Genomic DNA, 53,227 nt, shown 5'->3' with positions numbered 1-53,227 from the left:
AGATTTCTGAGCTTTTATATCTTGTCAAGAGGTGGAAGTAAAGCAAAGAAGGGAGTCAGGGTGTAAACGTACAATGGAGCTTGATTAGAGCAGAAACTAGCATCTTTAGTGAGAAAGCAGTATGGCAAACTGGATTGGGACATCAGTTTTGCTTTTAATCTTAAAAAACATGCTTCTAGCAGATCCTCTGCATAGGAGGTCTAACAGCTATCTTTCCCATGGTGGCCCTTGTCTGTAGGTGCTTTGCCTCCCTTTCCTTTCTCCTCCAGCAGCTAGCTGTTGGTTTCTTGCCTTTGCTCATGACACTACTTAAAGATACAGGAGCCCTGTGGTTTTTATCAGTTTTTGTTGATGCAAACTGGGGAGAAGGAATGTTACTGTATCCTGAATCCTCTGAAGCTGATATCAGACTGATACCCACAGGAAATAGGAGCCATGTGGTGCTTTCTCTCTAACTCTAACAGTTTCAGCAGATCCATTTTCCACCACTGCTTCTGTCCCACTCAGACACCCTTTATCTCATTCCCCAACAACCGGCTTCTTGTGTTGAGGCAAGTTACTTTATTGGAATCACTGGTACTTTCAGCACTTCGTTAAACAACACCTGGACACACAACACACTAGAAACACACTAACACACACACACACACAGAGATATGTAACTCCACAAGATAACAGACATGGTGTGGGTGCAGGAAGGACTTGGCTTGCGCACTTGTCTATGCTCAGTGTAGAAGGATTTCCCAAAGACAGCAACATCCCTCCCTCGCCAACCCCCACAATGGTAGGGGGCTGGTCCTTGTTCTGCTAGGATGGCAGGGCTGTTTGGAGGGGCAGGGGGGGGCTATCCTATCTGTAAGCCCATGTCTCCTGAAAGTGCCCAAGCATTGGGTAGAATTCCTATTCAAAGTGGGAGGGGGCAAGGTCCTGGGATGTTCAACACCACCTCTAGTTAAGTGAGCTCCCCTGGTTCTGTTGACTTTCCAGCACAGATTAGCTTTGGAGTGGAAGGGCTGGAGACAGCAGCAACTCCGTCCTGGGATTGGCCATTAACTGCCTATTCTGGCTAAATCGAGGCTCCAGCACAGATGCTTTGGGGCCGATTGACCAACTCCCAAGAAGCAGATGCAGTTGGACCAGATACTGAGCTTGGCCTCCCATGGCTAATGGTGAGAGCGTGCTGGGAAAGTCCTGTATCACTCTCTGTAGTGACCAAAGTGGAAGGATGTGGGAATCCTTATGCATAGCCCCTCCCAACTTTACCTGTGCCATGCAGGGTTGCTGTAGCCTCTTGTTTCTGCTGGGTTCCTCCTCTCTGAGTGTTCACATCAACCTACAGGAATATCTTGCCCATCAGGTGCCTCAGTTCCTTATTCAACAGCCTGAATAAAGACTTGAGGTTTGCCCATCTGTACCATTCAAAATGAGCCTTGCTCCATATCTTCCCCACTCCCCATCAGCAGGAGCCAGTCCTCTTTCACCATACCACGTGTGGGAGGAGGCAAGTGTCCTGACTCTCTGCTAACTGGTGGGCAGTAGTTGTCTGTGGGTGAGCTGTAGGTGGCCCAGATTTTCCCCGCAGTACCTTGTTTATCTGCTTGGAGATGGAGGGAACAGAGACCCAGGAGCCACCTCTTGGGCATCCTGTATCTGGCTCTTGGTCACTGTGGAGGAGGCTGATTTCCCCACCACCACCAAAACGCCAAGGGGAGGAATGTTTGCTTGCCAGTATGACATGTAGCCCCAGCCAAAGGCCTGGCTCAGCCCCAGAGGCAGCTTCTTGGCCTTCCTCCAGTGGCCCCAGCACCTGCAGGCTTTTGCACATCAAAGACACTTAGGCTGATGAACGTGGGAAGCAGGCATGGCCCCCACAGGAGGGCAGTCCCTCCAGCCTGGAATGTGACACGAAGATGCGGAAGGGGAGAAAGGCCAGAGCCTGGGGCTCAAAGACACAACTGGTCCCTGGCTCTGGAGAAGAAGGGGAGAGTCCCCTGCTTCAGGCACCTCCTCGGCTTGGCAGTGGGGGAGTGAGGGAGCTGGTGCCTGGCAGCACTGGCCTCAGTCCCGTGGGTCCTGGCACTGGCGGCAGATGGCCATGTCGTCCAGGTAGCGTTCCACCTGAATGGTGCAGGAGACGAAGCCAAACTTGCTCTGCAGGAGGGCTGTGGCGTCCTGCAGCACTGCCTCCGCATCAGCACTGGGTTCTGGAAGCAAAGGCCAAAGTGGGGTCAGGCAGGGTGCTGGGGAGGGTTACCTAACTAGCCTCCCTCTCCCTGCTGCCCACCCTCCCCAGGGTGGAGGAAGGACAAGGTGCAGTGACCACACTCACCTACAGCCACATGCACAGCTACAACATGATGGCTGAGTGTCAGCGCCCAAAGATGCAGATTATGGGCACCCTTCACCCCCTTGACAGAGAGAAGCAGCTCTTTCACTGCCTGGAACTCTACACCGCGTGGTGCCCCTGGAAGATAGGAGGAAGAAGCAACAGCTGAACTGCTTGTACACCTTTGATAAGAGTACCCTTCATAAGGAAGCCTACCTTTCTTGGAGCATTTAACCAAAAAATGTCTAGGGTGTCTTGTTTGGGTGGGCCAAGTGGAGGAAGTTGTTTTTATACTGAATCATGCCATTGGTCCATCTAGTTCAGTGTTCTGTAACTGGCAGCAACTGTCCTTAGAGGCCTGGTTTTAAAACTCAGGCTAATGAGACACAAGGGGGTATGACTTTGCTGAGGGTCTTGTTTAAACTACTGCAACCCATGTAAAGCACCTACACGTGCTTAGTTTGCATGTTGGTACAATATCCACAAAGGGCTAGTGATCTCTGGCATGCAAACTTAGCCATGTGCAGCTGCTCTGCCAGGGTTGTGCCATGGTGTAAATTATCCTTGAAACGACGCAAAGATGCGTGGGGAGTTCTTTGCCTCAGCAGCATCACACACAAATCAGGACAGGAAGACAAGAGCTTTCCCCTCCAACATGTACCGTCTGAAATATTTTCCATGAACCTCCGCCAAGCATATCTTGTGTCTCACCATTGAGCTGTGGCCCTTCCCTAATGGTCAAAAAAACAGTGACCCAGTTGGGCCCTGGAGCAGTAATACCTTTGCTGCTTCGGGCAGGATTCTTTTCACATATAGTTAATTTTATATAGTCGAGCTGCAATCGAAAGAGGAAAGATGGGAGTGGTGGAGCAGGAGGTGCTTCCCCCTGCACTCCTAATTGTCTACTGGAAATTAGTACCACCAAGTTGTGTCCACCCCATTTACTGGAAAACAGACAGATTAATAAATAGTAGGCTCTTGGGCTGCGTCTATACCACAGAATGAGAATGCGTTGTACAGGTTAACAGTTTTTTTTGGGGGGGGGGGGTCTTCTTGCAAGTAGAACAGGCTGAATTAGGACCGCTGCCCTGCTCTGCTAGTATTTTGTTTACAAGGAGTCTGATGCAGTGGAATATTTGGAATTGGCATGCCTTGTCTGCAGTCAGAAGCAGGCCTTTCTAGCACCTTTCTGCTGCAGGTGTAGCAGAAGTACGGGCTTGTACGGTGCCATCCCTTCAGAGGGTTCATTGGCTGTCAACTTGCTGATGAGGGCGGGTGTCCTGTTGACCTGAAGTATGTTTCAATAGATTTTATTGGGTTTCAGTAGTTCAGCATAAGAACCTATACATAGATTAAAGATGGGGGGGGGGGGATATACTCTTAAATAAGTGATCTTGGGCTGGTTCCGAAATTTAAGATTGCTGCGTTTGGTCCCTGGGTGGTTTACTCTGTACGTTAACATCGCCATATTCTGGGCATGAAAAATTCCTCCCAAGCCCTAGAAAGGCCTGTTGTCTCCTAAGGAGCTCCTGGAGGGCTCACCTGTTCTGGGGCTGAAGCTTGCTTTTTGTTACGGTCTTGCCTAGGGATTGAAAAGAGTCTAGATGTATTCTTGGAGGATAGGTCCGTTGAGGGCTACTCGCCAAAGGGAACCTCTGTGTTCAGAGGCAGCGAACCTCCGAATGCCAGTGCTGGGAGGCAGCATCAGGGAAAACCTTGGCCTCGCTATGCCTCGTTTGCTGGCCCTCCAGGGCAACTGGCTGGCTGCTGTGTGCAATAGGGCTGGACTAGATGGACCGTGAGTATGTTTCACTGTGGCTTTTCTTAATGTTCTGCTCATGTGAGCCTGACTTAGGTAGAGCTGCTGGTTTTTACAAATGGGGGTGGGGTCTCCTGTCTGACGGCAAGCTTCTTGGGGCAGGGTCCTTGAACTTACTTTGCTTTATGCACCTTCGCAAAATATCGTGTATTGGTGGTACCAACTAAGTGGTGCTAAGTAAGTATAGCAGTTGTGATGGTGGGTAGAGAGACCTGAATTCAAATCCTACTCTATGATGCCTACTGGGTGACCTTGGATGAGTCAATCTAACCTACCTCACAGGGCGGTTGTGAAGATGAAATGGAGGTGAGGAGAATCACGTGCACTGCCCTGAGGCAGGGATGCTAGCAGCTGCAGCCTTCTATTGCTGCAGCTTTCTGGTGGGAAAAGACGTCCCTGGGAGAATTGTCATTTCTGAGTTATTTAAGGTTGGAAATAGATGAGGCCCAACTGGGGCTCAGGTGGCCCCATGTACAGGGGCTGTTAAATTGATAGGGGAAGGAGTTTTAATTCTCTTGCACCATTTTCCTAGTGCAAACCACACCCATACATCCCAAAGAGTACATAGGAAAAGATCTCTCACCTTCCATCAGCACCCGGAAGACGTCACGCAGGATGGTCAGGGTGGAACCCAGAACAAAGACCGAGAAAAGGAATGTGCTGATTGGATCAGCTATCTTACACTGGGGCTGCAAAGAGGAGGAGAGGCAATAACAGCAGGAGTAAGGGACAGAGGCTATAGGAGTTTGTTTCTGTGAGTGGATGAAACTTTGGAATGGAGACCATGTCTGTGTGCCTCGGAACCCAGACCTCTGACTTGGAGTTTGGCAGGAGGGCAGTTTCTTCTTCACCAAGCTGGATGTTCAGGGAAAACAAAAGTACTTTCCAGCTTCCATGCTGCTGGCCACTGATCTGGAACCCCCATGCTGATGTAGTTCTACCTTTAGGAGAACAGTTCATATGGGTGCACTCACAGATGCTGAGAAAGCACCATCTGCCTCTTGTGAACAATGCTGGAGGTACATTTTGGAAGAAGAGTATTACCAGCTGCTTCCTCAAGCTGCCCTTGGTATTGCAGTCCTGCTACATATTTTCCAGGCCCAACAATTTAGGGAGTGGGGCTACTCAGGGTGGAAAGCCCCTCACGCTAAGATGGGAGTGAAGGAATAAAGTTGTCTTTCCCCATACCTTGAAGTAGATGACCGTGGCAGCTATGAAGACCCCAATGCTTTGGAGCAGGTCCCCCACCACGTGCACAAAGGCAGCTCGGACACTGGTGTTGCTGTGGGTCGGTAGGGTGGTGCCACAGGGGCTGTCGCCAATCCGCTCATAGCCCCCTGTGCTTGGGCCGTGGCTGTGTGGGGAGCCCGACTGGTGCAGAAGGTAGGCCATGCTGTGGAGAGAGAGACAAGCACCGTGACCAAGACACTTGAAAGCAGAAACGACTTTACGAAAAGGGCTTAGACCCAGGCAGTCCAATGGCCTGTTTAGCCCAGAATCATATCTTCTGCCTGGCAAGGGCTCTCAGACAAGAGAATTTTCCCAGCACTATTGACTGGGATTCTTTTAGGTGGAGAAGTCTGTTGTGGAAGTGGACACTTCCTGTCTGAAAGGAAAACGTGAGCTTCAGCCTTCTTGTTTGCTGAAGGAAGGCAAACATAACTAGCCTGATCAAGACTGAAACTTCTAGCACCCATGGCTCAGTTTCCCCCCGGCCGCCTGTACAGGAGAAAGAGAGCTCCTCTTGTTCCCTCCTTTGTCAGCTGTTGTCCCACTAGGTTCAGTGTGACCACAGATCCCAACTTCACACACTGCGCCTTTTCCCCTGGATAGCCAAGCAGAGGGGCAGGATTCTTGCATAGCTGGAAGAGCAGAGATACCTCTTGGGACGGAGGTAATAATTCCCTGTATTGTCGAAGGCTTTCACGGCCGGAGAATGATGGTTGTTGTGGGTTTTCCGGGCTGTATTGCCAAGACCACGGCAATACAGCCCAGAAAACCCACAACAACCGTAGTAATTCCCGTTGTTGAATTGATAGGCAGGTGACGGAAGTCCAGCATCATGGGAGGGCTGGCCCATGAAAAAATGAAACTCAAGTTGCAGCTGAAGCGGCCTGATTTTACATTTTTGCAGAATGTGTCAGTGCCTAATTCTGGCCATTGAGAAGGAAAGTGTTCTCATGAACCAGATTAACAGCGCAATCCTAAGAAGAGTTACTCCAGTTTTTAAACTCATTGGTTTCAAGGCCCTTAACATTACCTTCCATTCCAAAGCACCAGCCCTGCATTTGCAGTGCAATCCTAAACACAGTTACTCTAGTCTAAACCTATTGATTTCAATGGGTCTAGACTGGAATAATTCCCCTTAGGATTGCACTGTAAATGCAAGGCCAGTACTTAGGAGAGGAAAGTAGTGTTAAGGGCCTTGAAGGGTTCCCAAGTCACAGAGCTCAAGAGCACCACTGTTGGAAGAAAACCAAAATGGGCACTGTTTGACATGCTGGTCCTAAGAGAGGCTCAACATTTCACCCAACTGGTAATTTTTACCAGATTAATCAGAAGAAGATGGATGCATCTCCAAGTACAATAAAGCACAGGGTATGTCTGTCAAAAATTAGCAGTTAACAGTTTTGCCCTTGTGTATAGCTGCTGCCTTGCTCTACTCCAAACCCTTTATTCCATCCAAGAAAGTTACTTTGAAGATGACTGCACTGTCAGAATGATCCAGTCTAGGACTGTATGTGAACAGGAGCCTTTTCTCTGCTGAGACTCCATCTAGTCCAGCAACAGGAAGCCAGATCTTTCAGGGACTGGCATCTGCTATTCAGAGGTCTAATGCCTTTGGACATGGAGAGTGGTTGCACTAATGGGTGCTCTTTGTCTTTACCCTCTGAAGAAATATAGTTGCATGTTTTCATTACATTTTTAAGATCTGTTTCTGAGCTCTGTCGCCTTGCTCTGATATTGTGAATGGAGCAGTTGCCAGAAGAAAGTTTTACGCATGCACTAGATGGAAGCTCAAGAGGGTCCAGGCTCGCAACCTATAGTGCCTGGCTGGCCGTTGTGCCATAAAAATCTACCCCTCTACCCTCCCCTCCCAAATACATTTTGTTTGCAATATCCAACTGGCTTCTTACATGATGTTCACTCCTACAGCGCAGGCTGATGTGCCCAACATGGCAGATGCTTCGATCTCGTAATCGTTGCTGATGATGCGGGCAGAAGCCAGGTAGACAAGTACACCCGTGACGATCCAGATGGACAGGACAGAGGCCAGTGCACCTAGGGTCTCTGGGGGTGAAAAAGAAAGCTGCTTGTCAGAGGACCTGCCCTGACAAACCAACATCTTTGCACTCTTGATACTGCAGAGCTTCCCCCTGCAAAACACACCCAGTCCTTTAGACAAGAGCCTGCTTCCTTCTCTCTTATTTAGGAAAATGACTTGGATCTTTCACCCCCTGCCTGCCTAACAAATTTAAATCAAAGAAGCATAGTTGCTAACTTCTCAATCATTTTTTATTCCGTGGTTAAAGAACAGTACCTTGTATGCATGTGAGCATTTTAAAGCATGGTCTCATTTTACAATGGGGGAGCACTAAGGTTTAAAGATAATAATAACAACAACAACAGTGTGCTTATATATTGGCCTTCTGGGCAGATTAATGTAACACTCATGAACAACATCCGTGTTGTTGTTATCCCCACAATACAGCTGGGGCTAAAGAGTGGCTTGTGCAAGGCCACCTACAGAGTTTGTGGCAGTAGTGGGAGTCAAACCAGAAAAGTGCTGATTTGCAGCCCAACTACTTAACCACTATACTATAGCAAGATACTTGCCTGACATGGAGAAATTATGTAAGTGTGCAAGAGACTACAGCCCATCTATGAGCACAGTTCTAGCCCTGGCATTTCAGTAAAAAAGCCTGACTATTTACCAAGACGTGAGTCTTACTGACATCTTGGTCATCGCTGTTTTACTCTGGCTAGCAGCAACTCTCCTAGGTCTCAGTTTGAGGTCTTTCACAGAAACTACTACCTGATCTTGGAAGCTAAAGCCTGCAGAAGAGCAAGATCTGGGTCCAATAACACCTTAAAGACCAACTAGATGTCCAAAGTATGAGTTTTCAAGAGTCGAAGCTCCTTTGGTCAGATATGAAGAGTGGGAAAAGAAAAGGGAGTCATCCAGGCAGAAGGTGGGAGGCGTATTATAAATTAGAATGTCAGAAAGCTAGCCATAATATATGTTGTAATTAGCTTGATAAAGCAAGGGAGGCGAAGTGCGTGAAATTATCATCTGTAATGTAAGAAAAATCCTGTGCCCTGATTCAGCTCTCGGGGTTCTATTCCAAATTTGCAAATCAGTTTTCGCTATCTCACATTATAATTTGCCTTTGAAGTTTCTCTGCTTGAAAATGGCTACTTTTAAGTCAGTGATGAAATGTCCTGGGAGATTAAAATGTTCTCCCACTGGTTTTGGAATGTTGTGATTTATTATATTAGATATCTATACATTCATTCTTTTGTGAAGGAACTGACCCATTTGTTAAATATAGAGAGTTGATAAGCATTGCTGACACTTGATGGCATATACAACATTGGAAGAGGGAAAAGTGAATGAGCCGGAGATTGTATAGCTGGTGTTGTTAGGTCCAATGTTTGTGTTGTTGGAGAGAGTATGGGGACAGCTAGCAGAGTTACAGTCACTATCAAGGTCTAAATGTTGCTTCTACCATCACACATCACAATCTTATTTATAATGTTCTTGACACTGTATGGAAATGCCTGCCCTTGTCCTTGCTACTGATTGTACTAATCTCATGCTATGTAATCTGCCTTGAGTCTCAGTGAGAAAGGCAGAATATATATGACACATACATACATACATACATACATACATACATACATACATACATACATACATACATGGGTTTGGTTTTTTCCCAGCTAAAGCAGAGTGAGGCCAAACCTTTAATTTGTCTATCTTGGGCTAACAATAAAGATAGAGTTGACTGGCCAAGTACAAGGGAATGAAAAATAAAACACACACACTCTTTTAAAAAACTGCTGTAAAGGAGGGAGATAGGTGAGCCATGGCAGGAAAACAACAGTGAAATGAAAAAGCAAATTAGAGGTTTGGAAGCACATGACCGATACTGAGGAAAAGGGAAGGTACAGATGAGGGAGGAAAGGGCTGCCTTTCCTTCGCCTTATTACTGGGACTACACACCCTCACCTCTCCCCAACCTGCCCAGAGAAGAGCCTTGACTTTTGATGCCTGATAGCCAAGGAAAAATTATTAAGGGTCAATGAAGGAAGGGGGAGAGAAGGGGTAAAAAGTAGGCAAGGCACATGGAGCACCTACATTATATGTTGACAGGAAGGATTTTGCCAGTGGAGAATTTTAAGGTCCTTCCCCTTAGGTGGAAAAGGGTCCCTAATTGTATATCAATACAAAGAAACCTTCCAGCATTTAATCCACAGCTTAGATTCTTTTGTCCTTGTATGCATGTTCCCTTTCATCCTTACTAATAACACTCCCTGTCTTAGTAATCAGGAAGCATCACTGAAGGCTAGGCTTGAAAGGCCGAGCTCTTTCAATCACCACTCAAGAGGAAAGCCTCTGCCGTCTTTGAACTCCAATATGAGAGAATTGCTTGAATTCATCTCTCGCAAATGTTTGCAAGGCCTTTGCACTAATGTATTTAGACTTCTCTTGAAAATCATGCCGAAGATACCTGCTTTGAAGATCTCTACAGGGAAACGCACACACCTTTAGACAGTTCTGCAAAAATGAATAGTTTCCTCCAGAGAGATCTCGGAAGCTTTCCAATGCCCTTGTCTGTTTGGGGTGCTTTGCTACAATTTAAATATTTTGGCAAAGATTGCAGCAATAAAGGCTGAGGGAAAAAACTGGAAATGAGCTAAGGGAGCTGGAAGATAGCAATGTCCCCCCTTTTTATTTATTAAAACATTTATATTTATAACCCATCTTTCCCCTTCAAAACTGAGGCCCTGAGGTAGCTCACAAAGACATCCTTCAAAGGATACCAGGAAAGAGCCACCTGCCTTTGCTTGGACTCTAGCCACTGCACAGATCAGAGGAGGTGTCTTCTTCTTCAACAATAAGATGTACTTCTCTGTATTTTCTCCTCACTGTGCCACCAGAAAGCTTTTTCAGAGATTTTTTAAAAGTTAGTAATTGCTACTTCACCACAGTGTAATAATGTTGTTATGATCTATTGCCATGATCTACCCAGTCCTGTGAATTCCTAGTTGTATTGTTTAAAAAATACATCTTTAACCTTTTTTGTTGTAGAGATATAAGGGCAAAGACTGTGGCTTTGGCCAATTATAAATTCACAGAGCATGCAGAGGGGAGTGGATTGAGCAAATGTACCTGAACGGTGCCAGCCAAAGGTCATTGTCTTGGTGGCTGGACGTGTGGATACCCAGAGGGAGAAGAGGCTGACACCCATGCTGCCCATGTCTGTCAACAGGTGAGCTGCATCCGTCATGATAGCCAGGCTATGTGCCAGGTACCCACCTGCAAAACAAAAAAAATAGTGCCTTAGAGACCCTCTAGGCAGAGACTGTGACACTTGTGGAAACTTGGGGTGTTGAGTGCAGAGCTACAAAGAGGGCCTGTTCATTTGCGGGCGGGGGGTTGGGTTTCAGCTCATTCTTGCAATGACTTCCTGTTTTCACAGCAAGGACAGGGTTGGTGTCTTTTAACAACTGGAAGAAATGACCTTGTTATAACCTCGTGTCATTCTCTGCCAGTATTTCTAGGTCATAGGTAGAGACGTCAGGAAGGGAAAACCCAGAAGTCTTCCCAAGAACTAGCATGATAGAGTGATGAACTTGGGCAGGGGACCCCCCTGGGTTAAAATTCCTTGTTAGGCCATGAACCTCATGGGAAGATTTTGGCCCAGTTACTCCCTCTCGCTCTTTCTCAGCCTAACGTATCTGCAAGAACAAAATAGGATAACCCCATGTACATTACCTTGACCTCTTCTGAGAAAGTGTAGGATACAAATGTAATCCATGAGAAATAAATCAGGGGCCAAAGACATTCCTGGGAGTTTAGAACGGTGATGCTCTTCTGCAAATGATACCTACTTGATCTGGAAGGCCTAAACTTTCCTCTCCATGCTCACAAGGGCTGCCTGGCAGGTCCTCTGAGCTTCTGCCTCTTCCCCTCCTCCCTCCACTCAGTGACTTTCTCTGATGTCACATTTGCCATGGCTGCTTGCCTCCCTCTCACCAGGCTCTGTTGATATGTGAATGTGTAATTGAGAAGACCTCCTAATTCCTTTCCACAGCACCAACCTATGACCTCGCCGATCATGAAGAGGAAGCAGACCACACATGCGATGCTGAGTTTCCGCTGAGCCTGGAACTTCAGCTGGCTCTGGCTGGGGGAGCAAGGCCCAAGGTGACAGTGCGGGGCCAGGCGCCGCTCCATCTCCAGGTCCGCACCCACGCCTGCATGGCCATTCTCCGGGGGTAGTCCAGGGAAGGCATCCTGGGGGTCTGCAAACAGACTGAGAGATCATAACATCAGGAGAGTCCTGCAGGATCAAACCAAACTGGATCTAGCAAGATGGTAGTATCCTGTTTCCAACAGTGGCCAGCTGGCCAAATGATTCCAGGAAGACCATAAGTGGAGTATGAAGGGCAATATTCATTTGGTCAGCAGGTCCTGAGCGCACACAAAGAATCTCTCCTAGTAGAGTGAGGGTGCACTCAGGTGGGGAGAAGCCAGGGAAGGTCCTGTCCATGAGCTCAAAGTTTGGTGTAGTGGGAGCCAGTTTGGTGTAGTGGTTAAGAGCGGCAGGACTCTAACCTGGAGAGCGGGCTTTGATTCCTCACGCCTCCACTTGAAGCCCTCTGGGTAACCTTGCGTCAGTCACAGTTCTCTTAGAGCTCTCTCAGCCCAACCTACCTCACAGGGTGATTGTTGTAAGAAGAATAATAAACCACTCTAGGCATTAAATTGTTCTGAAGGGCGGTATATAAATCAAATGTTATTTTATAGGAAGCATACATGTCAAAAAGTGCTAGGCAGGTTCTTCCCTCCTAGCTGAGGTTTCCTTGCTTAAACTGGGTAACCTCTGAGCTGGTGGTCCACAGAGCTCAACTTGGGAATCTTTCACCAACACAGAAGCCCTGAAATCTACTTTACAGAGGGCTGGAAATTGCTCCCACTGGGATCCCTCTCCCATTGAATGCTGAGCATGTGAGTGGTCCACACCTGCACAAGCAAAGGAGGTGCTTTTCAGTGAATGCACGTTACTTGGGGCTTAACCACTTGGTTTGCAAATATTCTGTTGAGGAGTCATTGACACCCATGCTTTGCAGGTGGGGAACTAAGGCCTAGTGTGACTGGGAGACTTGCTACCCAGCATGTTTATAACCAAGTTAGGATATTCAATTGGGTGATCTGGAACAAGCTGAGGTTTCAAATCACTTGATTGTAATGGTCGTGGGTTGCTTGGGGCCAGAAGTCTCTCTTGAGTAGTTTGACTGGTGTCCACGTTTTGGGCCAGACATTTAGAATCATAGGGTTGGAAGGTACCTCCAGGGTCATCTAGTCCAACCCCCTGCACAATGCAGGAAATTCACAACTACCTCCCATACCCCCCCCAGTGACCCCCCTGCTCCATGCCCAGAAGATGGCATAACGTCATCAGGGTCCCTAGCCATCTGGCCTGGGGAAAATTGCTTCCTGACCCTGAAGTGGCTATCGGCATTACCCAGGGTGTGTAAGAAGGGACCACAAAAACTAAGCACTGATGGAACCCTTCCTGGCCTCCCTTTCATGATCTGTCCAGGTTCACAGAATAAGCATTGCTGTCAGGTGACCATCTAGCCTTTTCTTTAAAACCTCCAAAGGAGAGCCCACCACCTCCCGAGGAAGCCTGTTCCACTGAGGGACCGCTCTGTCAGAAAGTTCTTCCTAATGTTTAGCAGAAAATTCTTTTGATTTAATTTCAGCCCATTGGTTCTGGTCTGACCTTCTGAGGCAGCAGAAAACAACTCTGTGCCATCCTCTATATGACAGCCTTTCAAGTACTTGAAGATGGTTATCATATCACCTCTCAGTCATCTCCTCTCCAGGCTAAACATATGTGCCATTCACCAGCTGAGTGTTGAGCACCTGTCAGTTGCAAAACAGGCTCAGGACACAAGCCCGACCACCTCAGGGCCTTGAGATGGGCACAAGATGTGGAATCAGGGCAGAGAGGTACAGGGGCAGAGCTGGGCCTGCATCCAAAGCATCCATAGTGCTAAGATACAAAGCAGAGCAGGGGCTAAAGCTCAGTTCCTGACCCTCATAATGTTTGAAATGGTGTAGCGATTAATGTCGGATTAGGATCTATGAGACCCAAGTTCAAATCCCTAATCTGTCACAAATATTCATTCTGTGACTTTGGTCCAGTCACTAATTCTCAACCTAGCCTACCTCACAGGGTTGTTGTGAAAATAAAATTGAGGTGGTGAAATGCTGTACGCCATTTTGGGTCCCCGCTGGGGAGGAAAGCAGGAAATAAATCTCTAAATAAATAAAAATAGAATTGCAGCAGGAAGGGCATGCAATTCCCATGCGATATCAGTTCCATGCAGTGCCCCCAAGCCTTGGACAGCTCACATGCCTAGCCTAGAATACTTACTACAGCTCAATTGATAGGTAATGATGATAATTTTTTGTCATTTTTCTAACTGAGGTCTAAATATGATTTATCAATTTCTGCGGAACGACATTATTTACAATTGCAACTTTTGCTGGTGTCCAAATATGATCCAGCAGCTTTGAGTGTTTCAGAATCTCCCCCACTTTTGGAGATTCTTATTGAGTCAATACAGAAAGCAAAATCTGCAATATTTGTATATAAATATGAGAGATCAGTTAATAAATGTGATACACAAAGCCTTAGAGATGAATCGAATAACGATCTGGAATGTCCACTTTCGCTAAAGCAATGGGTCAAAGCCTTAAGCCATATACCTGTTGCTATTGTGTGTCTTAAGTTGCTGCTTATTCAGCAAAAAATTATGTTTAGGGTATATTGGACACCACGGCATCTTTTAACTACAGATTTAAGCACAGTGTCTAACTGTTGGCGGTGTAATTCACAAAATGCATCTCATAAGCATATGTTTTGGTCATGTTTAGTCATTCAACCCTTTGGGGAGGAAGTTATTAGTCATATTAATTTTGTGTTAGAAAACTAATTTATTTTTGAAGATACTAATGCACTGTTAAGTTACTTGCCTGTCTCTTGGAATCTAACTGATGGTCAACAGAAATGGACCCTCTGTGCCCTGACAGTTATTAAAAGACTTATACTTCAACATTGGAAAGACAAAAGCCCACCACTTGTAACTTATTGGATTGAAGACCTTATAAACTTATCAACATTTGAATATATTGCACATAGAAGAGAACTGTGCATGGACATATATTTAGATATTTGGAAATCTATGTATAGATTTGCCAGTAATGTTTTAATAACAACAACAACAACATTTGATTTGTATAGCGCCCTTCAGGATGACTTAACACCCACTCGGAGCGGTTTACAAAGTATGTTACTATTATCCCCACAACAAAACACCCTGTGAGGAGGGTGGGGCTGAGAGAGCCCCAGAGAACTGTGACTAGCCCAAGGTCACCCAGCTGGCTTCAAGTGGAGGAGTGGGGAATCAAACCCGGATTAGAGATTAGAGTCCAGATTAGAGTCCTGCGCTCATAACCACTACACCAAACTGGCTCTGCAAACTGGCTTTTGTAGCCAGCACTGTTTTTTTTCTTTTCTCTCTTGTTTGATTTTTTAAAATGTGTTTGCACTAATAAATACAAAAGATTTTGGGATGTAGGGCACATTTACAAAGAAACCACAAAATTCCAGGGTATTGATACTAGAATATATGAAGAACTGTAAAAGTTAGCTCCAAGTCCTACATTTGGCATTTTCTGGCTACAGAGTCTGAACCTTCTCACACATTGTACGTGCAGCTCCACCTCAGTGCACTGCACATATCATGCGCTATTGCCCACCTCCCCCATTACTTCTGACAGTGGCTGTGCTATTTGTCAATTGCTGGGCTGACAGGGAAGATACTAGTGAAGCAATTCAGATAAAGTGGGGGTGGGTGGGGAATAATTAATAGCAAGGGATGGCTTTGGTAAATGCCAAGCATCTCTATGCAAACTCAGCCATCCCCTGCTCCAGCGAAAGCTGCAAACCCACAATGCACCTCTCAGGGTTTTGCCACGGTGTCTGAACATTGGGCGGGAATGCCCTGCTGCCAGAGGGGCTAATCAAAAGAGACAGCTGGGCACAGGAACTGAGCCAAGGCTGTGATGGAGGTTCGACTCTCAAAAGCTTATACCCTGGAAATCTTTTAAATCTTTAATGTGCTTCTGGACTCGAATCTTGCTCTTCTACTGCAGACTAGTATGATTACCCACCACTGTGGAAGAAGAATAGGCATTGGGACCATGCTGCTGTGGAAGTAAGGGAGGTGAAAATAGGTCCTTCGTACACGGTAGGTCATGGGAAGAAAAAAGACAGACAAAATGTGGGTGTGGTCTTTTTCCCTCCTAGGGCTCCAAGCAAGGGAAACAGCATGGAGTTAGCCTCCCCTTCCCCAGCCCTGATACTATCACCACACCAACATTTTTTTTTTGCTGTTCTGTTACCTACCTGGGGCTACTGAACTTGAATCTTGCTCGTCCATAGCTCAGTTACACATCCTCAGATCTGAACCCATATCTCTAGAATCACCTGTGATATGAACTTGAGAAGCCACATCCAGTGGGCAACCAAGTGCTGAAAAAAAATCTGGATTGGAGCCAACTTGCCTAGTCACATAGATCAGAAATTTGCCAGCATTTCCTATGGTGGCACTCAAATGAAACGTGGAATGCAAAACCGGGTCTGGAATTCTACCCTCAAAATATGAAGCGGTGCCTTAAAACTCTTCTGGCAGTAAATCAGCGGTACTGGAAGATGTTGTTCCCACCAAATCCCAGCCTTGAAACCTCACCAGGGTGATCTTTCTCGGTCCTGTCACTTCCTCTGCCATTGGCTCAGCAGAAGCCAAACCATCTAGATCATTATTTCATAGAAGAGAAATAGATTGCCCTGCTGTTTTTTCGTGTGAGTGGTGCAGGTAGAAGGCAGAAGCACTCAAACGTGAGAGGACTGGTTGATCAGTAAGGACAGAGCCTTTTCTCTGACCATCTAGGCTTGATGATTTCTCTATAGGTGAATGGAGCCATGCTGCCAGCACCCTACAGCACCCAGATTCCCCGGGGTGTGTGTGTGTGTGTGGGAATCACAGCTTTATCACAGTTTCTCCTACCACAGGCAAGACTGCAGAGTCTCAGCAGAGCTGGTGATATCCTGGGATGAGATATTGGGGCCCTGCCTCCATCCCAGCTCTTCTTCTCTCTCCTCGTTGAGGGCTCAGTTATTTCACGCCTCAGCGCATCCCAAATGGCTTCATTTATTACACAGACTGCAGAGCCGTGTGTCACACACACCCCTCTTCCACCCCCACTCCCGGCTGCTCCCTCTGTCACTTGTGCCAGCAAAAGCCACCCCTGCTTTTGCACAGCCTTCCTAACCCAACATCCACACCCCCCACTGTCTGACAGCAGAGAAGACCCATGTATTCAAATGACTGCTGCCAACTTGTGCTAGAATCGAACACCTCTAAAGGCACAGATATGCACCAATCTTGGGTATGCAAATACATCACTCAGAAGACACCTGCAAAGCAGCTCCAGTGGGACAGATCCAGCTCAGCCTTTTTTAGTAGTTCAGAGAAGGGACGGATCCCTTCCCTGATGGAGGCAAATAAGCTGAGCACATACAAGATCTTTGGCTGAAAGGCAGAGCATGCTTCACATGCAGAAGGTGTTGGGTTCAAAGTAGACCTTTCTTTACCTGAGAACCTGGAGGAGACATCACTTGAACTAGATGGGCTAAATCAACTATCAGGCTTGTTACAAGACAGCGTCCTAGGTTCACACCTAAAGAAGCCATGCAGAGAAGGTAAAAATCTTCTCTGCGTTTGAGAACAGCATCCGCAATTGTTTGTGCATGTGTGTGAGGCTAAGAAACCTCAGTGAATGAAAACAACAACAACAGAACATCAAGGAAGGCGTATTGGTCTTCATTTATGCAGCAGACACTCTTGCCTTCCCGAGGTGAGACTGAGCCAGGAGCACTAGAGCTTGCTCAGGAGGACCCAGCTATATGACTTGTTGGTTACGGCCTTTCTTGGGTTCACCATCACAGCAGCCAACCTGGTAGCCAGGAGGTCTCTCTGCTTCTGGTTTTCCAGGCAGGGACTGAGACAGGGGAAAGTGATCTGCCCAGGGCTGCCTAAAACGGCAATGGCAGAAGGAGGTCTTCAAGTAGGCTGTAGTGGGGAGAGGCAAAGGGGGGGGGGTTGAAAGGAGGCAGGGAAGAAGTGTGTGAAATTATGGATGGGATAGAGAACGGGTGAAGAAAGAACACTATTTTTCATTCTCGTCACCCTGGGAAAAAGATGGAAATATTCCCCAAGGGAGGTGCAGGGATGCAGTGTTAAACCGTCTGCTTGGTAGGCAGAAGATCCCAGGTTCAGTCTCCAGGTAGCAGGTGACCTGAAAGGCCTCAACCCTGGAGAGCCAGTGCCAGTCTGAATAGGCAATACTGACCTTGATAGACTCATAGCCTGACCCAGGGCTTTTTTTCTGGGAAAAGAGGTGGTGGAACTCAGAACCAAGCTACAAGTGGTGCCTTACACAGGTTGGACACTTGTCAGCTTCCCTCAAGTTTTGTTGGGAAATGTAGGCATCCTGGTTTTACAGCTTGGCTCTCCATTACAGCTGCAAGACCAGGATGCCTATATTTCCCATCAAAACTTGAGGGAAGCGGACAAGTGTCCAACCTGTATAAGGCGTCACTTGTAGCTTGGCTCTCAGTTGTGGAACTCAAGACCGCACAATGATGTCACTTGGGTCAGCTGGAACAAGGGGGGAGTTTTTTAAAGTTTAAATTGCCCTTGGTGAAAACGGTGACATGCCTGGTGCCCCTGCCTCCTGATCTCCAGACAGAGGGGAGTTTAGAGGGCAATCTAAACTCCCCTCTGTCTGGAGATTAGGGGGTGGGGGGCACCAGCCATGTCACCATTTTTAAGTGGTGCTGGAACTTTGTTCCACCACGTTCCCGCTGATAAAAAGCCCTGGTCTGACCCACTGTAAGGCAGCTTCATATATTCAGCATGCTCAGGACCTCACCCCACCCCCGCGCAGCATGCCTTCATTGAAAGCATAATTAATTTAAAACACTCACTGCCACAAGATGGGATGATGGTCAGCAGTTTAGATGGCTTGAAAAAGAGATTGGACAAACCCCTTGTCTTTCAGTGAATATTAGCCATGGCAAGTGGAACCTCCATGTACAGAAGCAGTCTCCCTCAGAATACTTGCTGCCTGGAATAACTGGGTTGCTTTCATGCCCTACTTGTGAGTGCCCGGAGGCCCTGAGGTGACTGCTGGTGAAGGCAGAATGCAGGACTAGGTGGATTTTTGTGGGACCCAGCAAAGCAGCTCTTATGCTCCCGTTCAGCCCCAAGTGTCCTGGAGGACGTTCTGCTTATCAAGCTAGCTCTCAGAGCACCAGACAGAGAACTCCTTTTCCTTGGGACAGGGCTGCAGTCTGCTGGGCAACCCTAACATCCAAGGAAAATGCTGAGGAGAAATACTTCCAGCAGCCTCAGTTCGGTGGGAATGGAACACCGTATGCCAAGATCTCATTCTTTCATGGGCCTCACTGCTGAGGCATGGACTCCTATGCTAGGTAGTGAATAGAGATGCATCTGGCTGTACCAAGGTAGCAAAGGCCTTGGCTTCTCCTTCCCTCACTGGGCATAGCAAACATAGGAAGTTGCTTCCAATGGAGCCAGGCATTTGGTGCTCAGTATTGGCTCCTCTGAGTGGCAACAGCATTCTGTGTTTCATGCAGAAAAAAGCATTTCTCAGCACCTGAGTTCTTGTAATTGGAGCTCCTAAGGACTGAAACTGGGACCTTTTGCATGCCCAGTAGATGTTCTCTCCTTTAAGTAGATATTATGATTACATCTATAGCATCCAATACACCTTCCAAACTAGGCAGAGGATGTTGCACACATAACACCCTCCCCTCCCTCCCCACACACACTTTTATGTCTGCCCAGGTCTCTCTGTACCTTAGTTTCTCAATCAGTAGGACTTTTGGCAACTGGATGGCCTACCTCACCAGACCGATGTGAGAACTAATCAAATCGCTAAATTGCACTGACTGTGGAAACTTTAAAATTGCTGTCAGATTATTAATAACAAATATCACCATGACACATGCCAGCTTTACAAGCTGCTCTGGCAAGTTCCATGTGCAGGAGACTTTGTGGAGTATTTCAAGATGTACATTTTCAAGGCTACAGATTCCAGGGGGAGGGAAAGAACAAGAGCCTGGTGGCGCCTTAATTACTTCGGGAGGGGTATGCTTTTGTGGACTAGACCCCACTGCCTCAGATGCATATAGTAGCTCCACAGCTGGCAAACCTCCCCCCTCCCCCCTCTCATTTTTACCCCATCCTCTCTCTAAGGAACCCAAGGCAACAGACATACTTACGCTAGTCCAGCTATGTACCCACCACATTGCACTGTCTGCCAAATATTTGAGATGGGGACTGAGAGAGAATGCTTTGCCTACGGCCAGAGGAGAGCTGCCTACCTTACGGAGTACAGCTCTTGCTCTTAACCACTGTGCTACATCACGTATGGCAAGCAGCAGGGTTGAAAGGCTGTGAGGTGCAAGAAGAGCCCTTGACATTTTCATTTAGAACTCAAATATATTCAGGACAAGCAGGGTCACCAGTTGCAACAGCAACTCATTCGGGACTGACGACATTTGAGTTTTATATAACAACGCCACAGCCTGTACATCTTGCATTTTATGGTCTTTTAACCCCACTGTTTGCATTTTTTCTGTACAATTGTGTGCATGCGTTCATATTGACCAAATGAGGATTCACTGATCTATTTCATGCATTGGATGAAGTGAACCCACATCTGAAGCTGCCTTATACTGAATCAGACCCTCGATCCATCCTGGTCAGTATTGTCCGTTCACCTGGAAGCACTGGGGGCTGAACCCAGGACCTTCTGTATGCAAAGCAGAGGCTCTTCCTCTGAGCCACAGCCACTCCCCAAAGTGAACTCTAGCTTGCCAAAGCATAAGAAGTCTGTAGGAAACACCTAAGGCTGGCCATGTAGAATGGGGGGGGGGGAATCTCACCCTCTCTTCCTGCCTGCCTCTCTTCACTCTCAAATCTGTGTCATACCTTTTTATTAGGACCAGGAGAGCAAGTGTGGTGTAGCGGTTACAGTGTCAGACTAGGCTGTGGGACAGCCAGGTTCAAACCCAAGCGCTGTCATGGAAGCTCGCTGGGTGACCTTAGGCCAGTCACACACTCTTAGCCTAACCTACTTCGTAAAGCAGTCGTGGGGATAAAATGAAGTGAACTGTGTAAGCCACCTTGGGTACCCACTGGGGAGAAAGGTGGGGTATAACTAAATAACTGGGCATGTATTTCCCTAAGGAAGAACAAGGTCGGTGTAATACCTTTCTCATTGGACCAACCAAATTGACCCAAAACATGACAGGAGCTTTCCAGCTCCCCCAGAACTCTTCACCAGGCTGCAGGTTACCGAATTTAATGATAGAAAGGCAGGAAAGCAGGGTGTTTTTTTTTCCAGGCCCAGATTTCCCCGCTGCTGCAATTGACCCCAGTGACCTTCCGGGCTTATCTCCTCTGCCAGTTCTTTGGTGAATAGAAGGACTGATGGGGCTGGGCTGGGCTGGAAGGGGGGCCCGTGCTTCCGCACCCGTTCCCAGGCAGGCGACTGCAAGAGGCAGAAGGGAAGTGGTGGCGACACTCCCCCAGCGCAGACTGTGCCAGCCCACACCCCAGCTGTCCTTGGCACCCCGCAGAGCTCTCGGAGCAGATGGGTGCAAACGAACCACCTCCTGGCGAGGGGGGCGGGCGGCAGCAGGAGCCACGGGAGAGAGCCGGCCCAGCGGGCTGGAAGCGGGCCAGGCCCACTCCCACCTCCCCGCCCACGGGCGCACCTTTCCCCACGTCCGGCCCCTGGGTCAGCCCCCCGGAGCTTCCTGGCTGCCCCCAGCGCTTCCAGGTTTCCCGGCGGGATCGGCCTGCTGGCATTCTCCCGGTCTGAGTGGGTGGGCTCGCCCCGTGCGCCTTTCATGGAGCTTCGGGCACGGGGCTGGGCGAAGCCGGATGCATCCTGCCTCCGCGGCGTCTCGGACTGAAGGAACTCGGGTGCGTTGCACACAAGCGCGCCGCGACACGCGCTCCCACGTGCGGGGGGGGGGACCCTCGCCCTCCTCCGCAGGCGCCTTTGGTGCAGCGGCCACGGAGCGGGGGGCGCCCGCCCACGTCACTGCAGCAGCCGCAAGGGAAGGCCCGTGGGGTCCCCCAAGGCACGCCAGCCCGGTGATCCCCGCCAAAGGAAAAGGCCCACAAGTGGTCTTACAGGAAGGAGGCCAAATGCTTGGCGCCCGGGTCAGCGGGGAACGTCTGAAGCAGGATAGTTGTGGCTGCAATCCTAAAAACGCTTTTCTCTGTATCAGCCCCATTGACTACAATGGGATTTACTTCCGAGTAGACTTATTTGGGTTCGCTTCCTTTGATTTCGGACTCTCCTTTTTTTACCCAGGGGCAGTCTTAAGAGCAGAGACAAATGGGGGAAGCGCGTGTGTTAGGCAGCCCCCACCGGGAAGAAGGAATGGCCCCAGCCATGTCCCCGTCTCCCCCCCCCCCCACACACACACTTTACGCTCCTTCCCCTCCCACAGCTCAGAACCAACGCCGGCAATTTCCTGCCAGCCGTCGGGCTTCATGTGAAAACACTGTCCGGAGCGGCGCGACGTGCGCCCCCCCCCCCCCCATCCCCAGAAAGCATCCGAGACCAGGGGAGAGCTGGCTGGCGGGCAATGGACGGGACCTCTCGGGCTGCTAGTAGGAGCGGAAGCAGAGAGCTCAGGCAGGAGAGAAGCGAAGGGCTGTGCGTAGCCGTCGAGCAGGAGCGGGGCTCCAAGGAGGCTCGGCGAGAGTGCGGAGGGAAGAGCGTGAAGGGGGGCTGTCGGAGGAGGCGAGCGGCGGGACTGCGGTCTTAAGGCGGAAGGGCTCTCCAGAGGCGCCTGGGCAGGTGGATCGGCCGAAGCTTCAGCCTCCTGACGGCGCATGAAGGGGGGAGGTAGTGTCAGTGGCCCCGGGGAGAGGACCAGCCAGGCCGGAGGGGTCACCGGTTACCTCTTGAGCCGAAGGCTGCCGGCGCTGCCCAGATCGCGGCTCCCCACCAGACGGGCCGTCTCCTTGCTAGCCGCGGAGGGGGGCTCCATGGCGCGCTGGAGGACAGGCTGGCCGCAGGGTTGAAAGCTGACCCGGCGAGGCCAGGCGAGCGCTCCGGGGCCCTCAGTAGCAGGAGCTCGCCGGGTTCTCCATGGGGCCGGCGGCGGGTCCCTGGCGCTGTTGCTGCAGCCGCCGCTGCCGTCGAGAGGGTCCCGGCAGAGGCAGGCACAGGTGGGCGCGCTGGAGGGAACGGGCAGGCCCCGCCCCTGCCGTCAGGCTCCACCCCCTGCAGGCAACCCGGGGAGCCCCGCCCTCGCTGATCTGCACCACTCGGTGCCATCGATGCCAGCCCCTTGGACAACCCGCGACCCCAAGAGGGGAGCCCAGGTCCAGCCCCGGAGGAGAACCGAGGGGGCTCTCCGCTCCCGATCCACCGCAAGGACTGCGCTCCAATAGAAGCAACCGGGACCAGATTCCGTCCCCTCTGGCAGCGTGTAACAGAGAAACTAATGAAGGAGAGCAAGGCTGGGGAGGGGGCGGGGGGCGGGAGGCGGCGGCGGCGGTTCTGCTTCAGCCTGGAGGATGGAAGGAACCCCGGAAGGCGGCCGGGAGCAGCCCGGGCGAATTGCCGGCTGCGGGGCCACCGCAGCAACACAGTCCGGGCGGCTGTGGTCTGCGTTGCATGCCACAGACGACAAAGGTAACAATCGATGCTGGTTCTTTCTTGAGGTGGGGGCTGGGGGGGGGGGGACGCATCCTGCGCCAGTGGCCAAGGGAGACGCAAATCGCAGCGGGCCAGAGCGAGCTGTGTGGCGCCGGAAAACAGGGCGGGGGGCAATCTCAGATCACCAGAATGAGGCTGGAAATGCAATCGAGCAAAAAAAGACCCCCTTCGGATTCGTAGGGTGGGCTGTCCTCGTATTAGGAAAAAACCCTAACACGAACGGGCGTGCCCGGCTTCCCGTCCAGTGGGCCCCCTGCCCCGCCAGTGTCTAGAAATGGTCTTTGCAACTTGGTACGGCGGGTGGATAACTCCTCCACCCGCCCCCTTGGTTGGAAGGAGATTCGGACGGGGGGAGCACAAATATGGCTCGACTCGCCGACCTCGCATAGAAGAACTGCACGTTTTTGTTTTCGTTTAATGTACAGTGGAAGGACGATGGACCCGCAGAGCGCCCTCCCTGCTCTCCTGTAACCATTAAGAAAACGACTTTTAAATCTCCGATTTATTTCTTGGTGGTTTCTCATATTTTTATTCCGGTTCCTTAACGACCAAAGCGCCCGGGACCTTTGTTCCCCCCGTGCTGTTTGTGTCATTGCGGGAAAATGTGTTGTGTATTGCGGGGGAGGGGGGGGAATGAAGCAGAAAGGAGGCGAAGATGTTTGCCTTGACTCCCGAGCTGCACGTTGATTAATTAGCAAACGCGCAAGATTGTAAGTCCCGCTTTCCTAGACATGCACTGACGGTTAACTAAAAGCAGGAAGGAACGCCTGATCGCAGAAGGGAAACCAGGATGGGCGGGAGGCGGCTGTGCGAGAAATGGGAGGGGGCGCATCTCTCTGTCCTTCCCCTTCCAAGGGATTTCCTGCCCATTAAACGCCCCAAATAATTTCCGAAGGATGGAGAAAATCTCAAAGGGACTGCGGAAAGCTGGGGAAAGATCTCTCCAACCTGGGCAGCAAAATAGCATATGAGGGTCAAAGTGAGTAGAGGCAAAGTGATGCATTTTGGAGCAAAATATACTGATTTTCCACATATATATGGAAAATCATACACACCCAAAGATCTTGGGGTTGTAGTGGACAGAATGATGGTGTGCGGCAGCGGTGGAAAAAAGCAAGTTCTGTGCAAAGGAAAGGGGCTGAAAGCAAAACCGCCGCGATCAGAATGCTCTGGTATAAATCGACAACGCGGCTGTTTTTGGTGTACTCGGTTCACTTCTGGTCGCCTCCTTTCAAGGAAAATAAAAAGCTGGAATAAAGTTTGTTAGTCTTTTAGGTGCTCCTGGACTCTTGGTTAATTTTACTTCCAAAAAGGATGTAAGGGGGCGGGCGGGATGTAGAAAAGGGCAAGCCAAATGAGCGAGGGGATGCGAAGTCTCCCGACTGGTTTGAGGAATTTTAGTTTGAAGGTTATAGAACTGCATGGCACGAAGATAGGAACCCCCCCCCCCCAACTACTACGACTCAGGGGCATCCAATGAAATATGCAGGAGGGGCAAAAACTAGAATTTCTTCATGCGATGTATAAACCAAATTAAAGGATTGATTGACACGAAATGTGTCTACTACTAGTGAGTGTGAGTGCCTTCAGAGAAGGATTAGACAAATTCCTGGAGCTGATGGCTAATACGTTTATGGCACCGTTTATTATATGCACTACCTTGTTCTGACTGCATTCTGTAATCCAGGTTTTGCCTTGCTTATGACGTGCCATGACGTGCGATTTTCATTGCATTGTTTTCTAACTTGTAATACCATCGTGTTGTATTATTTATTGTATAGCCTACACTGTTTCTGTTGCATTATTCTTAAATTTTGCCACCTTCCTTGACTCTCAGATAGAAAGGCGAACAACAAATAAATAAAAATTAAATGGAACTTCCATAGCCAGAGGCAGCATGTTGTTGAATATCAGTTGCTGAGGAGCAAACAGAAGGAGAGGGCTGTTCAGCAGAGCTTTCTTTAGAGTCGTAGGAGGGAAAGACTGGCCCAAACCGACAAGGCTGCTTCTTGGAACAGATTCCCTATGCAGTGGAAGAGTGCAAAGAACGACCAAAGGATAACATTGAGCGCCAAAATGCCCCATTACCAAGGGCAAGGAGAAGGAAGTCTCACAAACGTTGAGTGAGTGAGTGCGTGAGTGCGTGAGTGAGTGCGTGAGTGAGTGCGTGAATGAGTGAATGATGGCCTTATCAGTCTTCCTCGCAGGGCGGCCAAACTTCCAGCTGGGGCTCCTCCTAAACCAGTGATAACCCACCCCCACAATCCTCTTGCCCTCCTCTCTACATATTTAAGCGTGGAAGGGGCAATCACTGGACGTAAGCGCCACTGAACATACCGGGGCTTACCTCTGAGTAAACATGCCTCGGATTGTGCTCCATGACTTGTTAGGATGTGGGAAATGTTCGAGTGGATTGAGAACGGTTTTTTACAGCTCAGAAGCTTTTGCCTGTTTAATACGTTCCTTTAATAATAAACGATATCGTGCAGAAACAAGGGAGACAGTGAACTGTATGTAGGCTGTATCAGGTCAGGAGGAACAGAACATTAATGAGGAACCCATTGAATTAAATTGCTCCATTGAATTAAATTTTTGATGCTCCATAAGAATCCAGGATATTAACAGTACACAATCACTAGCTATTGAGTGAGGGGTGAAAGCCGCTGCTTACTCGGTTTGGCAGGGAGCTCCAAAGGGAGGGGCTTCTTAAAACGTAGCCACCTCATTCACTTTTCCCGGCGCGGCTTTCTACACTTTCCCTTCCAGCATTTTTTCCCTCCAAACAACAACTTTGTGAGATAGGCTGGGCTGAGTGAGAATGACTGAGCCAAGGTCGCCGCATGAGCTTCCCTGGCAGAATGGCGACTCCAGCCTGGATTCCTAGATCATAGACCAGCACTCCGACTCCTGTGCCACGCTGGTGCTCCCACACTCGACCTCAGTGTCTGGGCAATCGGAGGCCGAGATCAGGTCTCCTTTGCTTTCTGTGACCCCCACCCCAGCTGGGGGGAGGTGCTGAGGGCAGCTTTTGCCAGGCCAGTTTATCTTGGGCTCTCCCCCCGCCCCACCATCGCAGCTCTACCGCCACTACTTCTTTCCCCCCAAGATCTGAAGGAGTGTGGAACGAAGTTCGAGAGGCCCCCGAGCTCTCGCCAGTGGGCTTTCAAGCATTTTGCGCTGGGCGCCTTCGGGAGAGAAGCAGCGAGCGCCTCCGGCAAACGGCCTGCCGGGAGGTTGGCAGCGGCATCTTTCTCGGCACCGAACGAGAAGATGCCCCGCATTAGGAAGCCCCGGGAGGGGGAACAGGACCATCGTTGGGCAATGGGCAGGCGGGGAGGCGGAGGGGAGCCATATCCTACACTGCTCTTTCATAAGTGATCACCATTTCGGCCCAATAGTCCCTCCCCGACTGGCGCTTCTGGTGAACAGCGGCCAGCGCAAGTATCCACCCTCCAGTCCATCCAGGGAGCCCCAGCCACGCCCGGCCGCCGAGCCGCCTGGTTCAGTCCTACAAGCGGATGGGCAAACCCAGCCCCTTCGATTCTGCCACCAAGGCCGAACTGGGAAATCTTCCTCTCAAGAGCCGCGCTGGGCTTCTTTAAAGAAGCCAGTGACCGCCAGCCTGGGGCCTCTGCCTCGGACAAAGCGACCTTTCTGGGAAAGCCCCTCTCCAGGCTTCCCTGACCAGCGGGGTAAGGTTTCTCTACTTCCTCAGCATCCAGAGTTGCCCGTCCCAGTTCAGCCCCACACCAAAAAGTCGAGTCATTCAGCAACCCCCCCCCCGCCCTCCCCACGCCGCTCATCCCCAGTCTCAACGGTAGGTCCCAAAGGCAGGTGGAAGCTGTCTTGGGTTTTTCGACCGCCAAGCCAGACAGCGGAACGGAGCGCAAGAAGGCAGAACCCAAGAGGTTCAGGACCTTGGACAGCTCTCGGCCGAAAAGCCCCTTGACACAAGCCCACGTCTAATGCAATCGGAAGTATGGCCCATTGACTTCAACCGAGCTTCTTCGACAGCCGGCTCAGTCAGGACAGGTCCGGGGACTTGCTTGGCTTCAGCAGGCTATGGCGGAAGGCTTTCGAAATGGTGGGCCGAGGGAGAGGGGAAGTAGGTCTAGGAAGCAGGATGAAACCCGGAGATGGGCTGGGGGGGGGGGGCGGGAGGCAGAGAGCATTTGTCATTCTGCGGTGGGGAGAGATGAAAGGTGCAATGCGGGATCTCCCCTTTAAGCAATGCAGGGCTTAAAGAAAGGGCAAGAAATCCAGAGGGGTCTCCCTGCTGCCCGCCCCCTCCCAATTTTCCTCTCTAGTCATTGCCCTAGTCGCTGGGCAGGCTGCCCGCTGGATCTATCGAGGACACTTTCCGGCCGACAAGGCACATCCGCCATCGCCTTTAGCTGCCCCAGCAACAGGTGAAATCAGATGACCATTGCGTGCCCGCCGAGCCTGTTTCCTACTCTGCTGTTTCTCGGCGTCCGCCGCGGAAATGAGGGGAGATTCTCATTAACCCTCGACTATTCCGCCACTTCCCCCTCCCTTCTGTGCCTGAGGTCAGGGGAAACCTAAGACCAGCCACTCCTCCTCTTTGGCGACCCACGTTGCTTAGGCGCCGTCCAGACGTCTGCACTGAGGACAAAAGCAGCGAGAGGACCAAGGCTAGGCTGGTCTAGGAGTGGCACTGCTGGGGCCGCGGGGCGGCTTTCCCGGCGTCAAAGCCGGGCGGAACTCGAACCCCTGAACAGTGAAGAGGGAAGGTAGGAGAGGGGGCACTCAAAAAAGAACAGTCAGGGGAGAACTGGAGGCTCCGAGAGATCGATTATGGGCCCCAGTCCCCGTGAAGTTGCTGGAGGGGTTGAAGACTCGAGGCTGGCTGCGGCTGAGACGATTCCTGCCTCCTGCAGCGGGAAGGGATTCCCAGCCCAAGTCAGCGAGTGAAAGACTTGGCGAGGCTTGCCCGAGAAAGCCTCGCTCGGCTCCCAGGCAGCGGGACTGGCGGTCTCCTCCTCGGCGGGAGGGGGTCTGCCTCTTTTGCTGGGTCAAGTCTCCATCCAAGCAGAGAGAGGTGCCCTGAGCAGGAAGGTAAATGAGCTCGAACCCAAGAAAACGCACGGTGGAATATGTTTTGCTGGTCTTTACTGTGCACTGAACTCCTGTTTTTGTGAACTGAGGAGGCGACTCCTCCTGGCCTGCAGAGATGTTTTTATTGCATATTGAAGCACTCTGCGGCTTCAAATCCCATTTCTACCATGAGCTCGGTAAGCCACTCTTCTCAGCCCCAGTTCCCCGGCTATATCGTGGGCACAACAATAACGCTGACTTTGTTCACCGCTTTGAGTGGGGCACTAATCTGTCTAGAAGAGCGGTATACAACCGCAATTGTTGTTATTGCAACCCCTCAAATTGGGAATGCGGTGTGGGAATAAGATGCCGGAGACATCAGTCGCCAAAGCGCAATTCGAGCGAGCGAGAGCAGGGCAGTCCGATTGCCGCAATGCCAGCCGGGAGCTGTAGTTTCTCCTTTGAATCGTGGAGGCCTGTCCGAGTACTCTGATTGCGTGCGCATCTCCTCTTTCCCGGCAGGCCGTGCGGTTGCAGGTGGAGGAGTGGCGGGAGTGCGGCCATGATGGCGGCTCCAGGCGGTGCTGCTGAGGAGGCGCGGCGTGGCAGGTCAGGTCCGGGGAGGGGGCGGTTGGGCGAGGAGGGCGCGGTACTTTCGTAGGGGGCACAATTCCCTGAAGGCGCCGGGGCTCGAGTCCCTCCGGGTTGTTTGTGTATAGTTTGCTGCATCCCTGACCTGGGTGGCGGTGAGGAAAAATCACTCTGCTTATGGCCAGAAGCACCTCGGACTTGGTTGCCTCATTACACAGGCGCGAGTTCCACAGCCTCTGCGAAGGGAGGAGGGAGCCGAGCCGACTCCTGTGTAAAGAGGAGAACTAGAGGGGTGGGGATGCCGGCTCCAGATTGAGAAATTCCTGGATATTTGGGGGGGGGGTAGAGCCTGGAGAGGGCGAGGTTTGGGGAGAGGAATGACCTCAGCGGGGTATAATGTCATAAGAGTCCACCTTCCAAGGCAGCCGTTTTCTCCAGGAGATCTGATATATGTTACCTGGAGATCAGGTGTATTTCTGGGAAATCTCCAGCTAGCACCTGCAAGTTGGAATCCCTAGCTGGACTATGTTATCTCTAATGTGTTTTCTCCCTCTCTTTCATGTACACAGTGGGATGAGGGAGGACTCGCTGGATACTCTCCTCTCCCGCTTGCCTCTCACTCCCTCGCTTTCCCCACGAAAAAGGACCACAAGCCAGTCAAAGACTGAACCACCTCTGCTCAGGACCAGCAAGCGCACCATCTATACTGCAGGGCGGCCCCCCTGGTACAATGAGACAGGCACACCTTTCAAGGAAGCCTTTGTGATTGGTAAGGAACCTTAAAGGCTGCTCTGGTCTCTCCCTAGCTTTCCTGGCTGACTGGGGACTCTGCCACAATTGGCTGGTCCTTGCACAGCTAGCTAGATCTCTTTCTCTTTGTGCCTTTCTCTCGGTGTTTCTCTCTGGACTTATGTAATGGACCATAGAATTCCTATTCTTTTTTCCTCTACTGGAGGCTGTAGTTCCGTCTTCATAATAGAGAAGCTAAAATACAGGATGTTGACTAGACCTTTGGCAGGCCGATTCTAAAGCATCTGCTGGAATTTTGACACTGTCTGCTGTGGAGGCAGCATCCACATTCACTACTTATTGCAGCATTGACGGAGCTTGTTTGCTAGGAGTTGTTCCATAGATGAGAGAAGGGAAAAGACTATGAGGCTCTGGGTAGTTGGGGTGTGGGTGTCACAGAATAAAGAACCTGTGGGAGAGGACAAAGGATGGGTCAGAGAGAGAGAGACTAAAGGCATCTCCCTGCCTTTTGTCATCATCACCATTGGTTTTTGCTTTATGTATCTGTCTGCAAGGTATGGAGCTCTTGGAGTGAATCACCAACCCATTCCTTGCCTGTTCTTTTCCCTTTGTTGCCCCTTTGCCTTGTTCTCTGGCTGTGGGTCACTACATCAACCAGGTGGACTCTGTCTTGATCTGGCCTGATTTTTCTCTGGTGGTAGTTCCCAAGACTCTAATCCTTCCAGTTTAATCCCTTCAGATGGCTCACTCCTCATTGTTCTCCGTTAACTGAAGGATTCAGATATATAAGCCATATTATGATGGCCTCTGCTTTGTTTTTAGGCTTGTGTGGTGGAAGTGCATCAGGCAAGACCACAGTGGCCAACAAAATCATCGAAGCGCTAGATGTGCCTTGGGTGGTGCTGCTCTCTATGGACAGCTTTTACAAGGTGGGTGGCTTTGGATACATCCTTTGGGCAAAGCCTTCTTGCCTCTAGAGCTGGGCTGAGGAGACAAGGCCAAGCTAAAATAATCCCTGATTTCTAAGTCTGAGAGAACTGCTTTTCTAACCATCTTGCCTGTGGTGCTCTCCCAGGTGCTGAACAAGGAACAACAGCAGCAGGCTGCCTGTAACGAGTACAATTTTGACCACCCTGACGCCTTTGATTTTGACTTGCTGATTAGTGTCTTAAGGAAACTCAAAGAGGGAAAGAGTGTTAAAGTTCCTGTCTATGACTTCACCACACACAGCAGGCGCAAGGAGTGGGTATGTGGTGGATGGGGTTGGGAAGAGGGATCTCTCTCTCTCTCTCTTATGTGCCTTCCTGTGTGAATTGATGTGGCCACCAAAACCAAGTCCATGGGTCATGACTAGACCTGGTGTTCAATGTGTAATTTGTAGGAGTTTCTCATTTGAGTATTAATATGGCTAAATAGTTTGTGGGAAAAGGATGCTTGAGCTTACAGAAAATTAGGAAGAAGAAGAGTTTAGGTGATCCTGCTTTATCTAGATTCAAGGAGAAATCAACACTGAAGTACCATTAGCAGAAGAAACACTTAAATATCTGTATTTAAAAAGGCTTTGTTGTTACAACCCTGCTTGGCCCTGGCTGTAAAATACTTGCCTAAGTTAAAAGGCCTAGAAGTGTTAGTGGAGAACACTTGAAGGAAAGGGAGTGGATTCTTAGAGGGTGTATACTTTTGAATCTAGCTTTTACTAATATGCAGAAACTTATTTTAAGTGGTCCCACAGGAAGCTGGAAAGTATTATATTAAAAGCACTCAATGAAAATTATACCATGCCAGTCCCACTGATAGTACTGCAGGTTTTTTTTTTAAAAAAGTAGCATGGATGCAGTGAGTCTGAGGTTGGGACTGACTGGTGCTGAGTGAAGAAATCTAACTGAGATCACTTCCTAATTCAGAATGGTTAGCAGGGGCTGCGTACGCTTTAAAAAGAACTTTCTCTGTACCAGCAAAGGGCGGGGCGGGGGGGGGGGCTGCTTTCTTTGCTAAAACAAAAGCTCAGGCTTTAAATATTCTGCTATCTAAGAGTGCCTTGCCTCACGAGTGCTTTGAGGAACTCCATGTGGGTGAGGATGTCTGCATTCCCAAATGAGGTTCCTCACACTGGCTTCTTTGTTGAACCTTTAAACCCTGATGATGTGGTGTGAGGGGATTGACTGTGTGTTTGAGAGGCAGGGCAGTGTTGTAGATGAGATGCTGCCCTAAAGCTGAAGAATAGGGTCCATTTGGACTGTTCTCTCTTGGGGAGACTGAGGGATCCCCCCTGCTCTGCTGAGCCTTGACATTTCCTTTTTGCTTTCTTTGCAGAAAACTATCTATGGAGCCAATGTGATTGTGTTTGAAGGGATTCTGTCTTTTGCCAATAAGGAGCTTTTGCAGGTACAGTCTTGGACTAAAGTGTAGAAACATGAAGGCTAGGGGCACAGCCTGTTATGGAGCCGTGTTGTGACAGTGGGTTTAGAAGCATAGCTGTGAAACAGACCCCCCCTGTCATGCTAATCATTTGTGGGAGTGACACACAGGTGGCTGGTCTTGCAGCTGCCTGTTCTTGAACTGATAAATGGGGAGAGGTCTCCACTCCAGCTTCTCAGCCAGTTCTCATCTTAACCCATGGCTCCTCCAGCTCCTGGACATGAAGGTGTTTGTGGACACAGACTCAGACATCCGGCTGGTGCGGCGGCTGAAGCGGGACATCATGGAACGTGGGCGGGATGTGGTGGGCGTCATCAAGCAATACAGCAAGTTTGTGAAACCGGCCTTCGAGCAGTACATTGAACCCACTGTGCAGGCAGCGGACATAGTTGTACCCCGGGGTGAGGAAGGGAGCTTGCTTGGGGTGTGATTTTTTTTTTTTGGTGGGGGAGTCTTGGTGTGTGCAAGACAGCCTCTCATGGTGGCATGAAATGCCATTGGGGAAGAATCTGGGAACTGCTTAGGACAGAAGGGGGTATATGTTGGCTTCCGCTCCTGCTGGGTGGGGCGTTTGCTTGCTTCACTTGCAGATCTGACCAGGAAGCTTGTTCCCGCATTTCTACGCTCAGCTGTTTCTTCTACTGGTACCTGTGGTTTTGTTTTTGTAAGAGACTTTTCCTTGTGGTTAACTCTGTGTTTGAGTTAAAGCTAAATTGGAATTTCTCAAAATTTCAAAGTTTGTGACTGCGTTGGACAGGGGGACCCTGTACTTTTTAATGCTTGGGTAGCGAGAGAATATTCAAAAGGTATCAATACCCTTGAATGTCATTAATTATTTTTTCTCTTAAGGCATTTCTAATGCCGCTTCTCCAAGGAACCTGTTGGACTTTGCTTTATTGAAGTAAAATACCAGTGTGTAATATTTGATAAATGCTAAAACCGTATTTAAGTATTCTGCACATCGGTGAATTGGGGGGCAAAATTCATTTAAACTGTGCTGATGTAGCTTAAGGGCTGAGAATGAGCAGCGTTGGTGCTAGTTCAAGCTTTACTTTCTCTGCATACTCCATGGCTGACTTAGAGAAACCTTTATTCTTTTTGCTTAAACCCTGCCAAACACTCCTATTTGCAGTGGGAAATATACTGGCCTTATCGTATAAGGTAGGTAGTAGAACAGGCTGAGAAAAGACATTGAACAAAGTGCTCCGAACTTTCTATAGCACTGTCAAATAATGTTATCATAAGTATGATGCTAAACATCCTCAGCATTGTTTTCTCTGAGGAAAGAGCCCACGTTTGGCTGCCTCAAGGTCTCAGAAGCCTCCAACTTTGCTTTTATTTATTTAGATATTTATACCTTGCTTTTGTCCCCAATGAGGACCCAAATTGATTTACAGCATTGCTCTCCCCTCCTCCTTTCTCTCATCACAACCGCCACCCTGTGAGGTAAGTTAGGCTGTGAGAAAACGACTGGTCCAAGGCTAACCTACTGAGCTTCTGTGGCAGAACAGGGATTTGAAACAGGCTTTCCCCAGATCCCAGTCCTATATTACATCACAGTGGCTCTCCCGTTTGCAGTTCGGTGTTCCCGGATGAGGAGCACCAAATTCCTTAATCCCACCCATGAAAATGAGTTACACCCCTTCTTTTGCTGCTGCTTCTTCAGGTGGGGAGAACTTTGTTGCTCTGGATTTGATTGTTCAGCATGTGCACAGCCAGCTGGAGAAGGTGAGGAGGCTGGAGGAGGGGATTCGGGGGTGGGGGTGGGTTGGAAGGGACAGAGCCACTTTCCCTCACCTTCACTGCTGCAGGGTGGTCTGTAGCCCAGCACTGTCACTCTCTATGCCAAACCTTTCCATGTCATCCACCCTTTGTTTGAGATCCCAGTCCAGGATCTATTCCCTCCCATTTCCACTTTTCTTAGTATTGCCCCAAACTCCTGTTCAACAAACTGTGAGGGCCCTGCAGGACTGATGCCAAGCTCATGCGAATGAAGCTCTTCCCAGTCTGCCCTCAGCCCCATCACACTGTAGCCATCCCTGAATTAATGAGCAGTGAAGGGTGAGTGGGGGTGGGGGTGCCAGCAGGACTAGTGTCCCCAGCCAGACCGTGGGGCGGAGCTTGCTGTGTGCAGTGACTGGCTGTTCTGTGTTTCTCTCCCCACTCCCTCCTGCCCTTGCATTGTAATGACTTTGCTGCCTTCCGATGTGGGCTCCTACTGCCGATGCCCAGCGTGAAATCACGGTCAGGTATGATAGCGGCCCTGAAGGAGCAAAACTAGACTCCCTCCTCTTCCCTACATCCTGCCTTGTCCCCCTCCCCCATCCCGATGCCTTTCCCTGCCGCACAGCAAGCCAGCCAGTGGGAGAGCAGCTGGATAGTAGCTGGAGGTCTCCTGGCATGTTAAAGAGACAAGGGTGGAGAAGGATCTGGAAGTGGTGAAGGAAATGTAGGGAGCCCTTGCCCTCTGGATTTTTCCAAAGAGAAACATACACACAAAATGCTGACTGCTTCCTGGCCTGCTTTGTGGCTAGGGTTGCCAACCTCCAGGTGAGGCCTAGAGTTCTTTCAGAATTACAACTGATTTCCAGACTACAGAGATCACTTTCCCTATTTGACAGTTTTGGAGGGCCTACTCTCTTGTATCACATCTTCACTGAGCTCCCTTCCTCCCCCATGCACTGTCCACAAATTTCCATGAATTTCCCAAATTGCAGTTGGCAACCCTGCTTGTGACATGTGCTCTGCTTGGTGACTGAGCAGCTCTGCCTCTCTTTCCAAAAGCCAGCACAGCTACTGCTTTGGAGGACTGGGATGTGCTGCCTGGCCATTCCAAGATTTCCTTAGAGGAGCCAGGGAGGCCATGGTGTGCTGTCCTGTTCGTTCCTGCTGCTTGGGGCTGTGATTGATAGACTTCTTTGGACTTGGCAGTAGCTTCCTGACCATCTTTCCCTTTCCATACATCTCCAGTCCTCTTGGCTTCCAGTGGAGGGGGTTTCTGATGGGTTTGTGCATGTGCGTAGCAGTATTTGTCCTGCCTTGCCCAAAGGTGGGTGGGACGGAGACAGAAGAACTGTTACTCTTTCTGCAGCAAGTCTTTGGGGTCCCAGCTGCTCCCCCCTACTTTGGTATTGTGGGGCAATTTCCTTCTTCTACTCCCCCTTCCCATCCATGTATGTGGCAGGAAGCTGCTGCCATTTTGCCCCCTCCTAATGCCCTCTGTCTATCTGTCTGTCTCTCTTCTGTCCCTGCTGGGCCTTGGCGTCTTCACCAGAGGAAGCTACGCTGGCATATGTGAGGACCCTTGGTCTCCTTTGGCTGTTCCCTGCTGCCCCGCTCCCTCCCTGTGTGTTGTGCTTGCTGTGGGGGTGGGGGGAGCAAGCAGATCTCTTCCTGCTGTTTCCAGGCATTGATGTTTGGGGTGGGTAAGGGAAAAATGACATTTAAAAACCTGTCTGATACGAGTATGGATGATGGCTCACTTGCTTGTGCCTAGGTTAGCATGGCACAAGAGGCCACCTCCACCTTCTGGTGCAATACAGCAGCAAGGCAAATATCCCTCCTGTTCCCCCCGCCTGGGCTGCTGTCCTAAAAGGAGGTGGTTCTCTTTTCATAACCATGAACATCTGTGCCGGTGCTCCTTTGTGGGGAGAAGGAATTTGGGCCATCCGTTTTGGGAGTGTCCAGGAGCTTCGTAGACGGGGTGGCAGAGTAGGCTCATTGAGGCGCAAACATTCACGCAGTGTGCAGGCACTCCTTTGATACCTCAGAAGAGGGTGATGGGAGTCCTGTGTACAGAACACTTCCTGTTCCTTGTGACCATGTACTGATCTCCTCCTGCACAGAGCTGCCTTGGCCTCAGCCCACCAGGGTCAGCCATTGCCAAAGACGCTGAGCGTACTGGAGAGCACGCCGCAAGTCCGTGGGATGCACACCATCATCAGGTACTGAGTATGCTGCAGCACTGGTCCTTCCTTTCCTTTGTGGCTGCAAGAATCTAGAATAGCGGCTGGTGAAGTCCCCTTGTCCCTCTTCCAATTCTGAGTCAGGTTAAGGCAGAATCAGTGTGGCTTGGCCTGCTTCATCTCATTCTTATAAGGCGTAGGAACAAGAATAGCCTTAGGAATAGCCCACATTTTCTCCTTATCCCCATAGGAACAAGGATACCACCAGGGATGAGTTCATCTTCTACTCCAAGCGTCTTATGCGTTTGCTGATAGAGCATGCCCTCTCATTCCTGCCACTCAAGGTATGCATCCTCCCTGCTCATCTTTCTTCCTTTGTTCACACCTGGTTTGCTGGAGGCCTGGTAATTATTCTTTGTGGTCCTAATGCTGTGCCTAGACCACTGGCCTTGTGTTGGTGACAGCACTTCCTCCACCTCCTTTCTCTTTCCCCAAGGCTACTGATGTCTGTCTTGGTTTTTGCAGCCAGTGACTGTGGAGACGCCGCAGGGGACAATCTATGAAGGGAAGCGGTTCCACAGGCAGCGGGTGAGCCACTCTTCTCTCCCCTCTTCTCCAGGTCTGTAGAGCTAGGATGCCAAGGTTTACAGAACCAGAAAGAGAACTTGCATTTTTAAGGAGGGTGGGAGAACCTAGGAACACATGAAGCTGTCTTGGGCTGAGTCATACGACTGGACATGCCCTTTCCTCCCCGATGGAGAACCAGAGCAGTTTGCAGCATTGTTCTCTTCTCCTCCTGTTTTATCCTCACAACAACCCTGTGAAGTTGGTTAGGCTGAGAGAGGGACTGGCCCAAGTTTACCCAGCAAGCTTGGATGACAGAGTGGGGATTCAAATCTAGGTTCCCCTGATCCTAGGTTGACATTTTAACTGCTGTACGATGCTCCATCTCAGTTTGAAAATTCAGTGTTTGTTGAATTAGTTTTATTGGGTTTCCATGTTGAAGTGGTTAGTTGATTTTAACTAGCTGTACCCAGCTTGGTTAACTTTTCTGTTAAATGGCCATCTGTGAAATAGATGATGAGAATGAGGTGTTGATGAGGGATGGGAGGGCAAGAACTGAGATGAGTTAGCCAGTCTAGTCTCTATGGCTGCTGCTTTCTCTCCTCCAGATCACCGGTGTCTCCATCCTGCGTGCGGGTGAGACCATGGAGCAGGCCCTCACCGCTGTCTGCAAAGACATCCGCTTGGGCAAGATCCTCATCCAGACCAACCATGACACAGGGGAACCTGAGGTGGAGAGTGGGATGGGCAGGGGAAGACCATATTGGAGGAGGGAAAGTGGGGAGGGCCCGACTGGCTGACACCATCCCTTGTCCTTTTACCAGTTACACTACCTTCGGCTGCCTAAGGAGATCAGCGAAGATTATGTCATCTTGATGGACAGCACTGTGTCCACAGGGGCTGCTGCCATGATGGCTGTGCGAGTGCTGCTTGTAAGTGAAGGTTCCCACAACATGTAATGCCCCATGGAGGAGCATGGGTGTCAGAATTGCAGCTGTGTCTGGAGACACAAAGAGGCACATGTGTCTTGTAGGTTGAGGGTTTGGACACAAGGACTTCATCACTACTTACCCCATGGGCTGGTGCTGTGGGTCTCCCATCTGTGCCTAGTGCAAAATAAGGCCTGGAACCTTCAGGGCGCGTGTTTAGGAATTCGTTTGGGGAGATGCATGGCTTGCTTTCCGTAATCTGGACAGAGTGTGCAGGAGAGCTCACAGTTTAGATATGTTGCCTGGCTTTTTTTTTTTTAGATTACTAGTAATTATTGATCTGTGTTAATTATTAGATGATTATTCTTGTATTGCATTGCTGTCCCCCAGCTTGGATCCTGACTGTCAGGAGACAGGCTGGGGTATATAAAATATTGTAAATAAATATGCTGCAGGATCATGATGTGCAGGAGGACAAGATCTTCCTCCTTTCGCTGCTGATGGCTGAGATGGGGGTCCATTCGGTGGCTTATGCTTTCCCCCGTGTACGTATCATTACCACCGCTGTGGACAAGAGAGTCAATGAGGAGTTCCACATCATCCCAGGAATTGGTAAGTGGGAACTGGTCCAGCCCAGGGTGCTGGTCCTCTGAAGCTGTATCTCGTTTGTTCGGTCTCGGCTGCAGCATGGCTTCCTGCCAAGCAGGAGCCTTACAGATTAGGAGCTGGCCTAGAAGAAGCAGTTTCTCAAGCTCTGCTCTCTCTTTTTGAAGGGGAGAGGAGGTTGACACTATGTGGGTCAGTAGCAGCTTTTAGAGCAAGGGACTGGGGGAAATGGAATACACCTTTCAGGGGGAAAGGAAAGGTTCACCACTGTTTGAGAAGCTGGTTTAATGTCTAGAGTTCTCATGGGCAAGGGTGGAACTTCCTGTTTCCTCTGCTACATCGGTAAGAAATGTGCTTTTTTCTCCTGTCAGGCAACTTTGGAGACCGATACTTCGGCACTGATAGTACCACAGGTTGGTACGAGAGTGACGGCGTGGACTGCTGAGCTGGTTCGGCGGAGCAGCATCTCTTTGCTGGGGTGCACTGCTGCAAGGACCACTGCAGCTCTAAGGAGAGGCCACAGTTCTGTGTGTGCCCCCTTCTCTGGTGCATCAGATGGGGAAGTGTCACTGCTGCTACCTCCCTCTTGATATTTATTGGTATTTATGGGGGTACTTTGTTTCCTTTCTGGCACTCCAGCTGCTGCCCCTCCCAGTGCTGACTGGCTTTACTGAGGCCCGAAGTGCTAGCTCAGGGCCCCTTCTTGAGGGGACCATCCCACAGGAGCCCCAACAATTGTCCTACTGCCCCATTTACGCCCTCTTTGGCTCTCTTGCAGATTGAGCAGGGCCTGATGCAAGCAGCCGTCTGCAGCATGACCCTGACCTTCTGGTCTGGGAGCTTCTCTGACTCTTGCCTCATTCACAATCTTCCTTTCCTGGCAGCCTCTCCATTGTTTATGGTTGCACAGGCATTCAGGACCACAAACATGGCAATAAGGGATCCATCCTTGGGGGGAGTCACTGCTCCTCTTTTGCTCAGACCTGGGATTACCTTCCTGGAAGTGGCTGTTGGCCTGGAACAGGCTCTGGTCACCTGCACTCTCCTTTGTCCTCTTTGCAGATGGGTGAATGGGAATGAGGGGCTGTACTGCCCACCATCACCTGCTCTGTATTGTCAGTACTGTACTCGGCTGCCTTCCTTGCTTTTGTACGTGATAATAAAAGATCTACACAGACCTGTGCTTGTTACTTTCCAGGGGCCGAAGGGGGGGGCTCTTGGCAGGTTGTGCATGAAGCTCTGGTTAGCCTTCAGTAGCTGTGAAGATACGTGTGTATGTTCGTGTGCATACTTTATGCCTGGGGCATACGACAGTTCCTACACTGCCAATAGCAGAACCATGTTGAGAGAGGACTTTTGGCATCACTGTCACCCCACTCTTGAACTCTAGGAGCACTGTATAGTGAGGAGGAGCAGTTTTCTCATTTGTCTTCTGTTTTTTAACTTTAACTTGATAAAACATTTATAGATTGCTTTTAGCTTCCATTAATAATAAAAAAAAGAGATCTAAATTCCATAAATAATTCTAAAGGGCTCATTGTAAATCTCATTCATATCTTAGCTTGCTAGATTGGTCTACAATTATGAAGAATGTCATTCTTTCAAAATATACTGATCAATGTGTTAATGGCCCTTTTTAGGGAAGAATGGAGAATTACTTGAAGGGAGAAAGGAAAGGCTTCCTAAAATATAGGGTACTACATAGCAGTTTGTCATTAGGGGTGGGTGGGTGCTGGACAGGCAGTCCAATCCCTTGATGAGAGCCAAGGCTGAGACTAACTAGTTGCAGTTCAATGGGAGGATGATGCCCTTCAGAATGGGAACTGAGGTGAGATTCTCCTTTCTTAATACTAGCAATCTAAAGCGTGCAAAGGATGGTCTTCTGGCCCCCCCTACCAAAAGGAGGAAGCAACCTGGAATTTCCTATTACCCTGTGGATGGGGCTAATCTACCCCCTCTTTTTTTCAATCCCTTTGTTAGTAGTCCCCAAGCACTTGTTTTTGAGGGGTTGGCAGTGTTTTTCTTTCACATTTCCAATAATGCCTTGGAAGGACTCTGAGTTGCCTTTTGAAAAATGAGAGTATTTCTGAACACCTGAAATGTTTCTCAGTGTGTTCCCCCTAACCAAATTGCTTTTGATTGTTACAGGAAGCTTTTTCTTTTGTGAAGAGAATCTGTTCGTGTTGTAGGTCGGTGGCTATGTTGGTCTGTAGTAGAAGAGCAAGATTCGAGTCCAGTAGCACCTTAAAGACCCAACTTGATTTTCCAGGGTATAAGCTTTTGAGAGTCCTTATATCCCAGTCAGAAGGTGGGAGAGATGTTGCACTGCACGTAGTCAGGATGTAAAGGTACAGCTTGATTAGTGTAGGGGAGAAAATGCAGCAAACTAGCATCTGTGGTGAGATAAGAATCCGATGTCCTTATCTAGCCCCCGGGGGATATAGATTCTTGTCCCTTCCACCTTCTGACTTGGGATATGAGGGTTCAGGGATCCCCATTACTACTTGTGTTTAATAAAGAAAGTTTGACTCTCTAAAGCTTATACCGGGAAAAATCTTGTTGGTCTTTAAGGTGCTTCTGGACTCACATCTTGCTTGTGTTAAGAAGCAAGCCTCTATAGGGCTGCTTCCTCTTGCCAAAGGGAAGCAGTTTAAATAAATTCATTGTAAATAAGCGATTATGAGCATGTGCAGTAGCTTCATCTATAACAGGGTCTCTCCTAGTACCTGTGATTGAATCTGGGAACGTCAGCATGCAAAGCAGTGCTTGTGTTTTTCCACAGCCCAAAGATGCACCATCTCTTCCTTCTCTGCTATGGACTAAGCAGTAAACATCCTTGGCTGTATTGTGTCTGTTTGCTCTATACCCAGTGCTTATTGACATTGATGCATATCTTTTCCTGGATTGAAAGAAATTCCTTCAGCCTAAGGAGGCTTCTTCTGAATTGAAGGAAGGCTTCTTAAACTGAAGCAAAATCTTTGCTATATGGAGTAGTAGGATATATGCCACTGGGTGTCTTGGGGTGAGGGAGTGTCTTGTTCTAGGAATTGCATATTTTGAAGCCAAGTTAGGGAGGTTGAGCTTTAGATACTTTGTAATATGTATAGCTAGATCAGCCAGCCAGCTTTCTTCTGTTCTCACGTGGGAGCCAAAAAGGGAAAATTTTGACATCATTGACCGAGGAGGGGAGCAGTGAAGTCAGTCTACTGCTTTTAGTTTTTATATTAAAAAGGGCCCTCTGCAGAACGCGCAGTGGCAGGTAAACCTAGTGAAATTATTCGTTCCCCTCCACCTTCGCTCCCCACCCCCGTGAAGACAAGGGGGTGGGAGGGCCTCATTTTGCTATTAGAGACTGAAATCTCCAGAGTTCCAAACAGATCGAACGATTCGTCTCTGTGTGTGTGTGTAAAAACTGAGAGCCGGGATGGATTATTAATACTGGCCGATCTAGCCAAATCTTTATGGCGAAACCTCCAGGGCTGAAATTTAGCGTGAACATCCCCTTCAATTCCGTACCGGAAGTGTTCAGCCCTTTCTACCTCTATGAGCAGAAGCCGGGCTTCGAGGGCTTCGGTCTATACTCTTGCGCATGTGCCCGGGCTCTGTGTTTATGGGTGAGAGCGCAAATACTTCCGAGCATGCGCAGTGGGAGTGGCTGGGCCGGGTCGGATCAGAGCCGCGTCCGGGAGAGCCGAGAGCGAGGGGCAGGCGAAGGCCGCAGGTTGGTGACAAGGGACTGGGAAGGAGAAGCGCTGGGGCTCCGCCGAGGCCTTGCTGTCGTGGTGGCAGTTGACGTTGTTCGGGTGACGTCGTTATCCCGGTGTTACGTCACACAGCCCTCCCAGGCGCTGTCGCGGAAATCCCTTTTTTCTGTTGGGGGGGGAGGCGAGGTTGTTCAGTAGCCATAGCTGCGGGGGGGGGGCGTTTGGCTAAAGAGGAAGCGCTTCTCCCTTTGGACTTCTGCCTGCGCAGGACCCCTCAGGAAGGCTCGTTTTACCGGTCAGGTGGGGAGGAGAGACTCGAAGCCTCCCGGCACCACTCCTAGGACACAGCTGGTCCTCCCGAGGCTTCTGCGCGGTTTCGGTTTCCCTATCCCGAGGCTTCGTGGCGGTTCCGCCTTTGCTTGTGGGTGGGTGGTGGAGAACGTCGCCTCCCCGGCCTTGAACCAGGGCTTTCTCCCCATAAGGCTCGTTTGCTACGCGTCTGGAGGGTCCCGCTTAAAAACGCTGGGAGCAACAGGCCTCCTACTCTAGGCTGAGAGGTAGGAGGAGCTGTGGGGGTGACTAGGGATCCCGGGTTCGAATTCCCGGGTTCGAATTCCCACTCTGCCACCAAGTTTGGTGAGTGGTTTGAGGCTAGTCACGGAACCTATTGGCTGCGGGTGTTGTAAGGAGGCAGTGAGGACTGGGGGAGCCAGGGTTATGCCACTATGACTATCCTGAAAGAATGGGAGGGAGGGAATAAAGATGTATAGGAGGGTTAGGATTTGTACACCAGACTGGGGAGGTCCCCAAGGTGTGGCCTCTGTGCTTTAGAAATCTGAATCCAACTTTTCCCCCTAGTGTTCAGTGGGGAGGGTGCTGAGTTCTTGTGTACTTACGGGTTTGGGATCTTTTCTGTTGCCATTTACATAAGTGTTGCCTGATCTGTTTCATGCTCCCAACTAAAAGTGAAACTGATGGGTGAATACCAGTCGGGTGGTGTGGGGTTCTTGATTACATTTCATTACAGATGCCCTTAAACTAGGAGTCAACGTGTGCAAGGTTTCTGGTTGTTTATTTTTATTTATTTGATTTGATTTATAATCTCTCCCCATAAGCAGGCTCAGAGCACGTGACAACATAATAAATAAATATAATAAACATACAATAACAGCACTAATATCATCATAAATCCTGTATAAAACATATTAGAGAAGTACACAGAAACATTCTAGGAAATTTTATTTATTTATCATCCGTCCTCGCTGAGATGCAAGGCAGATTACACAGTGTGAGTCAGCACAGTCAATTTTCAAAGATGTACCATGTAAAAGGGTATATAAATGCACATTTGCAAAGATTTAAAACCAGCAGAAATCCAATATAAAGCTGAAGAAATTCTGATGCAGAGCACGAGCGATTTTAAGCCTGACATATTAAACAACAGAGAAACTACTCAATAGGATCATACCTACAGCAGTAAAGTCTACTGTCCCCATCCCTTTTTTCCACCAGCAGTGACGGTCTCCTCCTCACAACAACTCTTCTGTGAGGCAGATTAAGCTGTGAGAGACTGGCTTCTAGATCCCTGGGAGATGCTATGGATCCCAGATCCTATTTCAGCAATCGAACCACTAAACTATGTTGGCTGAAGTAGGGGTAATAAAGTCACTTTTCCTGCAGGACTGCTTTTATCTTCTTCATGCAAGGTTAATAATAGGTGACTGTATGTGCAGTCCCTGAGGCCTTGCGGTCAACGTGTTAGAGTATCAGTAAAGGGGGTAAAGTTTTCTCTACCCACAAGCAAGGGAGTGTTCTGGCTGCTGTACGCTAATGGCCAGGCCAGTTGCCCCAAGTGCAGGCTTGGGCTGCCTTGCTGGGTCCAGCGTTCAATGCAGTCCCAAACTGCAAAGGCCTCCCCATACCTGTGGCCTCATTTCTACTAGCTTAGTGTTTGCTTGGCAGGATCCAAAGCTGAATGGCTCAGGCCTCTGCCGCTTAATCTTGTTAAGACGTTCAGCGTCCCAAAGCCTGCTCAGGCTGGCTTAACCTCACTGGGCCCCCTTCTTCAAGTGCTGGTGGAAAAATCAGAGAACCCTGAAGGTGCGTTCGGAGAGGTTGAGTTTGGTGTAGGAAAGCCCCAGAAGGGGGTTATCCATTGATGGTGTGGGGAGGCAGCCCAGTGGCTGGGTTGTGCTGCATTTTGGGAGATGCCCTGAGGCCCTGCAACCTAGAAGATTTCATCTGGGCCAGTTCTCTATCAACCCATAATCCAGAATCGTCCACTGAACTGACAGGAGCTGAGGTTTTAGTGTTGATTTAGCCCAGACACCCCAAGGAGGCTACAGTGGAGTTGAGTTCTACAACCCTGGGCCATTGCTGGTGCGGGGGGGTACCTGCCCTGCTGTTTGGTGGAGGTTGCTCTGTGCCTGCCGACAGCAGGCCAGGTGGTTCTGTGAGCTCCAGTATGGTGGTGGCTGTTCCTTCTCTTTCATTCCCACCTCTCTGATGCCAGGACTCTTAGCTAAACATTTAATAACAACAACAACAACATTCGATTTATATACCGCCCTTCAGGACAACTTAATGCCCACTCAGAGTGGTTTGCAAAGTATGTCATTATTATCCCCACAACAAAACACCCTGTGAGGTGAGTGGGGCTGAGAGAGCTCCTAGAAGCTGAGACTGACCCAAGGTCACCCAGCTGGCTTCAAGTGGAGGAGTGGGGAATCAAACCCGGCTCTCCAAATTAGAGTCCCACACTTTTAACCACTACACCAAACTGGCTCATTTGCTATCTGGCAGATTCTCACCAGGGTGGCTTTCTTGGGGCACTGCAAGGATTAGTTGGACAGCACAATAGCCAGGCTTTTAGCAGGTTTAGTTCTGGCCAGGCAGAGGTGGAGTTTGGGGCAGGTCTGCTTATTTAGTTTGGGAAGTGCTCCCCTCCTCTTTGGAATGGGAGGGGTTGGGAGTGGCCAGCATGTGCTCACTTGATGACCCATCTCAGCTCTGGAATGTGTTTCCTGATTCTGGGTGGGCTGGGGCCAAACACAACTGGAAAGCAGGTCATATTCCCACCGTGCCCAGGCATACTTTCTCGACATCCCAACAGACCGGCTGAGGGCCAGAATTCAGAGCTTTGGTTGGGTTTGCAAGTTTGCAGGATTGGGTTAGGTGAAGTCCTTGGACTCCACGGGTGCTGCTGTCTCCATTGTGGTGGCATGGTGGTAGAGAGAAACAAGAAGCAGCAGCTGCTGTCTGGATCTTTTAGCCTGTGGTCTTGGGCCAGGGCTTCTCACCTGGCTTTTACGATGCTGTGCATCGAGCCCCAGGGCCAGCATGGCAAAGGGAACTAAGTAGCAGGATTCTGATGCTGCTCTGTCTTCTTCTCCTGCATGCACATGTCCACCACTTAGTTCCTTGTGCTGCTATTCGATCTAGAGCAAGATGGCAGACACCAGTCGACTGCAACGGAAGATGTCACGGGCCGGGGAGAGCCTATACCATGTCCTGGGACTAGAAAAGGGGGCTTCTTCCGAAGACATCAAGAAAGCATACAGGTAGGATTTTCTCTGGTCTTCCATGGATAGTAGCACACTCCAGCAGCTCCCACGAATTGGAGATTCAGGTGGTCCCTGCTGCAATGTGTCTGCCCCCTGTTAACAATAACATACCTACCTTTGGGAATCTAATCACATAATATAGAGACTCACAGGGTCGCCTTATTGCTGCCACTGAGTGAGGTGGGGTTGTGCTGTGCCATGTGCTTGCTGATTAGATCCAAAGAGGTGTGGGATACAGGGACCACCAGAGTAGCATGCAGCTGTTTGGTAGCAGCATACTCTCGGGGGAGTTTTGGGGAGCCAGCTTCCCCTCTGGGATAAAGGCGTACTCTGCTAGTGACTGAAATAGTGCGGGCCAAGCAATAATTTTTCAGCAATCTCAGAACTTTAAATGGCAGTTCTGACCAATGCTCTTAAGGTGCAGCCATGTGTGCGCATTGACCTCTCCCGTACATGAGTGATTGTTTTCATGGGGCTGATAATTCCAGTTGTCGGTCTGTAGCAGCAAAATAAAGCAGGAGTCCACTGACGCCTTAATGACTAACAACGTTTGTTCCAGTTTACACTTTGGTGAGTCAGAGCTCACTTTTAAATCACATCCATTTTCTGAAATGAGCTCTGACTCATCGAAGTTGATGCTGGAATAAATGTTGTTAGTCCTTAAGGTGCCACTGGACTCCTGTCTGATTTCACAGGGTGGTTGTAATTTCATGCTGTGTTCGTGATGATCCATGCATGTCGTCGTCCAGGTCACAAAATTCCTGTGCCGTCTCTCTGTAACTGAGGTCCACTTTACCCAGCCTGGGGCCAGATAGGCAGAGGTAGGTCCCACTCCAGCAGGAGATGATGCTACTCATTGTTAGCAGGGCCTGCTGTGGAAACTGTTGCTGCCCTTCAGATCATTCTGTGACGGGGGCAGAGAAACTGGTTGCTGTGCCCCGGAGTCTTCCATCCCCTTCAGTGCTTGCCCACAACCCCACCCTTCTTCCAGGAAACTGGCTTTGAAATACCACCCAGACAAGAACCCGGATAATCCGGAAGCCGCAGAGAAGTTCAAGGAGATTAACAATGCCAACACGACCCTCAGCGATGAGAACAAACGACGAATATACGACGAATATGGCTCAATGGGGCTCTACGTGGCCGAGCAGTTTGGGGAGGATAGCGTCAAGTACTACTTCCTCATGTCCAAGTGGTGGTTCAAGGTGGGTTATTGGGGCAGGGCAACTGTGCCTCTGCCGCGGAGTAGGGTCCAGAGCAGAGGCTGCAGGCCATGTCAGTCTAGCAGCCTGTGGGAGTGAGCATCTTGAGTCACTCCCGGAGTGGTGGGGAGCCTGAGCTCTGTGCCCAGCTGCTCAGCTGTGTCTCTTCCCTGCCCTAGCCACTGACCGTGTGCTGCAGCCTCCTTACCTGCTGTTGCTGCTGCTGCTGTTGCTGCTTCTGTTGTGGGAAGTGCCGCCCGCCTGAAGACGAGGACTCGTACAAGCACGTCAACCCTGAAGACCTGGAAGCCCAGATCCGTGCTGAAGATGAAGGTGAGAGTTTGGGGGCGGAAACAAAGGAGGAGCTTTGGTTTGGGCTCGTCCTTATAAAACCGAGAGATGCTGGCAGTGTGTTGGAGCCACAGAGGACTCCCGCCCTTGCAAAGGAACAAAGCACCTCTCTGTAGCGCTAGTTCTTCAGTCTTGGAGGGGTTCCTGTTTCAGGAGCCAAAGAGCTGCCTTCTTTTTCTAGCCCAGAATAAGGTGAAGCCTGCAGTCTTACCAGCACATTTCATGGACTTTCTTTCCTCCCCAGGTGGTGCTATCCGTATGCAGCCTACCTCCGGTGCCACATTGCACAACACAAACGAGACTCAGGCCCGCAAGCCATGACTCTGTGAGTAGCATAGGACCTCTTGTTTCAGTGAAGGGGGCAGGGGCTGAAGAAGGCACCTCCCAGAGACAGCTTTTTTCTCAATGATTTTGTGCTCTTTTCTGGACAAGCCCAAGTGGAGTTGCCCTTCTGGAGCTTTGTCAGGCTCCCCGCCCTGATCCAGGACAATTCTAATCAGCGAAGTGGTTGACACATTGGTTGTCTGAGGAAAGGGCAGTGCCTGTGCATCCTGAGCCTTGACCTTCCCCCAGGCTGTGAGCTGGAGATCTTCATTCTAAAGCTTAATGCTGGCTGTACACACGATGTTAGGGATGGAGAGTGAAGGTACCCCCCTGGCAGAATTCAGCTGGCTGTTTAAATGTGCAGCTCACACGATGATAATCCGGAGCTTCATTGTGTTTTGTTAGCTGAATAATGCAGCCGACTCCTCAAACCGGATGCACCAGGTGAGGTTTCTCCTCCCCCCCCCTTATCAAGATGAGGTTGCAGAACTATCCGTGAGCCAGGAGAGGAGTGGCTGCATCAGGTGCTGTCCCTTCAAGTCTGTGGTTGGCAGGGCAAGGGTTGTTTTACTGGCAGTGCGGTGCCAGCTGAGGCTCTGGTGCAAGACAGCCCTTCCCTCGAATCACCTGACTTTCTGGTACACTCCCAGTTCCTACTTGCAACAGCAGAGGGCATCCTGTGCACTCTGTCTCTCTTGTGAATTGCCTAGTCCTGCTTTAGAGTTAAAGAGTTGGGGGGACTGCCCAGGGCAGGATCCCATTCCCTGCTCTTCTGTTAGCTGTACAATTAGCTGTACTGAGAGCCAGTTTGGTGTAGTGGTTAAGAGTGCTGAGACTCTAATCTGCAGAACCAGGTTTGATTCCCCACTCCTCCGCTTGAAGCCAGCTGAGTGACCTTGGGTCAGTTGCAGCTCTTCCAGAGCTCTCTCAGCCCCACCCACCTCACAGGGTGATTGTTGTGGAGATAAGAATAACACACTTTGTAAACCACTCTGTGTGGGTGTTGTTGTCTTGAAAGGCAGTATATAAATCCAATGTTGTTGTTATACACGATCTAGATTGCACAGGGCTGTGGGTGGCGAACCCATGTTTTACACAGAGAAACATCTTCCCTCATCTCCTGCCAGGGCATCCTGACAAAGCTTGGTTATCTGTTGAGTTTCTAACCCTTTTTCGCTCTTCTCTTCTCCATCAGAGTTGTTGCCAGTCGCAGTATAGCCTCCACCTTCTGCAGCCATTCCGGAGACGACGCCCCCCTCCCCCCATAGGCTTGGATTGCTGAACGGGCGCCTATCTTCAGTACCTTTGGACTCTGGGCAGAGAGGCCCCTCCTTGGAACCGAGAGGTCCTGAGGCCTGACCCCCCCACACACACACATATAGGGGGCACCCACGCTCTTGCCCCACTGCTGTACCATGGTGTCAATCTCAGGGAACACGGCCAAGGACTTGCTCAGACCTTGCAAGACACCTTGCTTTGAAGGAGCAGAGCTTCGCCTCCGCATCGGAGAAAGATGACTGGCTATTGAAGCAGCCAATTATGGCCTGTCGTTCCCAGCAACAGGCCAGTTCCTTTGTGCCATGCTGGAAGGCGCTTGGTCAGCCCTTCTCCAGTTCAGAAGGATGGTAGAGGTGGGGAGTATCTCTAGCCACCATCCCCTCCAGCATCCCCAGCCAGATTTTGCTCCTGCCCCTGGCTGTGATACCATGCCGTCCATTGGCGTTGACCAGTGGAAACCCAGCTCATGGTGGGGGAAGGGAGCTGTGGTCTCTCCCTGGCTGTGGGACCAGGAGGGGCAACCTGCCCCTGCCATGACCACTTCCTGGCCACCAGCATGGCCCTCTTTTGTCCTGTGCATTGGTGCCAAACTGGACTCAAGGCTGGCACATGAAGCACAGCAGGGCACAGCATCACTGCCAGGTGAGATCAGAGGCTCGCTGCCTCTCAAGGACCTCTGGTCCAGTCACTGGCTTTGATCGCTGTGCAGGAGCTTGGGCATTCCCAGCTCCCTTTTTTCTCCCTGCTTCGGTGGGGTAGCCCTGGAGAGGAAGGGCTGTTTTTTCACACTGATGAGCGTTTTTGTTAGGGTTTTATCAGCACAATTAAAGGGTTTCATAAGGAAGGAAGGAGCAGCTCTTCTGCTTTGTCTGTCTTCAGCATGAGGAGCGGTTCCTGCAGACCCTGGGAGGGAGGGGAGGCAGTGTGGTGCATAAGCAGGTGACCAGGGGTCTCAGGCAGGAGGTGAGCGGCTGTCTGCTTTTTGCAGTCAGCAGCCATCTGCTTGTGCCTCCAGGGCCTGCCTCTCCTCTGGGCTTCCGAAATTTTTGGTGTGCCTGGGGTTTTTTTTTGTGGACAGGGGATGGACAAGACTGGCTTGGTGATTTCTACTGCACAGCTGAAACAGCTTCTTGGTGCAGTTGTGCAACTGCCCACCAGGTGGCGAACTGATCTCTTTGTCCTCCTGTCCTGTGTAAATGAGTTCCCTCGCCAAGCTCCCAGAAATCCCGGAAATGCAGGAGCTCCCGAGTCAGTACAAGAGGCAGGCCAGTTTTTTTAGTTATTACTCTGTTAGGACAGCACAGCCTCTTTGTTACTACGATGAAAGGTGCATGCTAGAATAAGCGATGGTCTGTGGGGGGTCGGGAACCTGTGTGTCCTGGAGAACCTGGGCAGGTCAGATCTCTTGGCATCCCATCTAGTTGTCTTTGCATGATGGACAGAGATGGGGCAGGGTTTGCTAGCTTTCACCTCTGGCTTCCTGCCCTAGGAACCAGCGTGCTTGACTCAGGTTGTTTTCAGCCAAGCCTAACAAGTGGAAGAGACCATTAACACTTCATTGTATTTTATAGTGGGAGCAATAAACAGATGGCCATTTCAAATACCATTTTTGCGGGTATGACCCTCTGCACTATGATTGGTTATCCAGAATGGGTGGGGGTGGGGGAAGGGTAGGAATTCTGTGGATCATGTGCTACTAAGCCTTTAGTGTGTTGGTCCAGAAGTATACAAGCTTGCAGATTACATAGAACTCTTCATATGGTGGAAGCGAGTTCACTTCTGTCTCCTGACAAGGGGCCAGCTGGGCTAGAGTTCTGATTCTCCTTTCTCAGAGGATCACCTAACCGTAGGTCTTAAGCCCAGCAAAGGGCTTCTGTTGCCTTCCTATTGGAGTTGCTGCCAGAGGAACAAGGGAGGGGATAAGGGAGTCCCAGTGCCTAGTTTGGCATAGTAGAGGATGCAAGTACATCTTGCCCAGAAATTGCTTTGGAGGGGTAAGAGAATCTAGCTCAAGCCTAATCCAACTGTGTTCATACTCCAAATAGTGCAGAGGTGGGGCTGAGGGACTGACCTTGGCCAGGGCAGCTTCTTTTACTTCTCTTTCTCTTGGGACAGTAACGTGGTATGCTCCTTAGGTCCTGCCTGCTTAGCATTCTCTTTGGAACTGGGGTTTGCTGTCATTATTTGGATATATTTATTTAAAAATAACTCCCACCTTATTTGCTCGGGTTGAAGGTGGTTAATGGAGCAACAAGAAGCTGCAAGGACATAAAATGTCCATTAAGAGCCAACAACACACACAGATTGAAAAACACAGAGGTAGTGTAGCCAAAACAGTTTGTTCTTCATATGCCCTCTGAAACGGAACTAAATGGGAGGCAGTGAAGGTGTCTTCCATACCCATTCTGGCAAGCCATTCCAGGGGACTGTTCCATACAGGAGAAGGCTGTATGAGGATCATAATGGGTACATGGGAGTATACCAGGAGATGCCTTCATACTTACTAAGCCAGCCCAAGCCATGAAGAGCTTTAAAGGTAAGGACCTGTGCTTTGAATTGGCCCAGAAGGAAAAGGTAACCTGGGCAGTCAACGCAACACTGATGTGCTCTGAGCGGCTGCCCCCTAGCTGTTGTGTTTTGTACTGATGAATCTTTCAAGCCATTTTCAAAGGCAGCCACAAGTGGACTGTGTTAACAGTAATCTGAACTAGGAGTTGTAGCATCGATCAGCACACCATAGCAGCTCTCTCTTTTTGTTCTTGAAATGAATTCTTCAGGTGTCTTTTAGTGAGATGTAAATGTTTTCACTAATAAGAATATTTTTGTTTATTTATAGTCCACCTTTCCTGCTCTGATCCAAAGCGGATTACACAGTGAAAGTGAAAATACAGTATAATCAACAGGTAGGACATTCATTGGACAATGAACAATAACGAAGAAAAGGACATTCAGTGAAAGAAGACACAATAGGGTATGGTAGCACAAAATTTGAAAAACAAGCATAAAGCCAAGCACAGCCAAACCGAGCACAGAGATGACATCTTTCTTAAACAAAGCATAACTAATTTACGTGGTATGTTTAGCATTGTGGAAGCTCTCTAGTAGGCGCATGTCTACATCAGCAGACTGTGCCCAGTAGAGTAGCGTATAGTCCCTACAGTGCAGCTGTCTGAGCTACTTATGACACAGTCCTATCTTCTGGGTAGAAAGTCCTTGCTACTCTAGTTCACCTGGGAGGAAATGAAGAAAGCTACAACGTATAGGGAAGTCTGAATTAGATTCTATTAAGAATCTTGTTCTCACGACCTAATTCTTGTCCTCTGTGTAGAGTCTGGAACTTCAGCTCCATCTGTCTGATGTAAGACTGAAAGGCTGAACTAACTTCCTTAGAGAAAATGCCGGTCTCCAGCCATAGCAGATGAATACATTTCAAATTTAAAATCTAGGTTTTTGTTTTCATTTGGTACATCAAACACAAAAAGTTACCCTGTGCTGAATCAGACCATTTGTTCATCGACTTCAGTATTTTCTACTCAGACTGGCAGTGGCTTGCCAAGGTCTCAGACAAGTTTTTCATATCGCCTACTGCCTGGTCCTTTTGACTGGAGAAACCATACCAAGCAGATAAACTACCACTGAGCTACAGACTCTCTCCGGATAACTCTGTTACCTGATCCTTCCTCTTAGAGGGCTGTGTACATTGTTCTCTCCCCTCTCTTTTTTTATTCTCACAACCACCCCAAGAGATGTGTTAGGATAAGAGAGTGATTGGTGGCTTTGGTGGTGATGGTGGAAGCTGAATGTGGTACTCCTAGATCCTACATTCCTACATGCAGTCGAATGAAAACTAAAGCAAGCAAAGGCTAATCAAGATGTCTTCCCATTAGTCTTATCTTTCCTTCCCCACAAATCAAACCATTCTGACATCACTTATGTTATATAAATAAATAAATGTATCCCGCTCTTCCTCTCCATTTTGCCTTCCTGACAATGACCTTCTGAGACAGGTTAAACTGAGAGAGTGGTTGGCCCAAGGTCACTCACTGAGCTTCCATGGCAGAAGAAGGATTTGAACCCGACTCTCTGCAGTTCTAATTCCTCATCTTGCTAATCTGAAATCTAGCCACATTCCCAAGTAGCTCAGTCACAGCTTTTGAGTCATTGGGGTGGGGGCACGCAGTTAGTTCTCTGCTCTACTTGTCGGCAGCGTAGCTGTACCCCTTGGCTCATCGAGTTCCCACAAGACAAAGCAAACCCTTGGAAGCTGACCTGGCTGCGCCTGTGCCACATCTGTCCGATGAAGAACCCCGCATCACCTTTAAGCATGAACCTAATAAAACAGCATGGCCTCGTCTGCATTCAAGCGGGGGATTTTTATCTGTTGGGATTGGACGCAGAGGATGACAATCTCTTGCAGGGTGCCAGTGTTCAACAGCCGAGAGGTGCGCCTGCTTGGGAGGCTGGCACAGAGCTCGAGACCTGTGTGTTTAGGTGGTGCAGCTGTGCCCTTGTGAGCTGAGCCTTTGGAATGCAGCTGGATAATAAAGGGAAAGGTGACCCCTTGGCAGATGCTGCCTTGCTGGGCTGCAAATTCTGGAGCTGCTGTGATGATGCAGCAGAACAGCTGGAGCCAGTGATGGATGTAAGGCTGAAATTGGGTGCTTACTCAACACGGAGCTACATCTGGAACCTCCTAGTCGG

General features: G+C 49.7%; 3 protein-coding genes across 4 annotated transcripts; 2 read left to right on the top strand and 1 right to left on the bottom strand.

Moving 5' to 3' along the window:
- Positions 1–2,058: 2,058 nt before the first annotated feature.
- Positions 2,059–22,612, bottom strand: SLC30A3 (solute carrier family 30 member 3). Its single transcript, XM_054972799.1, has 9 exons — positions 22,524–22,612; positions 21,320–21,607; positions 11,475–11,689; positions 10,543–10,689; positions 7,283–7,436; positions 5,334–5,538; positions 4,729–4,834; positions 2,330–2,464; positions 2,059–2,204 (listed from the first exon to the last, which is right to left on the bottom strand). The coding sequence occupies exons 1-9, from the start codon at positions 22,610–22,612 to the stop codon at positions 2,059–2,061; spliced, it is 1,485 nt and encodes a 494-aa protein (XP_054828774.1).
- Positions 22,613–28,894: 6,282 nt separating this feature from the next.
- LOC129338518 (uridine-cytidine kinase-like 1) lies at positions 28,895–39,281 on the top strand. The gene is made up of 15 exons (XM_054992822.1): positions 28,895–28,950; positions 29,502–29,701; positions 30,505–30,611; positions 30,758–30,928; positions 31,996–32,067; positions 32,312–32,501; positions 33,767–33,828; positions 34,333–34,349; positions 35,946–36,044; positions 36,256–36,349; positions 36,531–36,593; positions 37,178–37,300; positions 37,394–37,501; positions 37,954–38,110; positions 38,476–39,281. Exons 1-15 carry the CDS (start codon positions 28,904–28,906, stop codon positions 38,547–38,549), a joined length of 1,584 nt encoding a protein of 527 aa, XP_054848797.1. The 5' UTR covers positions 28,895–28,903; the 3' UTR covers positions 38,550–39,281.
- A 2,482-nt stretch (positions 39,282–41,763) lies between these two features.
- Positions 41,764–50,126, top strand: DNAJC5G (DnaJ heat shock protein family (Hsp40) member C5 gamma). Of its 2 annotated transcripts, none has more exons than XM_055000283.1 (6): positions 41,764–41,825; positions 45,225–45,368; positions 46,363–46,576; positions 46,753–46,906; positions 47,169–47,249; positions 48,444–50,126. In XM_055000283.1, the coding sequence occupies exons 2-5, from the start codon at positions 45,256–45,258 to the stop codon at positions 47,243–47,245; spliced, it is 558 nt and encodes a 185-aa protein (XP_054856258.1). In that variant the 5' UTR covers positions 41,764–41,825; positions 45,225–45,255; the 3' UTR covers positions 47,246–47,249; positions 48,444–50,126. The 2 variants fall into 2 exon arrangements, with proteins under 2 accessions (XP_054856258.1, XP_054856267.1); XM_055000292.1 differs by having other exon boundaries at positions 41,765–41,825; positions 45,250–45,368.
- Positions 50,127–53,227: the final 3,101 nt, after the last annotated feature.

The sequence above is a fragment of the Eublepharis macularius genome, chromosome 1 (genome assembly GCF_028583425.1).
Source record: "Eublepharis macularius isolate TG4126 chromosome 1, MPM_Emac_v1.0, whole genome shotgun sequence".
Lineage (NCBI taxonomy): Eukaryota > Metazoa > Chordata > Lepidosauria > Squamata > Eublepharidae > Eublepharis > Eublepharis macularius.
Note: the sequence above shows the minus strand (reverse complement) of the source record. Positions and strands in the feature narration are given on the sequence as shown.

Bases quoted from the DNA above. Each gene is read 5' to 3' on its own strand.
- SLC30A3 (XM_054972799.1), bottom strand. From the start codon at position 22,612: ATGGAGCCCCCCTCCGCGGCTAGCAAGGAGACGGCCCGTCTGGTGGGG. The intron at 21,608-22,523 runs GTAACCGGTGAC...GCTGCACCAAAG, and splicing joins GGCAGCCTTCGGCTCAAGAG to GCGCCTGCGGAGGAGGGCGA. The intron at 4,835-5,333 runs GTATGGGGAAAG...TCCTCTTTGCAG, and splicing joins CCACGGTCATCTACTTCAAG to CCCCAGTGTAAGATAGCTGA.
- LOC129338518 (XM_054992822.1), top strand. From the start codon at position 28,904: ATGATGGCGGCTCCAGGCGGTGCTGCTGAGGAGGCGCGGCGTGGCAG. The intron at 30,612-30,757 runs GTGGGTGGCTTT...GTGCTCTCCCAG, and splicing joins CTATGGACAGCTTTTACAAG to GTGCTGAACAAGGAACAACA. The intron at 38,111-38,475 runs GTAAGTGGGAAC...TTCTCCTGTCAG, and splicing joins CCACATCATCCCAGGAATTG to GCAACTTTGGAGACCGATAC.
- DNAJC5G (XM_055000283.1), top strand. From the start codon at position 45,256: ATGGCAGACACCAGTCGACTGCAACGGAAGATGTCACGGGCCGGGGAG. The intron at 46,577-46,752 runs GTGGGTTATTGG...TCCCTGCCCTAG, and splicing joins TGTCCAAGTGGTGGTTCAAG to CCACTGACCGTGTGCTGCAG. The intron at 46,907-47,168 runs GTGAGAGTTTGG...TTTCCTCCCCAG, and splicing joins GATCCGTGCTGAAGATGAAG to GTGGTGCTATCCGTATGCAG.